The sequence below is a fragment of the Haliaeetus leucocephalus genome, unplaced genomic scaffold, assembly GCF_000737465.1.
Source record: "Haliaeetus leucocephalus isolate CR32 unplaced genomic scaffold, Haliaeetus_leucocephalus-4.0 Scaffold217, whole genome shotgun sequence".
Lineage (NCBI taxonomy): Eukaryota > Metazoa > Chordata > Aves > Accipitriformes > Accipitridae > Haliaeetus > Haliaeetus leucocephalus.
This window is the reverse complement of record NW_010972653.1, coordinates 12922426-12991222: the sequence shown is the minus strand read 5'-3', so window position 1 is coordinate 12991222 and position 68797 is coordinate 12922426. Positions and strand designations below refer to the sequence as shown.

Genomic DNA, 68797 nt, shown 5'->3' with positions numbered 1-68797 from the left:
ACTTTTTAGCTGATTGAATGAAATATTCTTTCAATGAATGTACATTTGCAAAAGCTGACTTATTCTAGAGTATTAGCTAATCAGTAAATTTAAATTATATGTATGATAGAACTTAACCTTTTGAAAAAAATATGATTCAGGAGAAAAAACAGTTTATTAGTGACTCCGTATGTCTTACCTCTAAAAGGATAATGCTACCTGACATTCTTCTCCACCGGATTATCTTTCATGAAAATTAATTTGAACTAGATGACATACTTGAATGGTAGATTCCTGTCATTGTTTGATGAGCTGTACTTTATAATACTAATAATATTCTAAGTCTTTTTTTATTTACACCATTATGTTTAGAGTGAAGACAGCGGAGGCGTGGAAGAGGCATTTATAATTTTTCAGATAGCTTTCACATGAATAGACAGCAAAATTAGGAGTTTGCAATGGAGACCTCAGTGTTTCATCATAATCTTCTACCAACAAACCATCATGTTCACTGCAGAGTATAAAGCAAAGGGTTGGGGAGGGTGGATATATCTTCTATAAAAACTAAATAGTCATGACAAAACTCATTATTTTTTATGTTTTGAACTGCTATCTGGAAAATAACTTCATGCTTTTTGGTGCTTACCCTCACTCCCACTCCACTATCAAATATTTGATTTTTCACCATCTTCCTTTTTCTGTTCTACACATTAATAGCAGAAAATGTTCTTGTTAATGTTGGAAGCAATTTTTCTCATTATAGAAAATCAAAAAAGAAAATGTTAAAGTGTTATTTAAACTATGTACTGGTTTGATTTTAATGTGGTTTCTTTCACATAAAAATTTACACAGAAGACCAAACTAAGCCTACCAAGAGAATGATAAAAAATTCCTCCAATTTCTCTTTTATCTTCGAATGACTTGTATGTCCAAGACTATTACAAGAACTGGAGTAAAATCATGGTATTACTTTCAAAGCTAAAAGATCTAGAGCCTTACTTAGTCAACATAGCTGATATTTAAGTCAAATAAAAACCACAAAGGATGTCAAATGGACCACAGTCATGAGCTGCTAGTGAAGTAACAAAAAAATCACTGTTACACTTTATTTATGACATTGCTATTATGCATCAGTGATGAACACTGTTTGTCTTACAGTGGTGAACTGTTCTGATCCTGGCTTTGTGGAAAATGCAATTCGGCACGGACAGCAGAATTATCCTGAAAGTTTCAAGTATGGAACAAGTGTGGCATACCATTGCAAGAAGGGCTTTTATCTGTTGGGCTCATCTGCTTTGACCTGTAAAGCTACTGGCTTATGGGATAGGTCACTACCAAAGTGTTTGTGTAAGTATTCGTTCAGTTGGATTAACATTAAAGAGTTGTGCATGATTTTTAGTCATGATACACCAAAAAAAGTGTAGCCACCTATTGAGGAACAAAACAGGACTTTAGGATCAAAGTATTGCAAACTGTGCAGCTCAGTAACACTAAGACAAGATGTCATGCAACTTGTCATTATTAAAAATGGGTTTAGAGGGAACTGTGGAGCTATTATTCGAAATGCCAGAAAGTTAAGATTGATTTCCCCTTTTGGTGTATTGTTAAGATATCTGAAAACAACTAGAGAAATCTAAAATTATTATTTATGTTATCATTTAGATTGATAGTCTAAGACCATTAATGCCTATCTCAGAATTTTTTTTTCAGATGTATTGAAAAGTATATGTGAGAACGAATCTATGAAATGTTGTGTAGGATAATTTTGCTCAAGAGGGTCTTTTCATGACATTGCTTCATAATTTCTCCATCACTTTACCTCAGAGAGGGAGGAAATCTTCTGGTGTTTCCTGTAATCAATTCAGTGAGCTTCAGATCTCTAGAAAATAAGTTTGGCTGACTTTCATTTTCCACTGAGATATTTTTCTTCTCTGATCACTATTAATTTTCTGACATTAGATTTCTGAATTACAATGCAATTATAGGAAATAATAAATTAAATGAAAGTATACTTTAATTTGCAAACACATCAGATGTTTTTAAAGTTTTTGCTTTACAGCATTGTGATTGTTTACTTAAATGATTTTTTGTATGAATTTATACTTATATATCAATCAGATCAATAAATGTAACTAGGTTAGTGAATTTGTTTCTTTTTTATGCTTGCTTTCTTCCTACTACTATGTATCTAATATCCACATGACCCAAGCAGTTTTGTTTTGATTTTCACAACAATCTATGCTTTCAATATCTGTCAATAAGAGCTATAATCTGAAAAAGGGTTTATTCATATTTCAAGAATTAAAAAATTAAGCAAAATACAACATTTTAAATACAAAAGAGCTGCATAAAATTGTTCATTTGGCAAGAATACTTTACTGATGGAAGCATGTACCTCACTTTTTGTATCTTTGAAAAAACATTATGAAAGTCTGTGGCCCAGTTCTGTTGGATCCCTTCCTACTTCCAGGACTGGGGTTTCAGTGTGAAGGGACTCTCATTATGCAAGGGGCAGAAGAGGATGGGGAGTCTAGATCACCTAGAATAGCTACGCATCTTTCCATATCAAATGTTTTGGAAATTTGATAGCATTTGCATGGCTTTCTGTTTTTAGGCAGAGCTCGAGGAAATTCACAGGTGTCTGTCCCCTCAGAATAGGAATTCCTGACCTTTCACTGGGGAATATTGGTTGAGGTCATGAGCCTGGGAGGTGCCTACATTCCTCAAAAACCTACCAGATTAGCTGCTGCTAATTTGCTGCTGATGGACTGAAACACTATCTGAATCCTAAATATCACCAGGACAAATTTAACATTCTTTCCCCTAAGAAAACCTCAGTGAAATGAATAGGGCTCTTTCTATGAGAAGGATCTGTTTATCTATTCACAGATGAAATCACCCAGAGTCTTTTCAAGTACTATGAGAGAGATGTAATTTTCAAAGGTTATCAGTGATAATCTCCTTTTCTCAAGCGTGAGATTGCTTTTGGTGGTAGGGCAAAGTGCTTGGAGAGGCAGGTGAGATAAAATTTTGAACCCCAAGTGGACACAATGTTTACCATGAACAATTCTAGTTCAAGAATAAAAAAATAGAAACACACTGCTCTTTTATATGCAAAGCAATACCTATGAGTGTCATTGCTTAAAAATGGATGTTTCTTTTCTTCTTCATAAACTGGGAAAATTTCCTGGTACTCGCTACAAATCATTATGCAGCTGCATTAAGGTGACCTACATATGATGTTCTTCCAAAAATTCTGATCACCCACTGCAGCTCCTTCCAGAATTGTGGCAGGACTAGCAATTGCATGGTACTGAAGCAAGCTCATTAAGGTAACAGATCTGGCTGAAAACTAAACACTGATTTTCTTCTGTGGGAGTACTGTTCAACCATATCAGTGTCCTGATTTGGGTTACCATTTGCTACATGGATGCTTAAGCCAGCCCAAGGAAAGGAGGAGAAACACACAGCAGTGAAACAGTGGTGGTCAGGACCATGCCTTTTGGCACAAATCCATTGTGCACTCAGTTTAACATTATCATGGGACTCAGTATAACAGAAATACTTTTGATGTCTGTCAGGAGTAACAGTCATCAGAATAACAGGGGTTTTTTTTCTAAAAATGTATTTGACCCATAGATCATTCATTCAAGTAACTCATAAAGCTGCTCAAGTTCAATTGCTCTGCTGAAGTGTTGTCTAAGTTGTGTGACTGTTTACTAAAGTTACGTAAAATTTATTTTCTTTGGGTTTTCTTTCTCTACTGGATGACCTAAGCTTTACACAAAAAGCATTCAGAATTTGATTCCTTAAGATGACTTAAGTTTCATCATATAACAGATCTGAACTACTTGTTTGTGAGTTATTATGTATCAAAACCGTTTATCTGAATTTTTTCTCAAACAAAATGTACACATTTACTTAAGCATAATATGTTTCATAATTTACAAAACTTATCAGTAATCCATTTTCCTCTTGCTCACTCTAGTGCAACATATTGCTATAATAATACTAGAGATTAAGTACTTTTATTTCTCTATACTGCCCAAACTGCGTCTAGTTATTTTATAGATATGATAAAGCTACTTACCATTATCATATCTGTAATATATAAGCACATTGCAACATTAACCTTATTTGGTTTCTTCTTTCCCAACCTTAACAGAAATAATGTGTATTGTTTGTAAGGAAGGACAGTGAATGGAAATGAATGAGGAAAGAGAGCTCTGTGTATTTTCAGGGAAAGGCTAAACTGGATGGGTTAGTTTTACAAGTAGTTTTATGTTTAATCTTACAAATGACCAGTAAATCATCTATAGCAGCAGCAAAACTGACCATATGAAGGAGCTGAAATCCAGACAGCTATTTATGTTGTGTGGAACCAGCCTCATATTTAAAGGTTGTAATAGTTTTTTTCTGTGCCATGGAAACATCTTATAATATTGTGCTCTTTCCTCTGTTAGCCATTTCTTGTGGACATCCTGGGGTACCTGCCAATGCAGTTCTTTCAGGAGACAAATTTACATATGGCTCCATAATTCACTATTCTTGCACAGCGGGTCGAAGACTGATAGGAAATTCTACTAGGGAGTGCCAAGAAGATAGCCACTGGAGTGGGACTCTCCCTCACTGTTCAGGTATTTGTACCAACCATCATCTGAATGTCACCTTGTAATTACATGAATAAGGCTATTCTCAAGCAATTTTTAACTGCAGTCAGATATTTGTTTTGTTTCTTTTCCAAGTATATTTTAATTTCACCAATAGCCACTCAGCTGAATTTTAGCCATTTATTGAAATATTCTCATACATTGACTCATTCTCTTTGTCATTACTTCGTAACTTTAATCCTTAGCTAGATGCTATAGTTGTATACTGCAGTATATAGATGCCACAAAACACCATTTAAAACCTGGTAGAGTTCTGCTTAAAAAGGATGCATGTATTAAATATTATTTTTATGAACACCGTTTTGTGTAAACAAAGGTTGTCACATAGGAAAATGTTGATTAAAAAATACCACAGCAAAGGTAACAGATGGTAAACTTCATACATTATCTTCTTCTTTTCAGTTACAGAAATATTCTTTATTAGTGCTACAGTGTGCAAATACCATAAACCTCTGCAATGTTCTTGGTGCTGGAACAGTTTATTCTCCCCTAGACTAACTATGCAAATTTAGAAGAAGCCATAAAACTTTACACACTTTGTTGAAGTCAAGAGCTCAGACAAATATTGGCTACTAAGAACATCCATAGTGTATTAATAAGTTTTGTAAGGGAAACAAGCCTACACAATTAGGTATATAAGAAAACAAATACCTGCAGGTTTGAGAAGAAAATATCCTAATGAGAAAATTGTTACATATTTACACGTTGTAGAATCTTCTTATAACTTCTCCTAAGCTCTTGGACATGCCCACTGTTGGGCTGATCTGATTCAATGTGGTTCACTTCAGATTTGACCTAATTTAAATATGTGTAAGTTATTTAAAGTCTGTACTTTGAAAAAGCCCTAAATAGGTGCTCATTGAAAATGGTCCATTCATACACTGATTCTGCAATGGTGCTGAGCAGAATTTGAAACACTGAGGAAAGGAAGTGAATTTAAAATCGCTGATGTTTCTTTTTTGTTCTGTACTGCTCAAGGAGGAGAAAGTTTACTTAAAGTCTTCTCACACTGCTAGATCTCACTGCCATCATAGTCTCTATGCCTAGATCTGAAACGAATCTCTGTGGGACAATCATATGGATAGTTTCCACACAGAATTGGCCTTTTCTTGCTTATCTTAAGCCCACATTTATGCCACTTTCACCTTTTTATCCAGTATAAAATGCCAGATCTGAGATTGCATCAAGACTTCAAAATTTTTAAGGTCAGAGCCTTCTAGTACTGTTTCCCAATATTTCTCACCACAAGAGAAATTCTCATGCTGGTGAAAAGGAATTTTCATCACTAATAATTGAGACTCTTCAGTCATTAATATGATAGTATTTTTATAGACTCATAGATTTTTAAAACATTAAAGACCACTGTAGTCATCTCCTGTGATGAGGAAAATATGTCTAGTGTAATTAAAACATTGTTACTGATGCCAAATTTACTTTTCTAAGTTTGAACGTGATGTGACACCATCTTGAGAGCAAGGTGATTCCCTAGGAAAATGAGAAATCTATCTCTGTTAACTCAATTAAAAAAAAAACAAGCAAAACCTCCCAAACAAACAACCAAAAAACCCTAAAAAAGTGTCTCATTCCTCTAAGGCATTTAGAATTATAAAAATAACTACACTTTCCATGTTAGGTATTCAGGAGATTACTCCATTAAAAAAACAATATGAATAATTTGTATTCATAATGTCAGAGAAAGAATGATTGTGCCCAGGACAACTGAGACAGCTCATTGGTTTTATACATAAGGGATATGAAAAAAAGTCCCAATATAACAATTGAAACCTGTAGTCTACTTCTGCATGGGATTTATTTTTTTATTATATGTTAATATATGATTGCATGCATGATGGTATAAATATGATCTCAGGTTTTGTTGTCACCTGGGACCTGTTGCAGTGATGGACACTTGTATCATATGAGTTAAGCGATAGTTGAGACTTTTTGTTTAAGATGACTCGCACTCATTTTTCAGCAATGGATATGCAGTCTTCTACATTGCTAAATAAAAAAGGGTCTAGACCTTCATAATACTATAACTGCCTTTGTCTATACCCTTTGGCCATAAACTTGCATAGCTCCAATTTAAACTTTCTCCAAGACAAAACTAGGTGGGCCCAAGAAAAAGAATCTGGTCATTCATCCGGAATAATCCCCTCAGCAAATTCCCAAAGCAAAGTGAGACATCATCAGGATTTTAGAATCATAGATCCTTCTGCCCTGAACAGTTCCTGCAGTCTTTGCATTCACAAGCCAGAGTATGTGCCTCATATCTGTTTCATGCCGTAAACATGCCAGTGGTAGCCTGAATCACAGCCCTCATGTTATTTCACACATTTTAAGCAGACAAAAGTGTCTGTGGATTAGTAATATCTTGGAGTAAGGGGAAGCAGATGGCATCCAGAGGCCACATCTGGATGGCCAGGGCATAGGTCATGGGTGCTAGTACTTGATCACTGAGAGCATTATACTCTTAGAATCATCCCCAGAATGGTTTTCACTCATCCCAGTTAGCACTCTTTCATTCGATGCACAAATACTCTACAAGTTAGTGTGTGCTGGAGATCGTTCTCAACAGCCACTTTGGATACAGCCACCCGGTTTTGGAGAGTGAGTTTAACAGTATAGGTGTGGACAGAATATACCAGCTGGCTTCAAGACACTCACACTGTTTACAAGCATGTATTTAGACAAGGAAATCTACGTCCAAATGCTATACGACAGGGTGACAAGGGCAACCTATTCTAGAAGAAGCTAATACTAAGCAAAGTGGACACAACCGAAGCCCAGAAGTTAGCCTTGAATTCTGGAACTGTGTCTTGGTTTCCTTTTATGAGGAAGCATGATTGTAATCAAAGTGTCTGTCACAAACTTGCTATTCTGAAAATGGTATGCCACACACATAATCATATTTTCTGACTTTAGAAAATTTTCATTTCTGAAATAAAAGTTTGAGTCTTCTCAATGTTTTGCTATTGTTTTTTCTTAGTTCAAGATTTTGTCCTTCATCTGAGCAGTGTGCCTAAGATGAAAAACCTATGTAAGAAGATACAGACTTCAACTTACAGAATTATTTACACAAATTTTGGAAAAAAAAAAAAAAAGAAAAAATGTCCAAACCATAGTTTTAATAGAAATTCAGTCTAGATGTGTAAGTGAAAAATGGAGAACAAAGGATAATGTAATATTGCTATGAACTACAATTTAGACACAGAGGGATTTAGGAGAGATAATATTTTATGTCAAAATTTATAATAAATTGTTGATAGTGAGATCATACTTCCTTGACTATCTTGGGTAGCATTTCCTGTAGCAGCTGCTTTATCTGATAAGGCACTTGACTGGTTCATCAGACCTATGAAGACATGTTTGAGAGGTCTGTTTTGCAGCACCTTCTTTCTCTTCTAAAATTGTAACCAATACTTGCACAGGAATTTGAAGGATAAAGAAAATTATGAGGTATCCTTTCCATTCTTGGCAGGCACAGAGGACCAGGTACCATTTAGTCTTTTCTGTGGATACATGTATTTCAAATACATTTGTTAAGAAACTTGAATATGGTTTTCTTCCCTCTTGCTGTTTTCTAATTTTTGTTAATAGAAGTCATTACTAGCAGAGAAGTTGCACAATAAAATACAAGGTGTAGAAAATGTTATTTATGTCAAAAAGACAATGATTTTGTTGAACTGACAAAAAAAGACAGAGGTGCTTCCTGTGTCCACAATTATCTTTTATCTTTTATTTCTATCACATTCTATTTTTAGGTCTGTATAGGTCTAAGATAAGAAGTAGGCTAAAAAGACATGTTATTTTCATCTTTGGCTTTGGTTTCACACCCTTGCACTGGAAGAAAAGTAATTAATTATAACAGAAACAATGCAGTTAGTAGTACGATTTACAAGAGAGTATCTTCACTACCACTACATTTGCGCATAACATCTCTGCCAATAATTCTGCTCTGTTGTATTTTACAGGAAATAATCCTGGCTATTGTGATGATCCAGGAGTACCAGCTCATGGGTCTAGACTAGGGGATGAGTTCAAAATAAAAAGTCTGCTACGTTTCTCATGTGAAATGGGTTATCAGCTGAGAGGATCTGCAGAACGAACATGCCTGCTTAATGGTTCCTGGTCAGGTATACAGCCTGTGTGTGAAGGTAGGTATTGATACCATCAGCATTTACAACACCATTGAATGACATCTACTAATAACATTTTATTCTTTAATTAAAAAGAAATTCTATGCCAGAAATATGCTTTCATATTGCTCTGCAGAAATTTGATGTAAAAGAATTTGCAAGCAGTTCATATTTTGCTTGAAAACCTAAATCCCAAATGATAAAGTTTTGGAGTATATATTTATAAGATAGTGAGAAAATAATTTTAGTTAAACAAATATTGAGCCTGAAAATAGAGAATAGATACCAGAGTTAAATGTAAAATTAAACAAATTCTTCTGACTGAAGATATGAAAATGGAGTGATAAATAAATGTCATCCATCTTCTAACAATACAATATTTTCATCTTCTCTTTCTATGTAATGTCTGTGAATCAAGAACCAAACAGATGATAAAATAATGTATTCTTAACTAAGTATAAATTAATGTATATTTCTCCACATAAGTTAGATTAATTTTTTATAAGCTATACTATTTTTATACTAGCTATTTCAGAAGAAATACCGCAGACAATATTTATGGAAATCACATTTTAGAATAAGATAAAAAATATAATAAAGAAATTTACACTTTTTATGCACTGTCAGAATTGGAAAGCAGTAATGGAAGACTTCAGATTGAGTTTTAAAATTACTTCTTCTTTTCCAAGAATGTTTGAAATGTTACTTTATCTAATTCATTTGAGTTGGTGGATTCTGTAGTATCTGTTGTCTGTTATACTAAATGGTAAAATGGAAGATAGGACGAAATATTTGTAACAAATTTGTTATATTTTTTCACCGAGGGATTTTATCACAGTATCCTCATCTAACAATTGTTCTTTTGCAGTATTCTTCAGCACAGACTAATCTTGTCAGTGTAGATATGACCATAACTGTATGAAAGTGGATTGGGACAGGATCAGTATTTTCAACAGAAAATTGAAGTTTTGCAATGTCCTTTCTTCTTCCCTTGCAGGAAGACATTAAGTATAGTAGGACAGCAGCACTCAGTGGCAGTTAGCAGTGTTTGTAGTGCCACTGTTTGTTTTATCTTTTTGCTTTAACCTTCTGTTTTCAGGGGAAAAAAAACCCAAACAAACAAAAAAACCCCACACCAAAATACCACAACACAAACAAACAAAGAAAAAAGCCCCTTTCTTTCAATTTTTCTCTTCTCCTTCAATTGTTTCCTGTTTAGTATAAGTAAGGATGAGATTAGGAGGAGAATACATTTTCACCCCTACAAGTTCAAGTTCCAACCCACTGAATTTTCATCTTCAGTGTTTGAAACTTTTATATATAAAAAGTGAATAAGACTTCATTAAAACAAAGGCATTTAGGTATTATTCCAAACATCAGTAATACTCAAGAGTAATTTTTAATTGGAAAATTGTGTTTATTTTAATGAATCCTATAATCTATAACTATTAGAGTATAACTATTATGCTGGGGGCCATCAAGCTGGGGGTCCTGGTGGACAACAAGTTAAATACAATCAGCAAAGTGCCCTTGCTGCAAAGAAGGGTAATGGTATCCCAGTCTGCCTTGGGCAGGAAGTAATCCTTCCCCTCTGCTCAGCACTGGTGAGGCAGCATCTGAAGTGCTGGGTCCAGTTCTGGGCTCCCCAGTACTAGAGAGACATGAATGTACTGGATAAAGTCCAGCAAAGGGCCATTAAGATGATGAAGGGATGAAAGCATCTCTCCTCTGACGAAAGACTGAAAGAGCTGGGACTGTCCAGCCTAGGGAAGAGAAGGCTCAGGAGGGATCTTATCAACATATATAAATATCTGAAGGCAGGTTACACAGACGATGGAAACAGGCTCTTTTCAGTGGTGCCAAGTGACAGGACTAGAGGCAATGGGCACAAACTGAAACACAGGAGGTGCTGTCTGAACATCAGGAAACACTTTTTTACTGTGAGGGTGGCTGAGCACTGGCACAGGTTGCCCAGACTGGTGCTGGAGTCTCCATCCTTGGAGACAGTCAAAAGCCATCTGGATATGGTCCTGGGCAACTGGCTCACAGTGGCCCTGCTTGACCAGATGGCCTCCTGAGCTCCCTTCCAACCTCAGCCATTCTGTGATTCTTTGATTCTATGATTCACATAAATAGGAAGATGCAATAAATTAAGCAAATATGAGGAAATGTAATAAGTAAAATAAGTATTATAAGTATTGTAAGGTTTATTTTATAGTCAACTACCGTCAAATTATCATTTTGTCAAATGTTAAGAATCTGCAGACTTCTTGTCTTCGCATAAATTCCATAAGTACATTTAGCCTTAATGAGTGCATCCAAGCTTTCCTGATGCAGCTCAGTGTTGTATGTTGACCAGGATCTGCACATGGGCTTTAATTTGTTTTATTACTATTATCATAGCATCATGCAATGATTTGGGTTGGAAGGGACCTTTAAAGATAATCTAGTCCAACCCGCCTGCCATGGGCAGGGACACCTTCCACTAGACCAGGTTGCTCAAAGCCCCATCCAACCTGGCCTTGAACACTTCCAGGGATGGGGCATCCACAACCTCTCTGGGCAACCTGTTCCAGTGCCTTACCACCCGTACAGTAAATAATTTCTTCATTATGAGCAATCTAAATCTACCTGCTTTCAGTTTAAAACAGTTACCACTTGATCTGTCACTACAGGCCTTGGTAAAAAGTCTCCATCTTTCTAATAAGCCCCCTTTAAGTACTGAAAGGCTACAATAAGGTCTCCCTGGAGCCTTCTCTTCTCCAGGCTGACCAACTCCAATTCTCTCAGCCCTTCTTCACAGGAGTGGTGTTCCAGCCCTCTGATCGTTGTTGTAACCCTCCTCTGGATCTGCTATAACTGATCCTTGTCTTTCTTGTGCTGGGAGCCCCAGAGCTGAACACAGTAGTCCAGACATGGTCTTCTGAGAGTGGATTAGAGGGGGAGAATCACTTTTCTCGACTGCTGACCATGCTTCTTTTTATGCAGCTCAGGGTATGACTAAGATTGGAATTCCTCCAGTTCTTTAAGGAGGAAGGAGCGGCAGAGACAGACTGTTGTGTAGTGACTGTAACCCCCCATCCTCTGTCCCCTCGCACCACTCGTGGGGCAGGTAGAGGAGCCTGAAGTGAAGGAGTGAAGTTAACCCTGGGAAAGAGGGGAGGAAAGGTTTTGTTTTAATGTTTGTCTTAGTTTTATCCAAATCTATTTTAATTAACAATGAATTAAAGGAATTGTCCCCAAGTTGAGTCTGGTTTGTCCACAGTGGTAATTGGTAAGCAATTCATTATCTCAACCCATAAGCTTTGTCATCCCTCCTGCTGAGAAGGGGGCAGTGAGTGAGCAGCTGGGTGGGCATTTGGCTGTTAGCCAAGGCTAATACACCACAATATTCCAAGCCATTAAGTTTAATCATACTTATATTTGGTCATATCATAGTATTAGACTAAATCATTTCACATCTCAAGAGACCACACTTAATTGTGCTGTAGGAAGAGTAGAAAGAGTTGCCAGCTCTTGAAAGTTGTGTAAGAGACAGTTGAAGTATTTCCTCCTAGTCTTACAAACCACTTCATGCTCCATGGAAGACTGACAGAAAGGGTTTGATTTAGATGCACATTTCTTTACCAACTCTTGATTAACCCTGTTGATATCTTAACCTCCAAGTAGTTTTATTTTATTCCTATGAAGAGGAGTAGTGTCTGTCCAACAGTGGAATGTTACCGTACTTTTGCCAGTGTCCTCTCTGCAAGAATGGTCAAATAAAGATGCTTTAGAGGAAATTTGTTGGAAAAATTCAAAACAAACAAACAAATCCTTCTCATGATTGGCTGGTCCAGTGGAAAAAAAAACCCCAAAACACTAAACCCTCCCAAACCCCCAACATATAATCAAAATAAACCACTGTCAAATCTCAGATGTACGAAGCTGAAACATAATCATTGCCCTAATGTGTAGCTACAGATGCCAAAAAGATGTGGAGGCCAAAACAGAATGTCTGTTCTTTTCTTGATTCAAAAAAGAAATGGTCAGGAAGATCATAATTTACTATTTATGCATTTTTACAATTGAAAGAGGGGATACCAGAAGACAGGAAGAGAATAGAAAAATGTGCCCAAAGGCAAAACAGGCACAGGTCTGTCAGAAAGTCCTGAATGAGCTTTCTTCTCTCCAGTGATTGTATTGGGTGGAGTGGAACAAGCAGTGCAAACTATCTGACTCAGCTATTGAAAAAAACAAACAAAAAAAATGCAAGTAAAGTGATCATATTAACAAACAGAAATAAGATATTAAATCAAGAATACACCTATTAAACATTTTCTTAGTAAAACTTGCTATAGCTTTTTTAAAACATGGGCTATTGACCGACTTTTTTTTTTTCCATCAGTCACCTATCATGGAAATTTTGATTTTTTTTTAACCTTTTCTTCACAGCTGTATCTTGTGGGAACCCTGGCACCCCAGCCAATGGTATGATAATATACACTGATGGAATATTATTCTCCAGCTCAGTCATTTATGCCTGCTGGGAAGGTTACAAAACTTCAGGGCTAACTACTAGACATTGTACTGCTAATGGGACATGGACTGGCACGGCTCCAGACTGCACAGGTCAGAAATAAACTTTCTTCCTCTAAAGCTTTGAAGTAGTAAGTTATCCAGCCTTCCTACTGAAAATGATTATTTTGTCAGATAAAATAACACATTTTTTTTCCTCATTTATCTGTCTTGTAATACATTAATATTTTATGTATCTAAAGGTACATGCCTTTTTAATACATGCTAGATGTTTCCAGGACTATCTTTTAAGATGGATGCATAGGTAATTTTTCTGTATTTGTTTACCTCATGAATGTCAACATTGAAAATATAACATTATTCCTAAGAATAGGGGTTCCTCTAGAGTTTATCTGACTGATAACCATTCTGCTAAGGACCAAGAATCAGGGAGCAGCAAGACTGAGCTACTCCATCAGGGAAAGCAAGCAGGGAGCAGAAGGGTGCTGCAATGTCAGCAGGGCCAGTGGCCTCACTGACAAGGCCAGACCCACAGGACATGAGTACAGTGATACAAAAAAAAAAAAGACTAATTTCATAACTCTACTGGAATTACATTGCACCATCAACATAGGTATAATGTGACAAAGGTCCCAGTATGAAAGAAGGAAAAGTCCTGTCAAAACTACCACTAATGTAACGGTCTGCAGTAGCAGTAAAGCATACCAGCCTAAGCTAATGTATTTAAGGAACACAATATTTGGCCCACACTATTGCAATGCCCCCAAAATATGATTTTTTAGCCAAAAATCAGAGATAACATTTTTATTTGTGTGAAATGTATGAATAAAAATTCTTCTTGTTTTGCACACCAAAAAAAGGACATTAGCTGTACATAGTTCAATGTTTCATTACATGTTTATTAAAAAAAAAAATAAAATCCTTTTTTTTCTTTTCCTCACTAGTGATCAGCTGTGGAGATCCAGGTGCATTAGCAAATGGCATTCAGTTTGGAAATGATTTTACCTTTAATAAGACAGTCAGCTATCAGTGCAATCCAGGATACTTGATGGAGCCCGCCAGTTCATCTACCATGCGTTGCATAAAAGACAGCACTTGGAACCAGAGTAAACCAATTTGCAAAGGTGTGCTTCTGAACTACAAATACTGTTTTGATAATATAAGTGAAATTCACTAATCATTGTCTTTGTTTACAAAAAATTGTCAAAACTTTATTTGGGACAATTAACAAGCAAATGAAACTAAAATATTTAGATAAGTATTTGTGTAAAATTTGTATCTCTTTTGCACATATGCTGTGGTATAATATCAGTCAGAATAGTGACATTAATGACTACAGTAGAACCAGATCAGTCTGCAATGAAAATTATTAGAGTGCTCAATTTAAAATGCTAGGAATGAAGTACCTGTTTTCCTTTTTGGGGCCTTTTGGATTAGATGGCCAAAATTCTGTAAAGGGATCCTGCAAACCAAGCTTTCTAGAAAAGATCCCTTGTTGCAGTAATGTAGTCATCACAAATAGCCAAAAAGATCCTTTACGAATAGCTAATTACAAGTGGTAACATAAAGGTCACAACGGGGATGAGGCTGAAAGGCAAATAAGGCAGCCTGGTGGAAACTGTTAGCACTGCTACAGCAGCTCAGGAAGTAAATTTAACAGCCTAGGGTATCTTCTGCTTCTAAAAGGCCTAGACTGCCAACTCATCTAGCACTGCTTTAAAGTGATGTCTAAGTCTAGCCTACTAATTAAATTTTGGCATATGTATTCAACCGACTGCATTTTCTGTTGTGAAAATCACTGACTGAGTGATTTTACGGTTGTGCTCTTTGTTGAAAGAACTGATGTGTAAATGTAAACATGGTCATTCCAGATTTCATCGTTTGGGGCACTCTTTCAGAAGCTGGAAAATACCAGAATATTTTTAAAGTCTTAGCCACTAATTACCAGTAAAGTCAATATCCATTATGTGCTGAAAGCCTTAGAAAATGAGCAGGGGAATGAACAAAGTCATATTAAGGGCTTTAAATAGTGCTGCAAAATTAGTTTAACATAAAATGCAAATATTTAGGATCGTAGAATCATAGAAACATATTTATTGAAATAAATCATATTTCTTAAAAACTTTTACCTAGCTCAGTAGCCTGTTGCCAGCAATGATCAGTAATGAATATGTAGGGAAGAGATTCAGAACTAGGTAAGCTACATACTCTTCTGGCTTCCAGCAAGCTAAAGCTCAGGGACTTCCTAAACCTAGAGGTGGTATTTTTGTATTTAAATTGGTTTTCTGTCTGTTACAGGCTGCTTTGTCAACACAGGAATGCTTTGTTGGAATTGAACAGCATGACATATTTTTTTTTTTTCGGTTTCAAAAGTATGAGTCGATATTTTGTTGCATTCTCCTAAACCCTATAAAGTCTTGAAATTATAACTTTTCTTTTTGTGACACAGCTATTACCTGTGGCCCCCCTCCACCGGTACTCTATGGGAAAGTGGAAGGATCTGATTATCGCTGGGGTGCCAGTGTGAGTTACAGCTGTGCAGAAGGCTATCAGCTATCTAACACAGCTATTCTCTCCTGTGAGGGTCGAGGAGTTTGGCGGGGAGACATCCCACAATGTTTGCGTAAGTTTTCAGGGTACAGTTGTGTTGGGCTTCACCAAAGCTACAATGAGTTGTCTCGGGCTACAGTCACTTTCTCACTGTTTAAAAAAAACTCAGCTAGATCAGGTAATACATGGACTGCTGCAGGAGTCTCCCTTCTCCTTTGAAAAAGCATACCTTGTTATAAAATTGAATGGTTGTGCCCATTTAAGGTCATAGCCTTCTTCCTTTCCCCAAGAGTCACCTCCATCTCTTATTACCTAATTGGACTCATCACCATTTGCCTTACTGAGGATCTTTCTGAATGTTCTGAATTTGACTTGTGGTAAGCATGATTAAAATTTTTGCTTAAACTTTTCCTTTTTTCTTCCCTGTTTCCATTTCCATTAACAGGTGAAAACAAGGATCCTAACACTTAAGCTTATAGCCTTGCTCTCCTTTCTAAATTCTTTTTTCTTTCCTGAAGGCGAGTACATACCCTCATATCTTGTTTGGTTTTGTTTTTTCAGCTGATTCTAAATCTGTCAACCCATCTCTTTCAGTGCTTCAAATCTTGTCAGGACTCTGACAAACATTTTTCCTTTTACTTAATTAGGGCAAAAATTTCCTGCCTACTCATCTGAGGGTGACTGATGTGAAAACTGGATAAATTTTGAAGCATTACAATATAGCATTGTCTACTCTAAGATTACTTTGTCATCCAAATCTAATCAGCATTTAAGTGTCTCAATTAAAAGGTCTATTTTTCCAGGTTAACTTTTATGCTTATAATAACTATAACAGTGACAATTAATTTTAAATTGCTGTCAAGAATTTATCTGAGCTACAATCCTACACAGATAAATGAACATAGCATTTGCACTCATATTCAGTATGCCTGACTTGTGCATAAAACAATGTAGAATGATTCAGTTGAAGCATGTGCAGTTTTCAGTAACTTTTTTCTTTCCTTTTTTATGTATCAGCTGTGTTTTGTGGTGATCCTGGTACACCAGCAGAAGGCCGCCTCAACGGAAAAAGTTTCACCTACAGATCTGAAGTTAGCTTTCAGTGCAGACCCCCTTTTATTCTGATAGGATCTTCAAGAAGATTCTGTCAAGCAGACGGTACTTGGAGTGGAATTCAGCCAACATGCATTGGTAATAACTTCCACTACTTACACTGTTTCTACTGGGAATATTCTTGATAAACTATTACACTATAATAAATCTAGCAATTAACTTTCCAAATATAGAAAATGTCTGTGTAATATAAAAAGAACTAGATAAATAAGGTTATATTTTGAGTATAAAAATTTTAGGATAAACACAATCACAAATGAAGCCAGTTGTAGATTTACATGATTGCTTGTCTGCTGGAAATGCAGAATGTCAATAAGTGCAAGTGCATAAATTTGTTCCATCTATTTTTAGAATCTTTTAGATATGCAGAAGACTTTGGCAGATTAAAGACCAAATTCTGTCACTGGAGAGTTAAAGGCATTCGTCAGAATCAGTCCTGAATCAAAAAGCTTTTTGGACTTCGTGAAAGTGGCTTGTACAGCTCAAAAGGATGAAGTGTGCTGGGTCTGATCTTTTGAAATTCTGATGAACTGCCAAGTACTATCAGTTTCTCATTGACTGATGTGCAACTGATAGGCTTTTAGCTTGATACATTATCACACTAACTGAGAGAAATACTGGACACCTGTAACTCCCACTGACATCAGAATTTGGTCCAACTTGGGGTGACTTGCTAGAGAAAATTATTTCAGTGTTATAACAGAAAAATCCTCTTTGATATTTCTAAACAAACACATTCAGATATAGACTCTAGCCCATTTATATATTTTGCTGTGGCTTAGGCATTGGCTATGTGGAAGAGCTGGGGTGGGCACTCTGGGAAAAGGTGGCAAACATGGTTATTGAAAGCAGCCTGTATTTGTAAATTAAGACATTAACACTCAATACAATTCTTTGATAAGAATTCAAAACTCCTTCTGTCCATAGTTTTTATGAACTGGGCAATCCATCTTACGTCCGTGTTTTGTAATAGAGGCAAGAAGGTTTACAAAAGTTAAATCTTAGGTCTATTGTGAAAAATCAAATTTGAAAATGCCACAATGACATTTCTATTTATATTTTATATAGCGTAATATAGAAGTCCTTGGAAAATACTGCATCAAATGCATAAGCTTTTCTTTTAGATCATAGTTTTTATGTTATTGTAAAAGGAAAATGTTAGACCATCTAAAATATTTACAGATAGAATTGTTAAGCAATTTGAAAATTAAGATCAGTGAACAAAATCTAGAATTATGCCTAGAAGTACCATAGGATGGCAAATGATAGCAAACTTTTCTATTTCTAGATATTGATAATTTCCTTAAAATACTTTTGAGAATTCTTCCTTTTTGCCCTACTGTTTCTTCAGAAGGGACATACCTTAAAAAGTCAATTCAGCTCCATGTGTCTACTATTAGCAATGGCATTCCAGCTGATGATAATTTGTAAAAAGTGCTTTAGCTGTTCAAGCAGCTCAAGGTCAAGAGTGTGTTTGGTTTTTAGTCTTGCACATTAGGTCAAGCTCCACCTAACTTTTGAAGCCTTTGGTAAATATCAGTCCAGTTGAATTGTTACGCTCTACTGATGGTCAACATTGAAAATGGAAGTTGACCAAGAGTGATATAACATATCACATTATTGTACGTGATAAGTTCAATTTTCCCTGTACAGAAAACTAGAAGTGGTTACAGATGAAATATAGTCCCAAGTTGCGTTTTTTGTAATGCAATGTCAGCACAAGAGCAGACTTGGTTGCCAAGAGGGAATCACATAGTACAGAAAGATCCATCAGATCAAGTCCTGTGCTGTCTACCTGGTGGATGTGACTGGGCAACCCCAAAGCAAGTACACCATCAGAATGTGAAGTGGACATTGCTGAATCAAAAAGAGTTTCAGGCTGCTTTAAATGACACTCATGAAACTGATCATCAGATAAACAGTTATACTTTGTTTTTTGTGAGGGGACTGTCTTTTCATTCACCAGCAACAACTGAGGTAGTAGGCCATTTGAAACTTTTGTTTGCTGGTGACATAGAAAAAATTCTATCAAAAAAATCAAGTATTTTACTTGCTATAAGAAAGCAGGTTGCCTTTGTGTTTGGGTTTGTTTTCTGTTTTTTGGGTTTTTTTGGGGGGGTATTTTAGAAATCTAACTTAACCATTAAGCTATTCACTGGGAAAGAAGAGAAGAAAAAGATTTCCCTATAGGTTCCTATATGCATTGTGAGTAGTGGGATATACTATGTATTCAAAAGGGTTTAAAAGGATAACCTCAGCAAAAATTAATGCAATCCTAACTCTAAAGTCTACACTGCCAAAGATACCTGCAAAAAATACCCTTAAATAGTGGGAATATACTGAAGTACTGTGATCTATCTTGGAAATTTAATTGGAAATGCAAATGTAATATATAGAAATACACACATTTCATTAAAAAGTCAATTCTTGTCATCACTAGACATTGATGAAGTGACTTAATCTTTGCAAATAGTTTTAGAGTATTCTTTCCATACCATAATAATATCTGTCGTGTTTCACATTTTACATTAGATCCAGCTCACAATACATGTACAGACCCTGGTACTCCGCATTTTGGAATACAAAACAGTTCTAGAGGTTATGAGGTAATTCTTTCTTCTATTTATTACCTTTCTAAAATGAAGATGCATTTAATAATCACAAAGATATTAAATTATCTGTAGGCTTAAATGTCTGATGTAAACCTTGGGAAATTTCCACTCCTTTTTAATAAAAACTCATGCTTCATTCTGAGGTTTCTTTTTAACATGCAGCTTAAAGAAAGAACTTCTAACCTTGCAATATATCATGTGTTCAATCCTTTAGGAGACTTCGGTAGGGAAGACTATTTATAAATTGATTACCTAATATGATATGACATGATATAATTACTTTGCTTTATGATCATAATTCTTTCATACATTGATGAATAGTCAGTAAATACCTAACAACCAAAGACCTGTCTGATCCAAAGGCTATGTAGTCCTTGACAAAAAAGTCAGCAAGTAGCTTTACTACATTAGCAATTCATGTTACATTTTATTCAGTCAGAGAAGATAAAATTATTCTATGTGTCGGATCCAGGTTCTCTGTGATGAATGTCCTTTCTATAATTTCCAAATTCCTTACAGGTTATTAGTTTACCAAGTGACAGTCAGAAAAGTGACCAAGGAAATAGAAGTAGGTACAACAATGACCAATCCACAGTCATTATATAGATTGATTAACCTCATGTGGATAGATTCTTCAGGTATAAATATTTGTGATTGGAATCTAAAATATGTTCTGTTTGGGTTTCATGCTTATTTCTGAACCTAGGGCAGTGTGCCACATGGTATTACAACCAAATTAGTAGAGCTGTTTTTCAAAAAATCCTTTCTGGAAGTTCCTCTGGTTATTGGTACCCCCTGTCTCCTGCAATGCTGCTGTCATTGCTGGGGCTCTCAGCTCTTTTCTTCCCCTTCTGCTCCTGCCCAGCTCGCAGATGCCAAGGCACTTCTCCCCTAGCCACGTCTTGTGGCCTCGCCCCTAAGGTCCTTCTTCTTCTAGTAATAGGTGCAGTTGCTTTCTGTCTGTTGTCTCATCTTGACCCTTTACCTGTCCCCATCGTCACTTCAAAAACAACTCTAACCTTTGCGCCTAATTTGATTGGGGGGGGTGTCTTTTTTTTCTCTCCTGCTTTTATATGCCTCACATGTTATCTTTAATACCAGAATTCTACTGGCCAATTCACTGTTCTAATGTCTGTCAGACATGAAGGCTAATTTTCTCTTCTCATTCACCTCTAGAGGCAATAGTAGGTCTTCATCTGTTCTGTATTTAGTCTTTCTCAACTATGTGCTTTCACTCTCAGGTCACTATCTGGTACAGCAAGATGTAGACTTCTCTCCAATTACTTGTGAAGTAGATGGTTTTTTTTAGCATATGTGATTAGCGAAGGTTCCTGTTTGTATGATTTGGCCAAGCTTCTATAAACCAGCTTTTAACAGTCTTTCCTCATTACAGAAAGGTGTGGTGGCAGGCAGCAGACCTTTAAAGATTTTTTTTGTGCCTTTTGTGCTTCACTGGACTGTGACTGTTACAAATGCCTCCAACGTTTTTCAGCCAAGGATTATACAGAGTGGACTGCTTTTATTTCTACTTTTACCTGTAAAATGAGAAAGAAACATAACTCTGTAACTACCTTGAACGTAGACATTATTTTTTTTGCTTGGTCTTTTGGATCAGTGAGGAAAGATTTGCAGCTCATCATTACTTACTGATACCAGAATTGGCAATTTCACAAGAAGCAAGATGACTTAGAGTCAAGACCAGCCACACTCTGTTCTAGTCTATACTACGGACATGCTGTGTGTCCTTGGCAAGATAGAGAGATTAATATGTTTAAAAATAGTTATAAAGAGATAAGTCTACAAAGCCGTATCAGTAAACTGACCTTTAAAAATACCAGTGAATTTCCCAAGCCACTTCAGGAAGAACTGGTGTTGCATTTGCTGAACATCTGTCATGATAATCTGTTTTTATGTAACTGAGTATACAGTTAACAGGTAGCCACTTTTGAAGATAACTGCCCATTTTTAATGTCTGTTGAAGTCCTTCTATGACATCTGCAGTGTAGAGCTATCTGCATTTATATACCTGCAAGATATTTTATTAATATGCATCGATCACTACTCATTTGCAACTTACTTGCACTTGTCCATGTAATGTTACTTTATTAATAAGTCATACAATTTCAAATAATATTAATTTTTGTGTTTGTTTGTTGTTTTTTTTAATTTAATCTGATCATATTTATTGCCAAGATGTTTTATCCAAAATGAAAGCAATGCTTAACTGGTCAGCCCCGCATCCTTAAATATCTTGGCCTGGAGTTGTTTTCTGGTTACTTTTGTCATTACCATCAATAAGTCCATTTTACTAGAACTTTCCACATAATCTCTCTCTCATATGTTATGAAAATTCTTCACCACACGCAATCTTGTATCCAGTTTTCATGCTTTTCTATTCTCAGCGGAAGTCTAAAGACAATTTTCTTCTGAGAAAGGTCATATCACAGTTGACCATAGGAAGGCTTTCCATAACATCATTCTGCTAGTTGAACATCGCAAGTAAAACTTAGGTAGTTTAGAGTAACAAATGCAGTGTAAGAAATTGTGGCCTGGAGTTTTCTCTAGTGCATTTTTTTATAGACGGAACAGTTCTTCATAGTTTTCTCTTTTACCTTTTTCCTCTTAAACGTTTTTAGTCAAGTGGCACAATGAGAAACCTTTGAAACAGATTTTATGGTCAAGTTCTATCGAAATATATGCAATGATGTACAGGGAAGAGAGACATCTCAGTCATTTAGTTTGCTTCTGTCACACTGACAAACTAATAAGCTGAAATGTATGAGTGTTGTTCTTTTCCATGTGCACAGCCTTGTCAATATTTTTCCACTTACTGCTTTCAAGTAAGGTTGCTAAAGATCAGTTGTTCAACTTTTCATCACATTAAAAAAAAAGTTTAACTCTAGACACTGTAAAAAGAGGACATTTTTATTTTTGAAAATATCTCTCTAGGAGCTTATCACTGTCTTGATATCTGACTACATGTGATGGATACCTCTTTTATCTAATATTCTGTTTTGATTCTTAGGTTGGGAGCACAGTCTTTTTCAGATGCAGAAAAGGTTATCATATTCAAGGATCTACCACCCGCTCTTGTCTTGCCAACTTAACTTGGAGTGGCATACAGTCTGAATGCATTCGTAAGTCTGGTTTCTTATCTAATGAGTTAGAATATTGTGCAATTTTAAAAGAGTTACAAAGTGATGCATGTGGAAATTCATAGTAAATGTTATGCTGCAAGAAAGTAAGCTTTATTTAAAACAGTATTTTTAAATGGTTTTTTGTTTCCTATTCTAAGACCAAAGATGTATTTGGGATATTAATTTGAAGTAAGATTTTCAGATTTTTTTTTCATGAAGTTCACAATAATCCTATCAGTTTACTCAGAAAAATGTGTGCTCATTAACCCACTGCATTAGCTGCTTAAAATTAATCTAGGTTTTTTGTGTGTGTTGGATTAATAGAGAACAGAAAGTGTCCTGAAATGTGCATGGGGCTATTTTGTTGGCTAGTATTTTGTGAATCATAAACTAGGACTCAGCAAAATTCAGCTTTCCTGGGCTATGCAAGGGTATGCAAATGATTATTGTATTTATAGCTCTGTATGGATTGGAGGACATCAAATAACTATTGTATTAAAATACAGTGATCTAAGCTAAAAATAATTCATTAGCATGACCTTACATTCTTATCCTATTTCAAATTATCTTTGGGTTGTTACAAATGAACACCATGGAGCACAGAGAAAGAAGCATACTGAGCAACCATATCTGCTATAATCAATGTACTATGACAAACCCTTCCTATGCAGCCTTTATTTCAACTGAAATTTATAATTAATTTATTTAGCACAATAACCACTCTGTAATTTTCAAAACATTGAGTAGAAGCAATTCTTGAAGCTGTGACAGTACAATAATTCACAGGACCAATCATTGCACCATGTACAATGGCATGTGCTTCCCTTCATTTTAACTCTTTTCTGTTTGCTATCATGATTTAATTTTGGTTTATTGTTTAAAAATATGTGATAGTATCATTTTCATCTTCCCACAATAATGAAACTATACACTCAGAGTGTTACTTTTACAAGTAATATCTACTTGATGTTTCTGAAACATGTACAAAGTTTACATAATGAAAGGGAATAAGTTGGCATGCATTTATTTCAAATTACATACTCTAATCCTATGGAAACTGTTTACCATCACTTATTCTAACTGTAAAAAACCCTTTGCAGCTCATGCTTGCAGGCAGCCAGAGACTCCGGCACATGTAGATGTGAAAGCAATAGATCTTCCTACTTTAGGGTATACTTTGGTGTATACCTGTCAGCCAGGATTTTTTCTTGCTGGTGGATCAGAGCATCGGACATGTAAACCAGATATGAAATGGACAGGAAAATCACCTATTTGTAAAAGTAAGTCATTACTCAAGTGATATGTTGGGTCCTACTTGGTTGGATTTCATTTTCCCTGACGTTTTTATTTTATATAGTAGGATTTTTCCGCTTACTATTTAAAGACGCATGTGACACAACAGCTTTTACTTTATGAAAGAAACAGTAAAGAAATCAAAGTGACCATAGCATCTAGAATTCATGGAGGAAAATGTGGGGATATGTGTGTGAAAATGCACAGGCACACATATATAAGTTTACCCCTAACAACAGCAAACAAAACCTAAACAATATAAGTATTACATTTAACTGTATTTATCATTATATCACAGTTTTAAAGAGTATTTCAATGTGTTCAGTGTTTAACGTATGATTTTCTATTAGGAACAAAAAAAGATATTTCATAGCTTGGCTTTTAGTTTAATTCAGGTATGCTTTTTGTCTAAGAAAATCTTCTAAAATAAAAATGAACAATAAAATAAAAAAATAAATACAACTTTGTACCAGATTCCACTTTTATTTATATCCATGTAAATTTCATATAGTTTTGCTAGAGTAACTCTAAGTATATAGTTCTGAGGACTAATTTTGCTCTTCACTTGCAAATAAACATGGCTATAAATTCCTGAGTCAGAAAAATAAAATTATATTTAGAATACAAATAAAGGGAAAATAGTCAGATGCCATGGGAAAGATGTTTGCAACATGATTTTTAATTTTAATATGTCAAAAATGCTAAATAGATTTAATGTTTGAACGATATTTGATTTTTCATTAATGTATAGGTAGACTTCTTTGTTTCAACGTTGTCAAGACATAGGTTCTACACATAAACGTTTATCTTCTTATTCTAGTTCCTTAAAGGGTGATTTTTCACAGGTACTATATAATTAATAATTTGAGATAAATGATCTTCTATGTTTTTGCTGATTTTCTTTAAAAAAAAAATCAAAATAAATACAGAAAAGTTTCTATAAGCAAGAATTTTTTCTTTTATTGGCTTACAGTCTCTAGGTATAATTCTCTTTGAGTGCCTCACACTTTTTGTGCTTTCTTAGCACTTGACCCATCTAATCAGTGAATTTCTGGTCCTAAAGGAAAAAAAATCCATGCAAGACAAAATCTTCCTGCAGGACACTAACCTTTTTAAAGTAGGTAATAATATGAGGCCAGGGTCAATGGACATAACTACTGAGTGTACCAGAAACACAGCAAATGGCACCGGTTGCAATCCTTTCCCATGATATCTGATCCTGTCATCTTAATCCAGCTATCTGGCTTTTACTGGTTTGTGTCATAAACGTGTCAATCTTTATTAACACAATTTTTACTATATTTAATATACTATTATTCATAATTAGATACAGTATTTGTCCCCTCTATAAGGCTCTCTTTTATAGCACTGGGACTGATATAAAAATTTGAGGCCTAAATGTATGAAATACTTGGCTAGCCAGACAACTTTCCACAGTAAAAATGTTGTTTACCTAAATTATTTTATTATTTTCTGGAAGTTTTGTGTAAGTGTATAGGTTTGAACATGTAAAGTATTCAAGACCAGTTATTTCTGTTTTAAATATGGCTCTATTGGATAAGAGATGATTGCATCCCTCAGGCATTGTTTTAACATTCTATTTAAAAAAAAACCACAAACCAAATATGTTCATGAAAATGATAATTTGTCTTTTTACTTGTAGGTAAAGGAGTGAGAGAAGTTAATGAAACAATAACTAAAACTCCAGGTTTGTATACAAGAAGAGTTTTAGATCTAAATAAATTAAATTGATTTACACCCTAGTTTGTTATGGATAATAAAAATATTTCCAATATTTAATTTAAGTATTCATTACTCATTTCAAAGGAATATAAATGTTGAGGTGTTTCATAATAACAGCTGCCATGTAAAACCTATTCTATGAAATTCTTTCCCAGATAATTTTTTTTTAATTTCTAAAGTACCAGTTTTCTGAGTTGCACAAAACCCCCTGTCAAGCCAAAAAAATAAAGCATATATAGACACAACTCAGATTTGATATAGTTTTATATCAGAGAGATTGCTATAACAGAGAGCCTTATAATGAGTGTAGACTGTAATAGCAGGGAGTGGGTTCAGTCAAAGTTCTGCCCTTTACTTCGCAAGTGTTGTAAGAAACCACAAAAAAGCCCACCCAAAACACAGTTTTGGAAATTCTGATGGCCTCCATTTCATGGAAACTCTCAAGGTACTCTAAGATAGGGTTTCCTAATCTGTGTGGACCACCAGCAGCGGGCAAACACTACTGCCGCTTTTCTGTGCCTCCTGATGGACATGTGTGCAGTTAACCATTTCCTCCTGCCAGTGACAAAATAGACAAATACATCTGAAAAATCCTTGATGTGGATCTTCTTAGGTTTAATCATTTTCAGACAATGAAAGGCCTGATTTTTTTTTTACTGACTTACTTAACAATTAGCAGAGTTTGCACCAAATAAATGAGCTTGCAACTATACATTCTGAATTTTAGCAAGCTGCAGGGAAAATAAGATTAATGGTTCACACTCATGGCAGTTCACAGAAGGACTCTGTAGAGTAGATGGGATAAAAAGGTATTTCTGCTAATAATTAACCTTCCTGGTGAGTTTATTAGTGAGAGGGTCAGGTGAAACCATAAATGAGTTCTCAAATGCATTACTTCTACAGGCTCACAATAAAGCAGGATAAAATGTGCATTCATTATAATTAATATACAGTCTTAATTTATTGGAGGATTCACCTCACTGAGCACCTAAGGTATGCATTAATCTCCTACCACACAGGTTTTGAAGTTTCAATGCCAAATTAAAATATAGACCAAGTTTCTAAATATATTCACTATGCAGAGCATCAGTATCAATTCACACCATATCATGTCCATTATAACTAGTTTTGATTAGTAAGTACTATTTGAAAGGCATTTTTTAAAAAATGAAATGTTATGATTGAAAATGCCAATAACAGTAAGCAGAGAACTGAAACGGTGTAAAAAATGACAGTAATTAACAAGGAAAACCTTTAAGCTGTTTTTAAAAACCAAGTCTGCGCGATTATTATGTCTTTTAATATTGTGAAACCTCTTTAGTATAGAACACTGTGTATTGGAGCATTTTCTTTAATTTGTTATCTTGGCTTTTGGTAAAATTCCATTTGCTGCTATCTGTATTTTAAATGGAATGAAGCTAATATTGCTAAACTAGAGGTTTTGTAGCAGAATAGGTTCATGGTCTGATTTCCCACCTTTGGATATCTGAATACATATTATGCTTATTATTGTTTATTAAATTGCCTTTTTTTGCCAGTTAATGTTTTCATAAGCAATAATAAATATCATTTTTACAGTACTGTAAATTGTAATTGAGTATAAGTTGCAGCTAAAGAATTCTCACAATACCCACGTGAAGTTTAAGAACTACAATACTCTGTTTGGTTCCCATGGTTCTCACTGCTTTGTAAAGTCTTTGCAAAAGTAGTTAGGAAGCTGTTTTAATGAGTAGCCATGGAGTTCCCTATTTGTCACATTCTGAGGAGAATCTGCAGTTGGTGCAGTATTAGTGTAATAATACCCAGTTCATTTTTCTCATTCTGCATTTGCCCACAGTGTGTGGGAAGGGCAGGAACATTGCAAGGGCTTGGCACAATTGGGTCAGAGCTGCTCCGATTCCTCAGCAGCAACCGTGGGACTGCAGCACTTGCATTTTAACCTTTTACAAAAACATGGCTGGGGAAGCAGAAAGATATTTTCTTCCCCTACTGATTCTGTCCATCTGCAGCAAGTGCAAATTCTGTAAATACCGAGTCAATGGTACTATTTCACAAAGATTAACAGCTATTACTGACAGTTAGAGTGGTTAGAGAAACTAGATATTGAAGATGTTGAATGTGACAAAAGAAGTATGGTGTCTGCTCCTTTATAAAAGTCTTACATAGTACCTGTCAGGTTCATACCAGTCATACTAGATATTCACCTTCATGAGAATAACTTCAGACACACAATTTTAATTAAAAGCAAAGACAACTAAAAATAACTTATTTTTAAAATGCCAGGTTTCAAATTTACTGTATGTGACTACTGTAGCAAAGCAATGAGAACTATGTAGGAAATGGAGTCTGAAAGACATTTTACAGAATTCATATATTTGCAGAAAATATATGAATTCTAAGGACTGTGAGATATGAATTGAAATTTAATGCTTCAGATTTTTAGTATTAAGTTGAGGTTACTTTGTGTAAAGCCCCAGTCCTGCACTGAGTTTTGCTTTGAAAATGGAGCACTTACTTAAGATTATTTGAAGCTGTTGTACTCAAAACCATATAGTGGGTCTCCACTCGCTTGGAATCCAGTGATGGTACAGACAACATACTAATGATGTTTTCCAATCATGTCACACTGAGCTTGAACATTTGCTTGTGGCTTTTGCACAATTTGAAGGCAAAAGGCACTGAAGAAGTTATTATTGTTTCTCCTTATGAAATGCATACTAGGAAGTGTAATAATGATTAAGAGACAGTCAAAAGCTAATCAGTCATCAGATTTTCAGATGCACTGCCTGTCAGTATGTTTTGTTGGAAATATATATGGTATTGTTGACCTGGATTCCTTTTGATTAATTTTTGCAATCAGTGATTAGGTGGAGGAGGAAATACCCATGGAATTTATTCAAAATGGATACACAGGATACTGATAAATTTCCTTCAATATAGACAACTGCCTTTACAGGTGCCCAGAGTTTGATAAAATGTAAAAAATCAATAATTTATTTTAAAAGTTTAGTTAGAAGAGTGTGAAACACTTCTAATATCAGTCTTTAGCTATTTAGCATGTATCATTTGTAGTGGTCATGGATAGTAAGGGTGAATTGTAATAGTTGCTAGGGCTGTCATTTTGTCAAGACATCATGTGATTGATTAAACAGTTCTTTTTACTAAGCTTTATTTTGATTCTTAAAGCTTTACTTCTCAAATTGTAATGCTAGAAAAAGCTTAGAACTAAGTGGAAAAATGTCTATTTTGGCTTGTTAGAAGCTGCCAGGAAACGTTAGTTGCTGCCTGGCCAGGAGGAGGGTTGGTCTCTTTTGGCCAACTTAACTGTTTGTTTAACTTAACTGTCATGGTTGAAGGAAGTCTTCCCCAAATTTCGTAACAGCAGAGTATATGGGAGAAATACAGGAATGCGTAGGGCAGAAATAAATGAATTTTTTTCTCTTCTGTGTTTCCTTTTTAATTGATGTTAATACTGCAGATACTGTTGAATGAGAGACTTTTTCTACTCTGTCATAAATTTAGCCAAATATTTAGAATGTAACGTTTAGTGACCTGTAAATAATTTATTTTTTTATATAGAGAGGAAAAATACCAATAATGTCAAATAAATGACCCAAATATATATATTTCTTCTTATAATTCATGCTTCATTTTATAGTTTTTTTTACTTCACATTATTCAAATCACAGTTTCTGAGAAACAGACCTTTATTTTAAACCAAAAAAGTTCCCTGCTCTGACAACATCACTATTCACAGGTGCAGTAACATTGTATGGAGAAAAGATGTGGCATCTAAAAATGACTGATAAAAAACTTGTGCTAAACTGTATCTGGAATTCAGGGAATTCAGTTGAATATTCAATTGATATTAGGTTGAAAATCACACACAGTGCTGCTTTAATAGATTCATGAAACAAAGGGAATGGCGTAAGACAGTATCTCCTTCCAGGAATCCCTGACTTCAGAATATTATTCTCCTTTTTTTCATCATACCTTAAAGCTACAGGGCTTTAGGGGAAGAGACCATTATTTTTCAGTCTTGAGGGCATTCACTGGAGCACACAAGCTATGAAGTGTGAGGTTATTTAAGAACATACATTGTAATGGAGAGGTGTCGTATATTATAGGCAATTGTGTGGAAAGGTCATTAGATATGTTGTCTTTACTGTTGTAATATTTTTACTATAATACCTCCTTAGAACAGTAGATCGATGCTGTAACAGAAAAAATGAAGAATGTAAGTATGGCTAGAAAGATTGCTACTTTGTTGTAGTTTACTCCTTTCTTTGTTTCTTTTTTGCCTGCTTTTATTTAGTTCCCTCAGATGTGTTTTTTATAAATTCACTGTGGAAAGGGTTTTATGAATATTTAGGAAAAAGACAGCCTGCTACTCTGACTGTTGATTGGTTCAATACTACAAGCAGCAAAGTGAATGCCACATTCATTGAGGCATCCAACATACAACTCAAACTATCAGGTAGGTTCGAATTTGGTGTTAAAAAACTGTTCTTTTAACTTTTTTCATCTGTTTAGTTTTGTTGTATTTTCTGCCAAATACAAAATGAAACAAAAACTTTATGTTTTCACTAAAAATCTTTTTCTGCTTATCTTGCAAAAGAAAAAGTCGTAATGTAATGGTCTGCACAGATTTCAGTCAATTTATATGCAGTCACCCATCTATTTTCCCCCTTACATTTCAAAGAAGTACTGAGGTAGGGTTTTTTCATCTCAGGTTGATGGATAGTATTGATATGTTGAACTCACAGGTAATATTGAAGTGGCAGATGAAGTGTATATAGGCATTTTAAGAACTGTACCATTGAAAAGCTCCATTATTCAATAGTGATTAATATCTGCTTTAAAACAATATAGTCTTGATAATGGCATAACATAGAATAGGCACAGATAATTAAATAACTTAGTAAAGTATGCATACCTTTTAATCAACATTGTGCATTCCTTTCTGCAAATCTGACTGAAGTTCTGATTTAGCCTCTGATCACAGTTATATTTGAAAAGAGCATTACCAGCTCTCAGTACCTTTTAAAGTCAAGAGTTCAGAGAGAATTTCAGTAGTTGGCTGCCAAATAGCAAATTTTCCTTCACTGCACTATTGATATTTACTATAGCAATATACTGTTGTGATGTGAGTAAAACCCATTTTTTTCCAGTTCAAGGAGATTTCAGGCAACGAATTCTATCTGTATTCAGAATTATTGAAATACTGTATAAAAAGACAAATATTCTTGCCCATCTATGAATGAAATTAAACAGTACAAAACCATCTTTGCATCCTGTTATCAAATATGATGTGGGCAAAAGATCAATAAAATAAGATCCTGCTATTACAGCACTTTAAATCTTGTTATTTCCAGGTTATAAAATTCTGTTATTACAGAATGTTTTCTACAAAATCTTTTAGTTCTAAAGCAATGTACTTAGCTTTGAAAGGATATTTGAACAAACTGGTTGAAGAATTGTTTAAAAGGCATGTGTTACCTCTTTAATGTTAATAGGTGTTTACAAGAAAGAAGAAGCCCATTTGCTCTTGAAAGTTTTTCAGATTAAAGGATCTAGTGACATTTTTGTAAGCAAGTTTGAAAATGACAACTGGGCTCTAGACGGTTATGTAAGTAACCAGACTGCTATGGATAAAGCGTGCTGAGTTTAAATTTTGAAGTAATTTGTGATTTCCTATATAACTCTATCCAACTTTTTATATTACAAGTATGGAATACAGCACTCTAGATGTCAGTGTAGAGAACACGTTATTTTTCTTTTTAAAAATATGTATACAAACTTCCATCTGCCACAATCCCATTAGCATTTTTGGTTTACTAAGGGGAAAGTGGAGTGAATCAGCATATTTTGCCATGTTTTTACCTTGTTTTCTTAGATGAGAGTGGGAATTTTACATTTAGAAATATTGTCCTTTTTTGGTTTGGTAAATAGTTCACTGTAATAAATTTACATTTAATCTGGAAGAAAAAGAGAGTTATTTTACTCTTTGCAGTTCTCCTTTGTGCCTCATGATGCTTTCTCTGGAATATAATTTAAAATCTGGTAATGCAGTGGACTTCTATATCTGTATGCTAATTCAATTATGTGTATGGCAGTTGAAGAATTTTAAAACCCAGCAATATATATCAGATATTTTAAAGTCATTCCAGGTGTTCTTTCAAAACTTTGTTTAATACTTTTGCAAACTTAAAACGATAACTATTGTATAAGCATAGAGAGTTCACTAATATTTTAAAGAATAAAAGTGAAAATTTGGGCTCCATATAGCTATTGTAAGTCAGAAAAATAAATGGCTAAACATTCTTATTTATTTGTTTCAGAAATCTTTTTTCTGTTTCAACATGTTCTAGGTATCCTCAGGGCTTCAAAGAGGGGTTTTTACTTATCAAGGTGATATACATGGAAAAGACTTTGGAAAATTTATGCTCCAAAGACAAGGTAAATGCATTCATAAAGCTGTAATATATATAATCTTTTTGGGTCTTGCAAGAGTGAATTCAACAAATGACTTGGCTATGTAGCTGAATTAAGCATGTTTATTTCATACCATTGTTATTATAAAAAATATAGTGAAATATGCATATTTCAAATATACAGTTCAAATCCCAATTTAACTCTGCTTAACATGTTACTATCTCATGTTCTCTAGTATACCAACCTAATGAGATGACTACAGGATGCTCTTAATAGAATGCCATTGCAACTGCGAATGTCTTTTTGAAAGTAACAGGGGTGTCATGCAGTGAAAGACATTTTCTGCTCAAATGTATAAATTGCAGTCAGAATCATATAGGACATTAAAAGCACAGAATCAACTCTGATTTTAATAGTGTCATTTGGAGAGTGCTTGTTGCTGGTGAACTTTTTCAGAATATGTATGTATTTAGATAGAATTCTACTTTGCTGTCAAAAATATTAAATGAGTGATTGAGGTATATATTACATTTAGGGACTGAAGTGCTCCAGTGGCTGGTGAAAAACATTATTTTACTCATAAAATAATTTTGTCATAAAAACTAATAAAACATTTACTCATAAAATATTTACTCATAAAATAGTTTGGGCAAATACCAAGTGTAGACATCTGCATTTCCTGATCCTGGAACTACTGCAGAGTGGTCAAAGCACGGTATATATACAGCAAAGTACTGGGCTAGGAGGAGGAGACAGCCTAGCCAATGTATCTATAGCAGACTGTATCTGCATTTTATAAATTGCCTTGGTTCCATTAACTTCATTGGTGCTGTACCCAATGCCCTTTAAAGTTCTGCCAAATCTCCCTTGTATTTCTGTGCTCTATTAACTGCTGTAATAGCAGTTCTGCTGTGGATTTGCTCCTCTTGGCCACCTCTCAAATTGCTATATATGTTTAGTCACAAGGGGTGGAAACCTTACTCTTCAGAATTTCAGTCTAAGAACTGCCAATTACTGAAGCCAAATACAATTTCAGTCTTCAGAGCGAACTCGTCTATGGGACAGATTATTTGTCTGCCTGTACTTTCATGTAATCCTTATCACTGTAATATCTAAGCTGCTTTTTATTTCTGATTTTTACAAGCACACTGTAAAAGCAGAGCATCAAGATTTGTTCAAACATCTGTCTTGTTTAGCAGCCTTTGATACCTCAAAACAGTGAGAGTATGGTTTGTTCGTTTTGTCTGGGGAGTGTGTGTTTGTGGTTTTTTTTTCTTAAGCCAGGCCAAAAAAGATATCCATGGTTTGCCATCTACCTATATAAATGTTTGGATCCATGTGTTTTAGCAGTGAAATTAATAACTCATGGAGGTAAATGAAGAACAAGCAGAATGACAATTCAGCAGTTACAGCATTCTCCAGCGGATGTATTCTATGGTAGTGGAAAACATTGTCCGTATCACTGTTTAGAGCTGCAATATGGGAGCTCAGTTTGTATGTTCCTAAGGCTAGTAAGGAGCTGAAGTGTCCAAGTTACACATGCATTCCTAGGCTGAGGGCCTCTCGTCTTCAGCTTTGACATCCCAGCGGAGAGCTTGCTACAAATGCAGATACTGTCTCTTTTAGAATATTTCTTTATGTGATTGCTAAATAGACACTGATTTTCTATAGGTTGCTTGTTCTCTATTGAAGGACCTACAGCTAAAAGGAAACAGCAAATTTCCAGCCAACACAGGTCATAATATTTGTCCATACTCTCTCATATTCAAGGATAACTTTCTTTGGTTGTTAAATCTATTCTGTTCATGAATATTCTGCTGAGGTAATGATCTCATATGTCCTCCAGCTGAAGACTTAACATATTTCTGTTTCTTCAGGATGTTAAATTATTTGCTGCCTTTACACTAAGCCAGAAGTATGCATAAACTATGCATGCACTGGTGCATACATAATGTAATATGAAATTCTTCACCTGCAAGCATACTTCAAAGAACAGGATTTACTGAGAAATACTTGGTTAAGTGTGAAAGACCAATCTATTTGATGAAGAATTCCCTATCACACGATACTAGAGAAAGACCAGGCTCAGTGGATATGGCCAGTCTTGGAACTTAATGACAAAAAAACAGAAAGAACTTTTGTTTCCAAGTACTTTTTATCCTCTTTCAGAAGCAATTCTGTTTGCTTGTAGCCTTAGAGAATAACCCAAAGGGCAAAGAGATCTCTGTTATCAGTCTGCCAAAAGAATTAGAACTGTATCTGAGCCTGCTTAAGGGGCCCAACTTGTGACACCAAATCATTTAACCTCCTTTGCCAAGTAATCACTCATTTCTGGGGGCTTTTTGTTTGTTATATTTTAATAACTTGGTCTCTAAAGGCCACAAGTCTGCGGCTAGGTTCAGTTTCTGTAATTGCTGAGTGCCTGTGCCTCACCACTACAGTTCTAGAAGATGTTTATTCTAAAATCTTGGCCTTGTTCATTCCAGTCCGGACTGTCCTTTAAAATTGTATGAAAAGGTGGCTTTGTGAGGAAAGAAACTTACTTCACCAAATGATTATTTTCCTGTACTCATTTCCTCTGTGGAAATACAATGACCCACTTCTCTTTCCTTTTTTTTTTTTTCTTCAAAATACTTTTTTAGCTTGTCTAGATTAAGATAACAAATATAGACAAGAATATGAAATATGAATAATTAATCTGTCTGTGATATATTAGATCAATGACTGTGAAATACATGTACATTTCTTGAAATTGATCAGCTCTTAAAAGTGTTGAACATCTTGAGACATGTGAATTTTAAATTTCACTCTATAAACGTGTCCTCCTTCTTCTCCAGATCATTTTGCACAATTTTCATAATTCACAGTGAAACTCTACGTCTAAACAGGATACTCACAGCTTCAGAGTACAAAACAGTTGTGCATTAGCTAATACACAAATAGATAGCTAGAACTAAGGAGCTATGAGGCTATATATCAATACCCAATGAGGTACCCCAAAGAGTCTCTGCTATCCAGCAGTTAGTGGTCAGGTGAAGAAGGTCCAGCCTCTGTTGCTCCTTGGAAGCTGCTGACTTGCTTTCCATGTTGGTATTTTTTCTCTTAAATCCTTGAGCTGCTAACCGTCCTTGTCTCAGAAGTTACTCTTCTCCCTGTAATTCTACTTTTCATATCTTGCATGGCTTTCACTGTCACACTTCTCCCACTTCAGCAGCAGTTCTTTTAGTAAAAGTGAGCCATGCTGTACCAATGCCAGGCAGTTGAAACCCTGGGCTAGGGGTTAGAGGGAAAATGCATTTGAAGGCTCCAAACAACAATAACGAAGCGCTCCTAATGAATATTTTCTTACAAAAAGTATTATTTTTAGTATGTATGGAGAGAGCTCAGTAACTGTCTAAAGGGTAGAAGTACACAGCTTGTGCAATAATTTCTTCACTGTGTATTATCAGAATTTGAACTTCATCTGACTGCTGCTGGTTTTGGAGGCTAAAGAAACCCCTGTTATTCTGTGAAATCTTTAAAAACTTTTATTATCTTACTGAATACCCCTCTATTAAATAGCGTTTCCCACTGACAAAGTATGGCTTTTTAAATTAAAAGTAAACCAAACTATCTTTTGCATTCTTTTTTTTTTTTTTTTTTTTTCCTTTTAGCATGCAGATATTTCCATTTTTCTGGTTTTAGCTGTGGTAGCAATCAATACCTAAATTAGAGCAGTACAATAGGCTTTCCCATTTCTCATCATGATAATGCTGTCAGAAGAAATACAAAGTTTACAACAGGATATGTTTAATCACAAACAGCTGTGAAAATGATTGTAATAAGTAGACCAGACTGTGTTGAAATATTGAGTCTCATACATGAATAAAATTCAAATTTTCCAGAATTGCAGCAAAGTTTATCTTCCATAATGAAAAGTACACCCAATGCACAGTCTGAACCTGGTCAACACTTCTCCAATGCCAATTAAAGGTTGTAAACCTCAGTTAAAAATTTCAAGCTTGGTTACACTAAATGTGGTACTTTGAAAACTGTAGAGAGATAGAATATTCAATTACCTCCAATAGGAGTTTTGAGTACTAACTATTAAATGTGAGTCAGTTATCAAACAGAGATAACTTAAAAATAAATTATCTAAATGTAAGTTTGTGCCTAGTTTTAAATGTTGTTACACAAAAAAAATTTGTATTTAAATTTTTTAAAAATTCCATACCAAAACTTCGTACCAAAAATTGCTTATTATGAATTTCAAACTACTGTTTTCTTTTAGCTGAATTCTGATTAGATGTTTTATAATTTTTCTGCTACTTATCCATTAAAATGTTTCTATCGTATATGCCATGGTAATAGATTTGAGATATAAATTAAGAGTTCCTTGATCATACATATTTCTGGCTGTTTCAGTACTTGGTTAGAATTTTAAGTAAGAGTTAGAATATGAATTCCAGGGGTTTTGCTGATATAAGCTGACTACAATGAATTTGATCATTACTTTGTTTTTTATTAATTACTCCAAATAATTGGAAGAAGAGCTGGGGATTGTGATACTAAAGGAAGAAGACAGTGATAACTGCATGCAGTTTTTTCAACTTCTATTACTTCTTTAATAAAAAATTCAAGGGAGTATTTTTATTAACATCTCTTAAACTTTTCTTAACTGCGGTAACTACTTGATTCTATCTGTCTTTAATTTAGACTGATTGGAGAACATCCAGCATATATGCAATACAATGCAAATACATAACACTATGCCAACAGGCCTTCCACACCTTGAGTGTTGGGACAAATATTGGATTACTAAAGTTCAAAGATTTTTAGAATACACTGGTTCTACTCTAAAATAGTTCAATGTTAATTAAGATACTCCACAGTGTGATAAAGCTCATAACATGATCCCAACTACTGCAGCAGTAGGGTTATTAATTTGAAAAGGTTTGCTTTCACCAGTTCTGCAGAGAAGTATACAGAAGTCTGAAATGTGACAGAAAATTAAGGCAGTGAAAAACATTGAAGTACAGTATTTTGTCATGTTTAGTGATCAAATCTGGCAATTCTGAAAATCCTAGGAGGGCTGTCTTAGCTTTAAAGGGAACTTGATTACTTCCTAGGATTTAATACATTTTGTATAATGAATTGCACAAAATGTATTACAATATTAGCAATTGAAACATCTAGGTTTTAAAAATATCTAACAGAACAAAAAGTTACCTCCTTCCTCTTTCACATTGAGCTTGAACTGCAAGAAACCATAGGAGATTGTTTGCTTCTTTCTCAGTTTTGCAACTTAGATTTTAGTAGACTGCTGAAAGCAGGGCAATGGCTGTGTCACTGCTATGTAACTGGTCTGTGCTGGAGTCCTAAAAAGACTGATTGATACTTGCCATCAATGAGGGAGTCGTGTCGTTTGAGACAGTGTGTACTGGTGGGTTGGAACATTTCGGAGTGGTAAACACCAATGTCTCCTATTCTTCTTTACTAGCATCAGGAAAAATATCCCAGAATAGCAAGCCTGGATATCTGTCGCAGCCCCATCCTTGCTGTGCTTTCCCTCTGTCCTGGCCTCTCTTCCTTGGATAGAATCTATATATTGCTCTCTGAAGAGCTGTGAGTTCAAACTGGCAACATGGAGTTGGCTCTTAAAATATGTTTTTCTTCCTATAAAAATTTTCTGTATTTTTCACTATAAAATTATTTTTAATCCTTCATAATTTGAATTGTCAAGTTGGCCACCTATTTAAGCAATTTAACAATGTCTTTCTTTATACCGATGGAAGAATGGGTTCTGCAAAATGCCTTACAGTCCGGGTTATCTGCTTGTCCCCAACAGGAACCCAGTGAGGCTATGCCCCAGGTGACTGCCTTTGCATTCTCTGCACCTCAGTTTTATCCCGGTGTAAACACACCTGCCACTGCCAGAGGCTCTACATCACCTCTAAGAGGGGTTGTAAAGCAGCCCTGACACGCACATAGGTGCACACACTCAGGAGTGCTGTTGAGCCAAACAGAACCATTGGGGTTTATTGCAGTTACCTCAGTTTTCCCTTCCTATTCCATGTTTGTTGTGGTCTCACATTGCTTGTTGTTTTTAAGCTGAATATTAAGACTGCAGGCATAGCATAGTTTTTGCAGTTTTAATAATTTTTTTTTGCAGAAGGTATATGGCTTAACTTTATTAAATAAGTGACTCATGAGAGGTGTACTTCATAATTATTTTACTTGCTGAATACAGTTTTCAAATAAGTTGGATAGTTATTGATACATTATTAAGTGGTATTAACAAGATTTATACTATGATACTGCATGCTATTTATTTCATGTTTTTAAATAGAATTATTTTATCAAGACACCGTTTTCATTCATTCTTGAATAAAAAGAGAAGTGTGAGATAGAAAACCCGGGAAATTTATTTCTGCCCTTTTTGTTTCTTTTCAGGTCCTTTAAGTGCAGACACAGACCTTTCAAATCACTACTACGGTACAAACAGCAGTTCCGTTGCAGCTGCCATCCTGGTACCATTCTTTGCTCTAATATTATCAGGGTTTGCATTTTACCTCTACAAACACAGGTATTGTAAATGTTATTCAGTAACTTCATAAGCTTTTTGTTTTAAGCTTGATAGTTAAATGTAACTAGAGAACACAATGCTAAAGCTTTCAAGAATATCTTTACTCTAGAAAGACAAATAGTTCCAATTATTCCCACGAAGGGGTTCAGTGCAGGGAAGTTCTTAATGGTGAACAATTAGAAAAATGAGTCACTGTGTTAAAGGCACTAAGACCTATCAACCTTCTTGGTTCATTAGGCTGAATCAGATTGAAATCTCAGGTCACATGTTTTATTTTTTTCATTTTAATGCTTTATTAAATTGAATGTATGCTGCTTCTTTCAAAATGCTTGAGTATTAATTATACAAGCTGAAAAATCCATAAATCTCATGAGGGAACAGCCCATAATGAGACTACTTACAGTACATGCTGAATAAGCTAGTGGATACTACTAGAATTGGCATCACTTCAGCTCATATGAAAATTTTATATGTCATTAGATAATAAAATAAATCCAACCAGCTTGTCTGAAATTTGTTTTAAAAGCTGATACCTATTTATCTTTTGAACATTTGCTCATTCTGAGCGCTGTCTGGCTAGAGCTTTCTGGAACAATTCTTACTTTTTTGTATTCAGCTACAATACTCTCTGAGCTCCTTGTGTTATCTGCAGTTTGCAAAACGGTGTTTAACAGAAATGCTGATTTTTAATAACATACTTTTTAAACTTTTGTTTTATAATCATGATACCAAGAGTATTTTGTGATCATAAGAAATCACGTAGACAAACTGAAGTCCACCGCTGCCCTATGATGGACTGGACTGTCTACCTACCTCAGCATTAGATTTGGGAAAAAGAAATTGCAGTGGGGCTTGAACTTGTGAACTCCAGTTAAAATGATACATGTCTTGAAATGTAATATAGCCTTTTGTTAAAAAAACTGCTCAGGAAGAGCTGTGAACTCTGTCTCAGAACATGTTATTGTAAAATGCCTTTCTGATGCCTACAGGTCTGCATTCTCAGATAGCTCCTGTTCTGCAATGGGGGGAGCCTAAACAGCAGCATGAAAGCACAGGCATTCAGATTGAGCGAAGAGCTGGAATGTAAAGGGAACATTGCTGTCACTTTGCTCTTAGAAAGAGGAGGCAAACTCTAAGAAAAATTTAATAAAACTGTATTGTGACATAGGGGTACATTTTGTGGTTTATTGTATGAACTTTGTTAGGTCCTACATGAGCAGCGGAGATTCAGTTTTCTATTAGTAGAAATATATGTGTATTTAAGAGAGATAAAACTTAGTCTTCAGGCGAGCAGCTGTAATCCCAATGTTTATGGTACTGCTGGTGCAGCATTGCAGGTCTGTCTACCTTTATCTAATTTAAATGTGTTAGCTACTTGAAAAAGGAGATGTTACTCATAACTTCAACTTTCAAAGAATATTCTTCCTTTTTTATATTTTCAAACAATTCCTTCCATTAAACCACAGTTTTTAGAGGGGTTATCAGTGTCATATTGTCATCAGAAAATGACAGGTTACTGATGTAAAGTAATTTTAGGTCACCTTTATTCTCTTCAAAACAAAGGATGTTCCAAAGGAAAGAGAACAGAATCTGCGACTTCTGAAGGGACTTTCTTGAAATTACCTTAAAGACCAGAATAACAACATGAAATTTCCACAATGATGCAATAGTAGTTATGCCCCTAGAGACTGTTTATATCAGAGAATTTGAAGGTCTTCTTAGGGGACAATTTTATGGATGTTTCTGCTGTGCTTATGTCAGATTAATATAATCTAATTAGAACCAAGATTGTTAAACCTTTTTTGCACATTTTCTGTACCTTTCATCTGACAGACAGGGATTGCTTCAGGAATGAAGAGAGCATCTCAGTCTTTCTGAACAAAATTAAAATATATTTAATTACTTACACTTAGGGAAGCTCCTAGTTAAGATTTCTAATCATATTTTGTTACTTCTAAAATGAAAATATTGACATATTTATTTGTAGGTTGTCAATTTCCATTACTGACATCTGTCCAGTGATAGTTTTCCCTATCTGCTATCTAAACCAGAATAATTTCCTAAAAAAGAGTTTGATTTTCAAGGACCCTTTTCTGAAGTTTTATCATGAGATTCTTTTTCTAAATTGTTTTACGTTTATTCAGCACCAAGCATCTACATTTTGCACTCCTTCATTGACTTTCTTGCCCTATTTTAATTACATGTATAAAATGATATACTGAACCTCCTTTATGTATTTGTTTAGACACTTCTAGATGCTAAGAGATTTAAGGTTAAAGTAGTAAAATATAATATAATAGGATATCATTTTACTGGATATATCAGAAAGTCTGCACAATTCTGGTTTATTTTTCATTTAATTATTGGCTTAGTATGTTCTAACAGAGCTTTGTATAATAATGTGAATATCCTTAAAGTTTTGATATGTTCTTCATGGTGGCAAAACACTGTACAAAATAGAAGAGTGGTTACTGAAAGATAAATTCATTCTGAAAGACAGATACTATACTGAAAGACAATTCTTTGTATCCTTTGATATTGAAATGTCAAAACTGATGTGAATATTACTTAGGATTTGATCAATCTGATTACATATGTTTGGAGATGTAAAATCTCTGTCAAGGTATTTAGTAGTGTTTATTGCTGGAAGTGTTTATGGAGGTAAGCAGGCATGCTATGGCAGACCTATCTGGAATAACTGAAATTACTGACCCTTATATGAAGGTTACTACCACTAGCAGTGCAACATATTCTGAACACTTGCTATGTCAGTGTAAGAGTTGCCTGATTTAAGCTACGCTGGCTGACTTTGCACTGACTTAGATTTAGGAGTACCCAGGAGACGTGTTACGGCACTTCAATGGTGCAACGCTAACTTCCTGCTCTGGAATGGTAATAAAAGCTGATAGCAGCAAATACTGAACTGTTCCCTCTACCTCTGCTCAAAAACATCTAAGTCAATAAAGTCTGTGGGTGTTTATCTCATCTAAAACCCAACATGCTATCAAAAGGATTAATTAGGAGCCACTCACTCTCATCTTTCTATGTACACCTAGTCATCTACTCCATTCAAGTCTTTTAAATTGACAATTTGTATTGATCTTCATCAGAACATTTGCACAGATGGTCCACGTGCCTTCCTAGGTATACTGTAAAAATTAGTGTGGGTAAAATCTGAAATTTCCAGGGAAGTCGGTTAGAATCTGCTTGATGATGATCAAATTAAATTCACCAATTAAAGATGTTACTGTATTTTTGATTTTAATATCAATACTTTAGAAAGGCAAGGATATGTATTTGTAAATTGGTAAGTTGTTAATTTAGTAAAGCTGGTATAAGTGTTTCCACTCTGTGTAAGGATTCTTTTATGGTTAGACTAGCAATCTAAAACTGAAAATGTCATCAGAAAATATCACAATTGTTACTACTGACAGAAAATTTTATAAACTTTATCAGTTCCAGCTTGATTTTTCTTTGTACTTTTGTTGTATGTTGCTTTACTTTTGGCTGCCAATTTTGGCACTAACAAGCAGCTATGAAATTGTCATTCTTTTGACATTTTTATAATGGAAAATGCATACCTATATTTTCCCTTCATTGTCTGAGTGCTTTGTAGCATCAGTTTGCCCATTAGGAATTCATTTTCTTTCTTCATGCTATGCAAAGTAACTTCCAGACAGATTCCTCTTACATTTTAAGTCCCTGCAACATCTTTTATGGGTCTCCTTTTATCACTTTTAGACAGAGTCGTGAAGCTTGTGTAGACAGGATGGAAATATTACAGATAAAACTTGCAATAATTATAGAAAGTTTCTTTTTAAGGGTTACTAATGATAATTTCCTGTCTTTTTTTCCCAGAACAAGACCAAAAGTACAGTACAATGGGTATGCTGGACATGAAAACAGTAATGGACAGGCTTCATTTGAAAATCCCATGTATGACACAAACTTAAAACCCACAGAGGCAAAGGCTGTGAGGTTTGATACGACTCTGAACACAGTTTGTACAGTGGTATAGCCTTCAGTGCCCAATATGACTGATTCATAGCCATACCTCTGATGGACAAGCAGTAATTCCTTTGGTGCCATATACCAGTTTCCCTTCTTCTCTTGGCTTTGCTGCTGTAATCTTTAACATCTTCTGTCAGCCTACATGCAGCTAAATTTTCTGGTAAAAACGTGTCAGTCTTCTGGGGATCAGACAAAGAATATTTTTTCATCTCTTTAAGATGGATCAAAATGCCTGGCTGCATCTGCTTCAAATCAAGGCACACTTTAAGGAAGACTGCCGAGTCATGCCAATTTGTCATATTTAATGCCTCAGACTTTCATATTTGTATGTGGCTGGATGCCTTTCAATGCATTCTTCTGGGCACTTGGATAAATCCTTTGAGTACTGTGACAAGTGATAGCACCACAGATTATCCCCGGGAATATTCTGAAGAAATAAAGCTCTCTTGAAGGAGAAGACAACCTTCCTTGAGATTGCATACACCTGCAAATGCTTTACCATTGAAATCTTGCTAAAATTAAAGAAACGTACAGTGTATCTCATACATAGGGCAGTTTACCAATTTCCCAATCAGCCGTTATATTGCAAAATGTTAATGCACAATTTTTTTGCACTAGAGTGTTATGGATGACTGAGTAAGATACTGGTAAAAATATACAGGGTTTCTACACACTTTCCATTGTATATAGACATTCACTCACTCTTTGCCAAGCAAAACATTCCACAATAAATTTACTTGGAATATTAAATTATGAGCCCCATGCTTAGCACCAGTTAAAATCTTGTGCGATAGAGGACAATATTTCTTTTGTCAATTCTTGACTAAATTTTATTGTAAATGTGATTACAAGTCACTGGAGACTTTCAGCCAGAGCAAGAGCCCATTCCCAAGAAACTTTCATTGCCAGTATTGTTTTCTTCTGAAATCAGTCATCAATCACCATTGTCAGTATCATACTATTTAACAGCAGGGGGGTTAGCAGCTACTGCTGCTTGCCATGTACAAATGTGAATAGTAATTTATTTTAGATAGCTCATAAAAAGCCTGTGAGCCTGTGCTCATAATACAGTCTTCCCTTTTGCATTTTTTTCCATTTTTTCCTGTAATATGACATCATTTTCTGATGTTACATGGAACTAAAACACATTACAGTAGCATATGTAAACCCAGTGCAAATTGTCTATAACAAGCTGTCATTCAGTTTCTACTTTGAACAAATAGAAATATTCAACTATCTTTGCTTTCTGTTTCTTTTCAGATTTTTTAAACACACTGCTTACTGCTTTTGTACTTACACAGTTTGACAGAGGAAGGTCGATATTTGTAAATATGAATGGTTGAGTAAATCATTAACATTTGCTTAGAATTAGAGGTTTTATTGAATGAAAACAAACAAACAAACAAAAGATGCCATTGGGCAGATTAAATTGAATTTTAAAATTAGGAAATTACAGGAAATAATGAAGCAAAATCTGATTTTAGTCATACACGTTGAGCTCAGAAACTAGGAAAGTTGCTTTGTTTTTCTTTAAAATTCAGGCTTGGTTTTTGTTGTTGTTGTTGTTTTGTTTTAGTTTGCTGAATTTCAAACTGTCCTAATGTCCAGTTGCAATCAAAAACTGTAGAAAAATGTTTCTGAAGTCCATCTGTGTGTAGGTCTGGCTGTTATACACAAAACAAAAAGGTAATGTAAACCCATTAATGGTTTTTTCAGCTAATGTTGCAGAACGCAAAGAAAATTTCAAAGGTAACCCTTGGTCAGCTTAACAAATCTACATCTGTTAGATGAAAAATACCAGCAATATAATACAGTATTGTAGGGCCTCCAGCTGTTATATTCTTCATATGAGCAAGAAACTCTGAAGAAAATTTAATAAATAATCCTTTCCAGTCAGTTTCTTGTTCATTTTGTTAGTAGTTTTTGGCTTTCTTTTTTGTTTATTCCTGAGGTTTTTGTACAGTAAGTTTCATTTATCTGTCACATCTCAGAGCCCTTCACATTTCCTGAGAAAGAACAAAGTCATCAGATCAAAGTTGTTGTCCTGATCCTCCCCCACATAGAGGAAGTTGCTCTGCAGATGAAGAGCTTCCCTAGGAACAGCGGGCCAGGGAGGGAAGCTGTTGTGTGATTAAAGTTTTTGACAGGTGTTCAAAATTGACATTACTGCTTTGGAAGGCTTTCTGTAGTGGCAATGGCAGAAAAAAATCGGAGTATTGAAAACGAGCTAAGGAGCTGTTGTCGATGTTTTCTACTCCTGCCCTTACAGTGTATTCTTCAGTGACCTGTCTCACTATGACCACCGAGGAATGTGTTGGAGGAAAGGTCCCAGAAAAGAGAACAGTTAAATTATGTGATCTTTTGTGTTAGAGAGCCCAGATCCTGTGACTTCTTTAGCCAGTGGCTCATTTTGGGGAGCTTATGTAAGGAGCGTTTATCCTGAGTGAGTGTTCTTTGATCAGGGACACTCAAAATTGGGGCACAACTGACAAATTATCCTAAGATGTTTGTTTGGAGTATTGATTAAACAGGACTTCAGACTGGAACACAAGTAAAAGAAAGCAGTCGTAGTTTTATCAGTTCTATCCACATCCTTCAAATGCCTCTCCTTCTCCGCTATGTTTGAGTCTTCTGTTCAGGTTGGATCTCTTTCTCCTGAAGTTATTTTACAGAGGGCTGTGTATGCATGCACTTACATATGGTGCTTCTTCAGAATAAGACTCTTAAAATATTGTGCAGTGGCCAGGTAATGGCAGCCAGGAAGTCTGCTTTCTGAGATATATGCAGAAGACTTTACCCCCAGTGTTGACCAGATCATTATGACGGGCTAATAATACATGCTATATATTTTTTTTAAAAAACAGGTTATGTGCTTCAAAGCTGTTAAAAACTGCTGCTTGTATCACACATCTTGCCTTTCTCCAGGCTAGCTGCAATAATTTTTTTTCTTGTGTAAAATATTTTGTAAACAAAAAAAAGCTGTTATTAAAAAAAAAAAAAAAAAGATGGGGGGGGGGGGGGGGGGGGGGGGGAAGAACGCTGGCATTATGATCAAGTCAATCTAATTTTCATTCCCAGTATTTCATTCTGCCATTTCACTACATGCTGCTGTGACATGAAGTAGGTGCAAAAGAACTTTTTGTACAGAGATATATTTTTTATGAAGAATTTGTAAAATTATTAAATATGCTGTACTTTTTTGATTAATGTAGGTAAATTGTTAAAAATAAATGTTTTTACAATACAAAAAATTGTAATTTTCCCAATAATGTAAAATTTACCATCTTTAGCTGATTTTCAGTTCTGATCCTATTACACATGTATTAATATTAAAGTGGCCTGTTAAAAATAAACAGTATTCTCTTTGGAAAAAAAAAAAAAAAAACAACAAAAAACAAAAAACCAAACTATCAAAGATTGTAATATAGCCTGTGCAATGCCACCTACCTTGAAAGCAAAATCAGAGTTCTAATTAAATATTTAATTTTAGATTTTCAGCTTTTGTGTGACCTATTCTTATGAACTTTTTTCCTTCTACTTACTTTTATGCTTTTAAATCTCAGATACTGATTTTTCATTACATTGGGTTGCTCAGTAGAATCTTAATCTTGTCATTTTAAGTTCCCAAACATTATGTAACTTGGCAAAAATTTTCAGGTGCTGTCTAGTGAGATGGGATCTACCTCCTGTTATCTTACACTTATTAAGATTTTAAAATGGGACTTAGGCTGCCAGATCATTTGGTTGTTTTATAAAAAATAACCTGTTTATTCTTCCACAAGCCTGCATCCTACCTGTGGAAGTGATGGATCACATGGAGCCGGAGGTATTTCCAATTCTAACATCTGAGAGCTAGTTCTGCAGTCACTTAGACGTACATACTTCTACTGAAATGAAAATGCTTACATACATAAAGATAGCCACATATATTAGTGTTTTCAGCATCAAGGTGTGAAATTCTAAACATTTTTTTTAAATTTATTTTACTCTGTATTCATCTAAAAAATTTTGTATTTGATTTCTTGTTGACAGCTTAAGAAAGAATGAGTCAGGCTTCAAGAATATTCTACCCATTATTCCTTTGGGAATCTGTGGTAGTGTATGACTGTGGTTCACTTTTAGAAAAAATTAAGATATGTGCATGTCCTTGCTTCCTTTCTCATCTTCACAATCTGTCCTTCTGGTAATAGGATATCTTATAGACAGTTGTTAAAAGTTCTCATCTCTCAGAATGATCTGATTTTCCTTCTGACAGTAAACTATAAACTATAATTACTAATACTATCAATGCAGATATCAAGGCATTATCTGTCAGGGACTCATGATTTTTACCTCTTGTCACAAACAGTAGTCTAACATACACTAAGCAGGTGAACTGTTGTTCTTTTCACTATTGCCAAACTGCAGTGCCAACTTTTGAAAATTATTTCACCTTATGGTCTATTGATGGTATATTTAATTTCAGATTCTAGACAAACCATTTATAGAAAATAAGTATTTTCTGTGTGTTGCGGATACAGTTATGTAAGAGCCACTCTCAGTTGAATCTGTAAAGAACAAAAATACTTGTTTTTCAGTGGGCATCTACTAGCTCTGTAGCAGCAGTGAGGTCATACGCAGTATCAAAGGGATAGCATACCTATTGGTGTGATTTACTCAAAATGGAAAATGCTTTTTTTTTAAAGCTGCTTTTAATTTCAAACTCTGATAAACTACATTAAATACACTGCTACCTGCTTTAGCATGATTACTAACTCAAGACCACAGGAGCTTGAATGCAAATGGCTCAATGCTTGAGAGAACAGAGGTCAAAAGTGGACGAGGAAGAGGTCTTCTGCAGAATACTGCCTTTAAACAAGTAGAATAAATTACTTTTAAGCATGTGTGTTTAATGCACAAAAAGAAAAAAGAAAGTAATGCTTTAGGGATCCATCCCAGAGGCTTTTTTTTTTTTTTTTTTAGGGTGAACAGTAAAGCAGTATTACAGTTTCAAAACCTTGTCAATGACAGTCTTCTAACACAAAATTGTTTCCACCAAAGAGCACAGGATTGTAGTCTGGACCTCACTAAGGCAGATTAAAAAAATCTAACAATGGCTGACATATGCCTAGTGATTAGTTATCAGGACTTGATTATATATGATATAAGGAAGTAGAAGATCCTCCTTCTAAACAGTTACACGTATGCTTATATAAAATTATAATTATTTTAGATTACAGACATATGTAGTAAATGTATAGAAATGTGAATATGCTTGGAGCCTAATCCACAGGGGAACTTGGGCTCAGTTTTGCAGTGTTTAACTTTCAGGTCATTTGTTGCTTGGTAGAAGCTTCAGCATCAAGTTGTGTGTCTATGGTCCATCAAGAAATGATGGGAGAGGTAAGAATTTGCATGTAAGGTCCACAGAAGCTAGCAAGCTGAGTGGAGCTAGCTATACTAATCAGTAAGAAATACTAAGGCAAGAGGAATGCTTAAGCGTCTCACTTTTGGCTTAAGGAACATAAATCTTTCCACTAGGATTCATAAAAGAAATCATTCAAAGTTGGACAGATTAGTCCTATCAGTTCTTTTTTTTTGCCAGGAAGCCCCAAAACACAACGGATAGTTAGTGCTCCTTTTCCCTCTTCCACCCAATAGTGTACTGGTTAGAGTGGTCAAATTAGATGTGGAAGATGAGAGTTCAGATAGCTTCTTTAGCCTAAGCAGAAACACCAGGTTAATCATAAAGAAGATTGCTACAAGCACTCAGTTGTTGAAAGCAGGTGCTGGTAAAATATCATTACCTCTTTCTCCTTGCAGTGCAGTATTAGACCTAGTAAAAAATTCCAATAATTCCTTTTGGATCATGCCTTGCAGGCAAAATCTGTAGGGAGAATTCCTAGTTTGAGAATCCTTTTAACCATGATGTGAGTAACTGGCCACAAAGAAGAAACTTATGTGTCTGGTCATCTGGACAGGAAGAAACACGGGTACTTTAATTGGATTGAAGGTCAAACAGCAGCTGGAGGAGGATTTTGAGGATATAAATTTTGAACTCAGCAAATTAATGTCAAATAGAAACCAAAGACCTCTTTGTATCTTGGGGTACCAAAAGTTTGAGTTTACCCATGCTGTGAAAGAACACAAGTAAAATTTGCTTGAAGGAAAAGATTAGACAGAAATGCAAACAAACAAACAAATGCCTGATTCAAGTCTCTTCAAGAATAATATTTTCTGAAGTGTAAAAACTCTTAAGGACCCCTTAAATCAACAGTTCAGACATGAGACTGGCTTAGCAATGAAATGATATTGTAAATAACATTAGAAATACTTTCTAAGTAATTCAAGATTGGAAAAATATAAGCATCAGCTGAAAAGATGGATACAGGTAACAATACAAATAAGATTATAGACAAAAATTTGTTAAAGGAAACTAAAGATATCAGAAAAAAAGATCCATAGCTGCTGGTTCTTGGGATGATAAGGGAATTTTTTAAAGAATGTGAGGAATGAAAGAAATTTGAGTAAAGAAATACTAAGTGCAGTGAATGGAGACAGAGTTAGCAAACAAGAATAATGTAAGTATTAGTTACTTATTGGAATTTTTCACCTTGGATTTTGTAACTGGAAAGAGGTAATGTTAGATATTTACTGCATTTAGAGATTACATAGTACTAGACAGACTATTTGTAAACAAGAAGGATTTAAGCAACAACTGACAGACATAAACATTGTAAAAAATCATAAACAACACAGGACTAGTGGTAGTTCTGAGGAAATTATCTGAGTAGCCCTTGACCATGTAGCAATTTTGATTCAGTCCTGGTAATTAAAGTAAGTGCCAGAAGCCTGGAGAACTGCTATTATTGTGCTAAAAATTAAAAAGAAAAGACCAAACAAATGACCATTTATCGTAATATTAAAATTTGAGGGAAAAAAAGGAAATCTGATTGAGATCCTTTTGATAGAAAATAAAATGACAGGATAGAGTTGAAATCTTGTCAACTGATTTTAGAGAGAACAGTTCTTGTCACCCAAATCTCATTTAATTCTTGAAAGCCTGATTGATAACAAACATAACTACCTACTTATTAAATTAAAAAAGAGACAACTGATTTAGTAGCACACAATAATTAAGAAATAGAAATGGAGAACATCAGTAATTACACAAGAAGTTGATTAAGAAATAGCTCTCAAGCAGACAATGGGGAATTATCACTGAAAAAGGCAATGCTGGAAAAAGTCCATGGATCTGCTGCTAGGCCTGGTGCTGCTCAAAAGTGACATGTAAATAAGGATAACACTTGTTGAAAAAAATGTAGATAATACAAGTAATTGGAGGATGATAAATGACAATGAAAAAAGTCATGTGGCACAATTTGGTCTGGTTGGTAAGTCTATTTAAACAAAGTGTATTTAAGGTAATAGCTCAAGAATAGTTGAAAACAAGAAATAAGGACATAGGGGCCATCTTTAGAAAATGGATATTAGATCCTAAAAAGTAGTATCTCTGAAAAGGATTTACAAGCACGTTAACTGTGATGCTGTGGCAAAATATGAGGTATTGAATCACTGGATATAAAACAGGAATACTGCACAGGAATAGAGAAGTGATTTTTAGTCTCACTGCATATGAAGCTGTATGAGATTCTGCATATATTTCTGCAGTTCATTTTGGAAATAGAATGTCAGAAAAAAATTCGAGATCATGTACAAGAACATACAAAAGTGATTTAGGGTCTAGAAGAAATACCTTCAGCAAGAAATTTAAATCTATTTAATCAAAAAGATCAAGAGTGTACCATAATACATTCATGGGATTACTAAACTGTCCTTTCATTTAAGGAAAAAAGGCATGACAGAAACCTTGGTAGACATGAAATTGTAGCTAGACAATTAAAAGGGAAAATTAAGCACACATAACTAAGTTAAACAGTTCAGGAATCTAGCCTGAAGGAAAAGTGGTACAATATAAATTGCATCTTGTATCCATATGGTTAAATTTCCTGCCCTTCCAAAAAAGCTAGACATATCTAATAGTCTGTTGGGAAGGGTCCCTGTCATTGTCCCTTAGGCTCAATCGAGATGTGGTTTAGGAGGCTGGTGAAGAAGAATATGTGCTCCTTCTGGCATTCTGGAAGAAGCTGGGTGTTGATCTAGGTTGTTAGGTAGGGAAAATAGATTCAGGGAAGGAAGCAAGGAAATGTGAATCAGAAGAGGTGTGCATGAAGGAAGAGTCTTCTATTACTTATCTCAGGGTTTCCACAGGACACAGTGCCTCTACTGGGACACAGTGGTTATGGACTTCAGGGTGTACCCTATGTAGATATACTTCTACAGCAGTAACCCATATGTGAGCATACCGATGTGGGGAATTCACAGACAGCAGATGTGGCTGTATTATTGCTATAGGCAATAGCATAGCAGTAGTACAGCAACCTGATGTAGAGCTCCCTCCATTTACTGAAGGGTATTCACTTTTTTCCCAGGTGCACTTGAGATAACATAAGATGTTGGATCCCTCCTTACACAAAGTGGCTTGCAATAACAAAGAAAAGACACTAACAGGGGTTAACACATTCTGTCTGATATGCTTCTTTCACAGAAACATCTGAAGAAGATGTCTCGATCACAGGAAGGGGGTAACCTGAGGAGCTATGCAGAGACAGGTTGGCTTGTCAGGCACCGGTCACGTAACTAAAAAGGCTTATGAAGGGACAGAAGGATGAGGCCCTGTTTAGAGCCCTCTGGAAGTGGAACAATACACAGGAGGGGTGGCAAAGGGCCAACTGTCAGTCCTGATGGTCTTTGTTGATACAATCATATGGAAGCCAAGGTGGAAGAGTGAACCAAGAAGCATGAGAACAACAAGAGTCTTCAGGAACACTTTGGTTTGGATGGGCTAGGGGAAGAAACTTCAGGAGCTCCTGAATCACTCAGAGAGATAGCTTGGGAACCCTCAAAACTGCCAGGTTTATGCTGCTTATCTTGACATTGGTGAGAAAATGAAATGGACAAATAGGACTTCACTTACCCTTCTCCCCACCACAACTATCCGTTTCTGGTGCACAATATGTGGCTTTTGTTTGTTTTCTGAGTATTAGACTTTCTTGTTATCCATACACATCCTTTTGATCCCCTTCTTTTTTTTCTTTTTTTCCCCCTGCTTTCCCTGTAACTCACCCTCCAGTTTGCTATGACTTTGTAAATAAAAAATGTAACTCATAAAGGTTTTGCTTGTGACTCTTCATTTCAGGGAATAGCAAAGTCTCGTGAAGGTGGGAGAGGTATCTGAGTAGTTGAGGGGGGGAGTCAGAACTTGATGTGGTTAGGCAAGGGTGAAGAATGAGCAAAGTGATGGGATCAAGTAGGTTGGCAAAGGCTGTGTGTATCAGGAAATTACAGGGAAGATGAACAGTTTCATCTATTTGGGGGGTTTGTTATTTTTAACTACTGCTGTAATGTAGCAGGCTTGGTGGACTGCAGCTATCATGCTTGAGAGGGTTGTGACTGAACTAGCTGTGTAATTTGAGAGTGGAGAGGATAAGCAGCATCTGCCATGCTGGAGACTGCCCTTGGTGGAGGGAGCTCCCAAGTGCTCCCTCTGGGAGGGAAAAGGATGCTCGCCTTGTCTTTTTATTGTGTGGAATGAACCACTCAAAGACTCTTACACAATGTCTGTGGTCAGTATATCTTGTCCTGAGTCTTCCCCAGTGCTGCACAAAGGCCTGTGAAGTGAGAGAAATTTAGTCCTTACAGTGGAAATATTGCCAAGAGTCTGGGGGGGTGTGGGTTTGTGCAAAAAATGGAGGGAATTCCAGTCTTTGACATGGTCAATGCCCTTAAACAGCTTTCCCACCTGCCTTACCTTCTTCATCCCAGGCCCTGCATGGTCTGGGTAGTTGCACAGCACCCACAGCCTTGCAAAGGACATGGATGGACAAGGTGACTGATGATTTCTGTACCCTCGCTGCTATTCTGATTGCTATTTCCTATGTGCTTGCACAGTGACCAGTCACTGTTGGAGGTAGCACCGGCACAGAATGTGATGACAAGTCTCTTCTTCACCTGGTTGCTTGCCTGTGGTATTCTGGAAGCAGATGACCTGCACAATCTCCCTTAGGAGAGCAGTGCAGTGTGTCTTCAAATACAGAAGTCCCACAGTGACTGTTGTTACTGTCAGTACTAGCCAGTTTCTTTGGACTAAAGCCCAAGATTTGCAGCACCTTGTCCTGGTTTCAGCTGGGATAGAGTTAACTGTCTTCCTAGTAGCTGGTACAGTGCTATGTTTTAAGTTCAGTATGAGAAGAATGTTGATAAAACTGATGTTTTCAGTTGTTGCTCAGTAATGTTTAGTCTAAAGTCAAGGATTTTTCAGCTCTCATGCCCAGCCAGAGAGAAAGCTGGAGGGGCACAAGAAGTTGGCACAGGACACAGCCAGGGCACCTGACCCAAACTGGCCAACAGTGTATTCCATACCATGGGACGTCCCATCTAGTTTAGGAACTGGGAAGTGGGGGGCAGGGATTCACCGCTCGGGGACTGGCTGGGTGTCGGTTGGCGGGTGGTGAGCAATTGCCCTGCGCATCATTTGTACATTCCAATCCTTTTATTATTGCTGTTGTCATTTTATTAGTGTTATCATTATCATTATTAGTTTCTTCCTTTCTGTTCTATTAAACCGTTCTTATCTCAACCCAGGAGTTTTACTTCTTTTCCCAATTTTCTCCCCCATCCCACTGGGGGGAGTGAGTAAGCAGCTGCGTGGTGCTTAGTTGCTGGCTGGGGTTAAACCATGACACACCTGATGATGTTGACTCAGGGTCTGGCACCTGGCAGAGGTCCTTTTCTCTTCCTGTATTTCCTGTCTGATTTCCAGTATCTGTGCAGTGCGGTGTGGTAGTGAGTGGTGGCTCTACTGATCTGTCCATCTTTAAGGATGAGAACAATTCATAGTAGTCACATGAAGGTATCAGAGAGAAGGCATCAAAGGCTGTCTGACATACACACAAGTGGAAAAAAATAGATTTCATGTGCCCGAGTTGTACCTTAGGTAACAACAATGCAGCAGAAGCCGCCATTTGAAGAACATGGAGCAAAACACTTCTTGTATGTAATGGTGATATGCAGTGTGATGCATAGGAAAGATGAGTGGATGGCATATTACAGAATCACAGAATGGTTGAGGTTGGAAGGGAGCTCTGGAGGTTGTCTTGTCCAATTCCCCTGCTCAAGCAGGGTCACCTGCAGCCAGTTATCCAGGACCATGTCCAGATGGTTTCTGAATATCTCCAAGAATGGAGACTCCATAACCTCCCTGGGCAACCTGTTCCAGTGCTCTGTCACCCTCACAATGAATAAGGTTCCTGATGTTCAGACAACACCTCCTGTGTTTCAGTTTGTGCCCATTGCCTCTGGTCCTGTCACTAGGCACCACTGAAAAGAAGCTGGTTTCGTCTTCTTTACACCCTCCCAAATGTTGATGAGATCCTCTCTGAGCCTTCTGTTCTCAGGCTGAACAGTCCCAGCTCTCTCAGCCTTTTCTCATAGGTGAGATGCTCCAGTCCCTTCATCATTGTGGCCCTTCGCTAGATTCTCTCCAGTATATCCATGTCTCTCTTGTATTGAGGAACCCATAACTGGACACAGTACTCCAGGTGTGGCCTCACCAGTGCTGAATAGAGGGAAAGGATCACCTCCCTCAACCTGCTGGCAACATGCCCCCTGTGGAGAATCCACAACCTCTCTGGGCAACCTGTTCCAGTGCTCAGTCACCCTCAGAGTAATCCAGCCTTTCCTGATGGTCAGACAGTGTCTCCTGTGTTTCAGTTGGTGCCCATTGCCTCTTGTCCTGTCTATAGCTTCTCTAGGGAATCTTATGGGAGACAGTCTCAAAAGCCTTACTGAATTCAAGGTAGACAGTGTCCACTGCTCTCCCCTTGTCTGGCAAGCCAGTAATTTTGTCATAGAAGCTTATCAGGTTGGTCAAGCATGACTTCCCTGTAGTGACTCCATACTGACTACTCCCAATCATTTTCCTGTCCTTCATGTGGCTGGGAATGTTTTCTGGGATTATTTGCTCCATCTATTGATTGTTCCATCCACCTAGTTGTTCCATCATTCTGTTTTAATGCTGTCTTAGGAAAAAAACATATTAGTAACCTTTCTTTTGGCCTCTCAAGGCCTTAAGCTTTGTCTTTCTCATTTCTACTTTCTTTGAAGTATAAAGGATGGTGAGAAAATGATGGCCCTTCATCTCCTCAGTAGCTCAGTACTGTCTTCTCAGTCAGATTTGCTTATGGTTCATTGTCTCTACTGTATTTTTTTTTTTGTATCAATAACCTGCTCAAGTTAAGTGACATTCACTTATGAACTTTCACTCAAAGAAAGCATTTATGTGTGTGCACTCATTATCTCTTGTTCTCTGTCCCTCACACACACACACACACACATGCACATTTACTTTGCATTTTCTTTAGCGAAAAAATCCAAACGTTCCTTCTTCTTGTGAACTCACATAGTAGCTGGAAAACATATATGCTGGCAGTAAGGAAGTAAAGCAATTTTTTTACAGCTCTAAAAACTTCCCATTACAAAGGAGATAAAATTTTGCTACTCTCAGCAATATTTTTTGTTTTTAATAAATTGCATTTAATGACAACTTATACTATTTTCCCTAAAAAAATTTTTAATCTTAAGTTATCCTTGGAGGCGGTCCATCAAGTATTCTATAGTAAGTAGCTTATTGTCCCATTTGCTCCTTCTGGAATCCCTTTTCTAAGTATGTTAATTATAACTATTTTAAGAGTTTATTCCTAATGCTAGGAATGGGATGAGAAAGTGTATGCAAATAAAATCTGCTTCTCCATAGTCTTGCTTACTTTTCTTTCAGTTATTTTTTTTCTTCAATGAATCATTTCTTTTCAGGAAATTTCTATGATATTGCTCTTGCTTATACTCCAACTGTTGGCAAAAGGCTTATGCAAGACTTAAGAAATGAGCATAATTTGCTAATGATTCAAACCTTTCCTGAGCAGGGTATCATTATGCTCTTACTTTCTGAATTTCTTTTAAAATTAATTAAGTTCTACTTTCATGTGAAGCCACTGAAAATATGGTCATATCCTTAGAGGATGTATGTATGTTAAATCCACAGAATGACAGACTCATGTAGGTTGGAGGAGACCTCAGGAGCCATCCAATCCAACCTCCACCGTAAAGCAAGGCCAGTGAGAGAGAGCATGCCCAGGGCCACATACAGTAGGGTTCTGAATATCTGCAAGGATGAAGATTTCACAGCGTCTCTGGGAAACTGGTTCCAGTGTCATGCTGGTCCTCACATTGGGTCAGAATTTCCCATATTCCAACTTATGTCTGTTGTCTCTTGTCCTACCATTGTGAGAAGAGTCTGGCTGTGTCTTCTCTGCACCCTTCCATTAGCTGATTGTAGATAGCAGAGATATCTCCCTTTAGACTTCTTTTAAGGCTCTTAAGTTCTCCTAGCTTCTCCTCATGTGTGATATGTTCCAGATAGTTACTGAAAGTAAAAACCAAAAGGCTTCACCTATGCTAACAAATAAAACAGTACCAAAGAGCACTCTCTGGTCCTGAGGACAGGCTGTTGTAGCAGGGATTGTACCTGTATAGCTGGAAATCAGATAAGAAAATTCAAATCTGAGTCTAAGAGGGCGAAAGACAGATATATAGCAGGGTCTTAAGAATTCTCTTCAAAGATACTAAGCTAATTTAGTGCTGACACAAACCCACTTGTAGTTTACAAGGGGTCATTCAGAAGTAGTAAGACTTTAAAAGACTATTGCTTGTTCAAAAACATTTCAGGTCTTTAGTTATAGTGCCTTTTTTTTTTTTTCCCCAGGTGCATTAAATGGTAGTCTGTTGAATCCATTGCTTCATTTCTCAGAGATGTCTTGTAAGTACTATTTTTATACTCACAAGCAAAGATGATTTTAAAGGTCATATTAAACTGAACCATTAATCAACACGAACCCAGAAATGTCTAATATTTAGTGCACCTGCTGCATTTGCTTTCTGGTTTTCCATAACTACCTGTACTAACAAACTGGTATTGCACAGAATGACATTTTCATGAAATACTGCAGGTGATGAAGGAGAGGAACTACTGTATGTACTGTACAAATTTCGCAGCTTACACTAATCACCACAGACAATATAGAAAGCACTTTCAATTGTAGAAATCTTTAGAGCACAGCTCTCTTTACGCTCTCTTTACTTTTAATTATTGTTACTCACACTCCATAAGTTTCAATTTCTGGATCAGTTCTTCATGTGCTCTCTGCTTTGTTATACAGACTCTATAGAAAGTTACTAAATTTGGTAGCAGAAATATTTCACCTTCAGATTTATTCTATATGTCTTTCAGTAATAAGGAATAAATCGTCACTCCATTTTGGGGGAGATTTAAAAGAAAGGGGTTACTGTAAAATACTTAATATATACCTACACCTTTTGGGGTTTTAATTAAGTTGAAGTAGCTAAGCCATATGAGTAGAGATCTTACACTTACTTTTAAGAATGCTAAGTTTTTGTAGAAAGACCAAGTTTTTGTCCTCACAACAGTTTACTTTGTGTTAAGCTTTTCCATCAAACAGGTTATTTTCTGTTACTAGCAACAGCTTTGCACCTAGCTGACATCCTAAGCCAAGCCAGGCATCTCTGACAAAATACAAAAAAGCCTCCATGACTATTATACTGTCAGCTTCCCAGCCACTTCAAGCAATTAATTTTGAAGACTTCTGACTATATTTATGTAAAGCTAATCCTTTGTATTTTTCTCTGTAATACACGTTCCGTTATTTTTATGTTGCATTTTGAGACATGCCTTGCAATGTAGAAATATCAGGTAACTTGATTTACTGCTGAGAGGCTTTCTATGCAGTTTATGACTAAATCAAGGGGTTTTTTTCCCCTACCCTATTCATAAGCTTTATATGCCAATATCATGAGAATGACCCACAAGCTCTTTTTCATCTTCAAAAAACTTACTGATTTGACTACAAAAATGATATTTTGGAACCGGAAAAATTTTACATTTTGAAGTGTCATTTTAAAAATATGGTAGAAATTTGTTGTCAGGAGGGATAAAGCTAGATTTAGACAGAACTCATCTGGAACAGATTTTAAAATTAATATGCTTAACTAGCAATGTTTTGCTGTAAGTGTTAGTCCCACCTACTTCTTGTGTTCACACAACCTACCTGTACTCTGGTTTTGAGACTTGGTCTACTAAGACCAAGAGGCCAGAACTTATTTTTTAAACACGGTAAATACTTCTTCTTCTAGAGACAATGTCAAGGCCCTACTTCGGTTTTGATGTCATTCTTAAAAATTACTGTGTAGGCAAAACAATAGAATTGTTGCTTCCCACACATTTTGTCAAAATCTACTTGCATGGAAATATGTACCTTTGCGGATTTCAGGTGGCATTAGCAGGCCTCATCACTGTTAACCAACAGCTACCATTGTACTTGTCTACAACACATGTAAAATGCACAGCATCCTCAATCAAATATTTGTACCTGTTTTGTGCAAAATATATGCTTTCCTAAAAAAGAGGGCAAAGAAGAACCAAGCCTCAGGTTTTTAAATGGGACCAGCTATTTGCACTAGTTTCTTTCTGCAAGACTGGATCTTTAGATGAAATGATTTTGCTGTCCAGTGTCTGTAATAGTTTCCTCTCCATCAAACTTCTTCCTTTATTTTATACATAGCTGATACTTGAGGAAATATCAAGTTATGTTTAAATGAAAGGACTCACATGGGATATTTATAAACTATAATCTCATTTAAATTTAAGGATTCATGAACTTACGAACATACCATGGTGATTTTTACCCCTTGTCTTCAGTTTCCCATTGAGTTTAGAAGAAGATTTTTAAAACATGGTGGAGAATATTCTCTTTTTCATATTTTATAGCAATTTCCTGGTTTCTTGCATGCCATGTGGTTATGGAAGCAGAAGTAAACCTTATTAAAAGCTTATTTGTGTTTCACTTCGTTTCATCACAGAGTTGGTCTGGGAAGCTTACTCTAGCCTAACATTAGGAAGCATAACTTATTCTAGCTGTGGCATAATGAAGGACAGAAATTTATGTGAAACAACATTGATAGTTACTTTGTATGTAATTATCTCAGAAACTTGGGGTAGCTGTATGTATGATTTCACAGTTTTTCAAATAAAATTGTAATCCCCCCAAAATATAGGAATGCTGTTGCCATCTGCAACAAAGAAGAAAACATCACTGTTGTGTCCTCAGAAAGCTTACTTCTTAGACTTGTTTTGGGGTTGTTTATCAGATAATATTGCTCAAATGATTTTGAAGGCAAGAGTCTTGTATTCCTTTGAGGGTGTGTGTGTAAGATTTGAAAAGTTTTTGAAGCAATTGTGTTAGGGAAAGCAGTAATGGTGCATGTCTTTGTGGACATTTAAAAGTGCTGACACATTGCTTTCATTACTGAATGTGTAATTTAAGACCTAATGGAAATATCAAACTTTCTGCTGCTGTATCTGTCAATATGTCAGCTTCAGAAACAGTTATGCCTTACTTTCCTTGTGCTGCAGGAGTACAATTTGAACTTGTGGTTACACGTGGGTGAACCTTACCTCTAAATCTCATCATTCTGACTCATGCATAGTATTCAAGCTCATAACTTTGAAATACAAGCAGTCTAAACCCTTGGATTTAAATGCTTTGTAACCTAATACCTTTAGGTGTGAGGTCTAGTTAATACAAACATAACTTTTCTGCATTTGAATCCTGCGCATGAGTGGATATTTCTGTTTTGTGTATTTCTGTACCACACAAAGCAAATGCAATCCAAATAAGGTAATTTTGATGTGATCTAAACATTTTAAGCAAATTCTCTTTCATCACTAAGAATCCCATGTAAGTTGAGCTTAAATTACAAACTGTTCCTTACAAAGTAGCCAAATCTGTCAGGTGTAACTGTACTACCTTCTTTTTTCTTGCTTTTTTTTTCTTAAAAATTGCCATGCATATTCAACTGAGAATTTGATACTATGCAGGTGGCATAACATCACAAATACTCACACAATTGCTTAAAAGTGTGTTTCTAAAAATGATGCAAAAGTATTGAAAGGAATACAGCTTTATTACAAAAAGCAGAATGAACATTATTCATTCAAAAATACTCATAGAAATTGATTTCTTAGAAAAATTTCACACGTGATTTAAATTTTTCTAACATGAGCTGTCTGAAATGGGTCAGAGAACTATTGACACCGTCTATTTTAGGCATTGTTTGGCTGCAATTCAATTAGCCTAAGTTTAGGACAGACACTCTCCTCAGAGAAAAGTAAGGCGTTTGGAGGGTGAGGCACTGCATGTCTCAGTTGAGTAACTCTGGAACACTTCCTATTCCCCAGCATCACTGGAGGGGCATGCTCTGATGACATGCTGACTGCAAAATCCCAGTGTCCATTAGGGGATGTTCCAGTGCTGGACTGTGTTAGGAAAACCATCACCAGCAGTTTGAGGAAGGTAATCCTTCATCTCTACTCAGCACTACTGAAAAACTTCTGGAGTGATGGGACCAGTTCTGGGTTCTGCACTACAAGAGAGACATGGACTTACTGGAGTCCAGCTAAGGGCCACAAAAATGATGAAGGGACTGGAGCATCTCTCATACAAAGAGATGCTGAAAGAGCTGGGAATGTTTAGCCTGGAGGAAAGAAGGCTGGAGGGGATCTTATCTATGTGTATAAATACCTGATGAGAAGGAGTAAAGAAGACAGAGACATAGTCTTCTCAGTGCTATGCAGTGATTCAGGACAACAGGTAATGGGCACAAATTGGCATTTCAACAGTGGAATAGGTTGCCCAAGGAGTCTGTGGAGTCTCCGGCCTCGGACATACTAAAAACCTGACTGGACACCATCCTGGGCAGCCTGCTATAGTTGTCCCTGCTCTGCACAATGGTTTTGACTAGATGACCTCCAGAGGTGCTTTCCAACCTCAATCGTTCTGTGAGTCTAAGATTCTGTGATATGTCAGATGTCACTGCAGGAAGTAGGGCTGGAAAGCATTCTGAAGAGCTACATCTTCCCCTCAATGTGTCTGTAGGCTCATGTTGCTCCAATAGATGCCTATAGTTAATTGGTATGCAATCCAGCACCTACAAAAGTAGGTTCTAGAGTTTTATGAGAGATGTATAGTTTTGAAAAAAATCTGCCCAAGTGTTTTGGCTGGGACAGAGTTAATTTTTTTCTAGTAGCTGGTATAGTGGTGTGTTTTGGATTTAGCATGAGAATAATGTGGATAACATGCTGATGTTTTAGTTGTTGCTAAGTAGCGCTTATCCTAAATCAGGGATTTTTCAGTTTCCCATGCTCTGCTAGTGAGGAGGTGCACAAGAAGCTGGGAGGAAGCATGGCCAGGACAGCTGACCCGAACTAGCCAAAGGGATATTCCATACCATAGGACATCATGCTCAGTGTATGAACTGGGGAGAGTCGGCCAGGAGGGGTGGATCGCTGCTCGGGCATCAGTCAGCGGGTGGGGAGCAGTTGCACTGTGCATCACTTGGTTTTTTTCTTGGGTTTTATTTCTCTCTCTTTTTGTTACCTTCCTTTTAATAATAATAGTAATAGTAATATTTTATTTCAATTATTAAACTGTTCTTATCTCAACCTATGAGTTCTACTTTTTTTCAATTCTCCTCCACATCCCACCAGGGGGTGGGAGAAGTGAGCGAGCAGCTGCGTGGTGCTTAGTTGCTGGTTGGAGTTAAACTGCAACACCAAGGTGGATGTCCTCACGACCAGTTCAACTTTCATATTTATTAGTTTTGTGACAGATATAGGATCAGCAGTCTGGTTGTGCTAGTTGCTGCTGCATACTGCTTATGCTATGCTGTAGTTGAAAGAAAATACATGCATATATATGTGTATATATCTTTACTTATAACTGACATCTCAGATTAGAAAGAATATCTTTTCAGACTGTCTCAGTGGTCAGAGCAATTCAGAGTGGTTATACAAACACCCATGAGCCAGTTATAGGGAATGAAAGGTATGAAACTGTTGTCTTTTTTTTTAATTTATTGTATACTGCTTCCTTCTAAAACAGTTTACTGTGAGCTCACAGTCTTTTTTATACCACATGTTAGTCCTTGGTCTTTTGATTCAGTGGCTCACATCATCTGTTGATCTTCACCGCTATTGGTGAAGACAGTAAAACAAGACAGTAAAACTAGCTGTTTGATCTAGTGAATACTGCCGATTTTTCCCCCCTCATTGCCCTCAACAAAAACCCATCTGGGACATTTCACAGGCTTTAAATGGAGTGGTTGATACCATGTTCACTGGGAAATAATTGAAGTAAACAAAATTAAATAGAATGCATGTTGTCTCTGTGTTGAAAGATACTTTTTTTTCCCTCCTGGTATCCCTAGATCTGACACAGAATACTTTAAAGCAGAGAAATCATGAAAACTTTTATATATTTTGAGATTGCTGTCCCTAGTGAAAAGTGGGCCATCAACTAGAAGTTACCAAATCATACACTTACAGAAGGTAGTATGCATGAAGATTAGAGTTTTGTTTTCATTTTTTTCTCAGCATCACATAAATCTGTTCAAATAAAGGAAATTAAAAACAAAACAAAACAAAGAAAACAAAAAACCCAACACAAAAAAAAGCCAAAAACCAGGGGCTGCAACTTCCAGAAACAGGAATAGCATTTTCCAACCAAAGAAATGCAAATTCCTGAAACAACATAATGAGCTATGGGACATAGCTATTGAGCAAAGACAAATGGCAGTATATTTAAAACTTATTTTGGAGAAAAATTGCTTAAAATACTAACAATTATTTTTTTTTTTAAATTAAGTTGTTATCTCAGTAAACACTCTAAGGTGCTCACTTATTTCTGAAAATGTAAATATATTGGGATGTGAGTCACTTTTATTCTTTCCAGCAGTCAAAATGTATTTACTGATATGGGTATGAGAATGTCAGAGGTGCTTGTAAAGGTCAGATGGGAAGTAATCTAAGCCACAAAAGTCACAGAAACAGTGTTTTAACAAGTAAAGACATTTCTAAATCCCTTCACCAGTAAAAACCACAAATGTCTATACCCTGTCCAACTTACAGTCTGATCCTTGATTAGACTCTATAACCCAGATTCAACTACTCTAATTTAATTCTCCTAAGAATTTATTTCCTCAGGCCTCCCAAAAATCTGGTGAGAAAGAGAATAATTTGTTCCACCAGAAGCCATGTGCCAGAGAAAGGTAGAATGAAGTGCCTGCTGAAGGTGCCTATACATGGGTGCTTTATATAGAGCAGCTAACTTGAACTAGATGACCAGTTTTCATACAACTGCAGTTAAGTGAGAGGAATCCAGGCCTAACCATAATATAATAGTTTAAATGGATGCTCACTAATTTATATACCACTGTAAAAAAATCTCTTTAGAAGTGACATTGACATTTGACATGTCAAAATATTGGATATTTTGACATATCAGAATGTCTCTCACATTTTTGTATGATTTTGTAAACAGAAATATTTTGGATGCTCCTGTACATGCACAAGTCTGACAGGATCAGGCACATGAGACAGTCAGCCTGATGTATTCTGGCAAGAGCAGACTTACTAGGCACGTTATTGCAGTTGCTCTGTGTGAGGGCTGTTTACCTAGGGCTTTTGGACTTCTGACTGCCTGTTTGTAACAGCTGCTCAAAGCTGGAACTCTGATTGTTTGAAAATCCCAGGAAGACGGATAAAGGTATTTTCTCTCTTTTGGGATATAGTTCCTGCATATACGAAAAGGATATGTGATCTAGACTTATCACAACTCTAATTTACCTTTGGTGCTGGAGGCCTGTTTGGGCTTTGTGTAGCATTGTACTTTCCTTTGTTGCTTATGCATAAGCATCACATGTTAGCACAGAGATTAGTGACATAAAAAGCTTGGGCTAGGGCAACTGAAATGCAGGTGCAATATCAGCAATACCATGGAAAAAGAACTTTTAAATTGAAATTAGTTCCCTTCATCTTCCATTGCTTTCTTTTTAGTTTAAACATAGTATCTTTACTCAAATAGGACAGAACCAGAGGAAAAAGTTTATTTTCTTGACCGAAAAGAAGGCAGGCCTCGACTTTTGACATGATGATAAGCCAAAACACCTGGCCTCAAAACTCTGTAGTGTGTAACCAGTTATCACTGAAGAGTGTCAACATGTCTAGGGAAGACTTTGTTAGACAGTAATGAGGTTATGAATAATTGGAAGCTAGCTACCGGATACAGACAAGTAAATATTTGTAAAAGTGTAAAGGCATAATCCGGACTTCCATGAGTGCATTCACACAGCAAATCAGCATTAAAAAGTAAGTTAAATTTTGCCAGAATAATGTCTTCCATATAACTTTTACTACTAGGAGTTCTTGTACTAGTAGTACAAGAAATTTGTTCATTATTCCTGAAACAGATAGTAACAGTATTAGCTCACAACTGATGACAAATTAGAGGGTTTCTCCCATGACCACTATATTTTCAGAATATTTTCTCTTCAGTAATGTGTGCAGCGATCCTCCTCCTCCTCTACATTTAGCACTTGTCTGTTTTCCTGCTGTCATCATCTCAAACTTTAGCATCTTTAAAGTCATCTTCTTTGATACACATTCTGTTCTCGAGCCAATTACTTCTAAGTCAAAAGTGTAATTTCTTAGGAGCAGCAGATCAAACCTTAAGCTCCCTTTACTCAGTTAAATATCTCAACCACCATAAGATAGAGTGTCACACTTTCTCCAAGTGCTTCTATCCCTTTAACCCACTGCCCCACCCTGGTCATTAGGAATAATAAATATTGTATTTTTCTGCTAGATAGTTGCAGATTTAAAAAGAGAAGTGGCTCATACACAGCCTGCCAGTTAACTCTTTCAGGTGGCAGGTGGGTTCCTGAATCTCCTCACAACAGGAATCTTTTGAATTTGTATAAATTATCTTCCCACGAGGCCACTGTATAGTCAGGCCCTTTCCACTACATTTGACAAGAAAATATCACTTAATGTTTTTTGCATGTGTGCGGAAGGAAGTAAAAGACAACATTTGTTTTCCTGTATTTTTCTGATCATGCCTAAAAGACTGGCCACCTCAGGATGTCAAGCAAAGGAACGTCTGATTTCTAGATAAACATTATTGTTAACAGCCCAGGGCACTCCCTGCAATGTTTGAAGCACAAAGGCTATGAAAGAATTTGTGTTTTCTTACCTCATCAAAGGAAAGAAGAAAATACTCACAAAAGGAAATTCAAAACCTGTGTCTGGCATTAAAGCGTTAAGGGAATTAAGCGTATTTCTCCTTGCCATGGTGACTTAAAGCTCCACCAGTAAGGAATAGGTAAGAATCAGTTTTAGATTACCAGTTGTCTAATGCATCTAATTCCTCCTTCTTCTCTTTGCACCTCTGTATCAATTGCCAAGTAAATAATTTATTTATACAACAGGCTTCCACTTCTCCTTCATTACCTCCTCATCCTTCAAAACTCATTGTAGGATATGTTCTTTACAAAAAAAATCCCCCAAAACCTACTGTTTTCTCCACATTATCCCTTACCTGAATAATGCTGAGGTACCCTGATCTACCTTCACACTCTTCAGAGTTAATTTCAATCTTTGTATGTGAAGACTGTAAGTTAAAATTATTACACTACATTAATTAGTTGATAATACATACGGAAAGGTCTCACCTAGCAAATACATTTTCTTCCAACTGACTTATCCCTAAAGACAGCATTGTCCATATTATATCCATCTATTTCAGTTAAGCTTCTCATGATTTTTTGGGCTCATGGTAAAAAGAAAAGGTCAACTCTGCATGATGAGATTCCTCTATCCTAATTTTGGTTTGGGATACAATTTGTGACAAAGACATCTGAATTTTTGTACCTACATATAAATGTCTACAAGCCAGGCAGTATCAGTTTCCACTATAGTCAGTGAGTATGTAGTGAAAATATGAGCAGAACCTAGAGATCAGTTCTGCTGACCTAAGATAAACAACCAGGGCTTCACTGAGTTGCCGACACAGAGAAGTCTAGCATTATTTCAGATAACCAAGGTTATCCCAGTTCGCTTCCAGCTGTGGTTCTAAGAGAGCACAGTTTGCCTGTAAATCTTGGGTCCTGTCTGAAAACCTCATGTGGCTGTCTTCGGTATAATAGAATGTCTTAAATGATGCTCTACATCTACATTGAGGCAACTGAATGTTGCCCCCAGAGGCTTGCCAGTTGGATCAGCTCCTGAGTTCCATTAACTTTGCTGACTTTATCTACTTTGTCTAAAAAGGGAGCTTAGACATTAAAGAAAGGATTCAGTTGCTTTGATTGCCACTTCAGACACCTAGTTGCTGCTTCAGAAGAATGGAAGTCTCCCATAAGTCCGCTATTCTATCTGGCAGCCCTGTGCAGATGCCTTAGACACCACAGGACATCTCAAATGGTAGAGATTTAGAACTAAGTTAATAAAGTCCCTGCTGTATATAAAGACACCTACCATAGGCAGTTCTGAACTCAATCTAGCTATGCTACATGTAAAATAAAGTTCAAGTAGTTTCTCACAGATCAATATATATCAAAGTGGACAGTTTGATTTGCAATGTGGGCACACCGTAGCAATGATTTCTGGACAACTTTTTGGTTTATCACTGATCTTAACAAGCATTTGTCCAAAAGAAATCAATTAAATCTTCTTTCAGTTTAGGTACACCTTCTTTGACTGTGGATGGCAGGAATTCCAATGTATCATCAGACAATGCTGCTAAGCCTTTTCTCCTCTACCATTGAATCTCTGAGTGACAGTTTTTGCTATTACCTTACTTACTTTTACATGTTGCTTACATGGCATTTGTCTTTCATTAGAAAGTACCTCAGAATTCAACCACAACAAAAAGGGAATCACACAGGGCAAAAGACCTCAAAGAATTTATTGTAAATATCCTGACATGCTACCTAAACCCATGCTTTTTCTGATTTTTATTTAGTATTTTACATGGACTGCTGGTGCTATAAACAGGGACCTATTCAATCAGGTAGCTTTGTGTGTATTGGGACTGAAAAAGGCTGCTGTCCTACACAGAGGAATCCTATGGTTTGCTATAAGCTACAAACTCCTGGTGTTTAATAATAAGACCTTGCAGGCTTTCCCTCAGCTTCACAGTCCAGTAGAGTAGCTCCTTCTCCTTCCTTTCCCATAACCTTTGCTAATTTTATGAATGGTTAGAGGGACAAGAAAGCAGATTTGCCTTTGTGGTCTTCAGTTTACTTCTACTCGATACAAAGAAGAGCAGGTGTCTTTTGCAAATGATGAAGCTATATTGGAAGATACTTCCCCTCCAAGCTACTGGCTTCTTGTCCTTTCAAAACTTGATCCTCTGGGACTTCACAGAAAGCTGTGAATTATTAGTAGGTTGGCAACACTATCATTTACACATGTTCTCAAAGACTTCCTGCTTTAAGCACAGAATAAATTACAGTCTTCAGTGGTTGAACTCAAAATGAAAGACAAGACACTCTATCTGTTCATAAGTAAATGTTTCCTATTCTGTCCCATGAGGTAGTTTTCAGAAGTCTGTTCACTTTGGGAACATATCTCAGTAATGACTTTTGCCAGCTGTCATTCTCCTTCAGCTATTTGATCTCACGATAATGCACCCATGTCATCATTTGGTTGCACAGAGTAGCTATTTCTTTCCTTTTTCCTTAGTTGTGACTGTTGCCTTTCATTATCTGTGCAAGTGCTGTTCTGCCATCTTTCTGTCATTTCTTAGTAGCAGTGCTTCCCTCCACTCTTTTAGCCATAACCACCTTTTTAACAACTATTTTGATCTGAGCTACTTTACTGATAATGACTTTGCTCTGGTCAAATACCAAATCCTTTTTCTTCATATTTTCATATTCTTGCCAGACCTCTAAAAAAAACCTATTTCTTATTGCAAAAACATAAAGATTTTGTTAGTGTCCACTTCATCTAGTTAGGTCAGCAGGTCCCTGTCAATCAGTGTTGACTAATAGCAGTCACTGACTTTTCATCTTTTGCAGTGTCCTCTTTCCTGAAAGTCGCCAAAGAAGTGAAGAGCAGCCTGGACCTCTGTTCACATGCTGAACTCAATTTCATTTTTGTTATCTTGGACTAGTCTATTACTAAGTGAAGGTTCTCTGTGTAATTTAGATATGAATCTTCCTTAGGCACTTTAACTTGATCCTGTTGAAATTAATGGGAAAATTATCATGTAGTTGCTCATTTTCAAAGTGTTGTGTTGTGGTTTAACCCCAGCCAGCAACCATGCAGCCGCTTGCTCACTCCCCCCCCATACACATTGGGAGGGGGGAGACAATAGAAAGAAAAAAAAAAGCAAAACTAGTGGGTTGAGATAAAGACAGTTTAACAGGACAGAAAGGAGAAAATTAATAATGATAATAATGAAAATAATGATGATGATAATAATAATAATAATAATGCAATAACAATAATAAAATAATTGGAATATACAAAACAAGTGATGCACAATGCAATTCCTCACCACTCACCAACTGATGCCCAGTTAGTCCCCGAGCAGCGATCTGCTCAACCCCAGCCAACTTCCTCCAGTTTATACACTGGGCATGACATCACATGGTATGGAATACCCCTTTGGCCAGTTTGGGTCAGCTGTCTGGGCTGTGTCCCCTCCCAACTCCTTGTGCCCCTCCAGCCTTCTTGCTGGCTGGGCATGAGAAGCTGAAAACCCCTTGACTTTTAGTCTAAACACTACTGAGCAGCAACTGAAAACATCGGTGTGGTATCAACAGCCTTCTCATACTAGATGCAAAACATAACACTATACCAGCTACTAGAAAGAAAATTAACTCTATCGCAGCTGAAACCAGGACATGGTGTTGTATACAAATGCCTGCTTGCAAATGTCAAAAATGAAGATGTGTACAAGTGCACAATATGTCTAAACTTCCACAGCTGAATGTTTATGTTTATATATCTAAACAAAGTGCC

At 36.2% G+C, this 68797-nt stretch overlaps 1 protein-coding gene across 1 annotated transcript; it reads left to right on the top strand.

Moving 5' to 3' along the window:
• Positions 1-8623: 8623 nt before the first annotated feature.
• LOC104831295 (CUB and sushi domain-containing protein 1-like) lies at positions 8624-42772 on the top strand (the record flags this gene model as incomplete). The annotated part of the gene is made up of 14 exons (XM_010566763.1): positions 8624-8806; positions 10241-10333; positions 13223-13399; positions 14251-14430; positions 15756-15929; positions 16874-17047; positions 19502-19575; positions 22607-22718; positions 23819-23998; positions 30070-30231; positions 31271-31383; positions 32126-32213; positions 38622-38754; positions 42613-42772. Coding segments are annotated over 14 exons (2003 nt in total), but the record flags the coding sequence as incomplete, so codon positions are not given.
• Between the last annotated feature and the right edge of the window lie 26025 nt (positions 42773-68797).